This window comes from Mirounga angustirostris, unplaced genomic scaffold (assembly GCF_029215605.1).
Source record: "Mirounga angustirostris isolate CCGP_5_RB_7025 unplaced genomic scaffold, mMirAng1.0.hap1 SCAF_1, whole genome shotgun sequence".
NCBI lineage: Eukaryota > Metazoa > Chordata > Mammalia > Carnivora > Phocidae > Mirounga > Mirounga angustirostris.
The window spans coordinates 108,839,773-108,911,861 of record NW_026991709.1 but is presented as its reverse complement, the minus strand read 5'-3'; the positions used below and the strand labels follow the sequence as shown (position 1 = coordinate 108,911,861).

Below are 72,089 nucleotides of genomic sequence, written 5' to 3'. Positions count from 1 at the left end.
AAGGCTTGTTCTGATCTTCCTAAGATGCCTGGTGCACAGAAGGCCCCACTTAATTTAACGAGTAGAGATCCTCTGGCGCACAGATGGTTCCACTTTAGATAGCTACCCTGTGATCTCACCACCCTGCCCCTTGCTTTATAAAGGTGGGGATTAAGGCCCAGACAGGGTGGAGAGTAGCGGTGGAGGGCGGCTGCCCAGTATCGGGACTATTTGTCTGCATGATTGCTCCTGTCAGTAAGTTGCCCGGAATAAAACAGTAAAGGGTATGGAGTGGCTTGCCATTGGTTTTTGGTCTCAAAGTGCCTTCTCAGTCTGGAGGATACTTTACTGACCTTCCTCCACCTTCTAACCATTGGCAAACCAGGCAGGAGACCAAAAGCGAGACAAGCACACGTAAGGGACTGTACTGGGGGGAAAGCCCATTGTCTGAGCTGGGGGATATCCCATGCTGGTGAGCCACCTTCATGTGGGGAGACTTGGCCAGGTGTTTTGAGCATTTTGGACCAGTGCATGAGTACTGGGATGCCACCCCCAAATTCCCAAGGGGTTGTTCGATAGCCTATCCGAAATGGTGGGCAAAAGAAATGGAGAAGGGAAAGTGAACAAGCTCTTGCTGAGGTGGGTTGGCCATTGATCTGTGTGTTACATTTTGGAAAGGGAATTGTGAGTAAGGATAGAATTGGAACAGACTAGAAAATCAGTGGCTGTGGAACAGGATGTGCAAGCCGCATGTTCCTCTGGTGAGGACATTATGTCCAGGGGAGTGTGGCAAAAGGAGGAATGCTTAGAAATGACGGCACGTGGGATGGCAGGGATGCATGGATGCACACTACCACACTCAAGTAAGGGCTGTTCTATCTGGGGAAAGCTGGGGCCCTGAAACATGGGGAGGGGAGGATGAGTTCCAGGTGCGCTCTTTGATTCAAACCAAGACTCAGACCACGTGGGAGCCTGGGAGGACAGAGAAGAAATTCCCACTAGTGAAAAAATGACCATAGGAGCATTTGGCTACTGAGTTAGTGCAGCTAACCAGCCTCTTTAAGCAAAAGGGCCCAGAAGGGCTGACAGCGTGAATATTATGACTGTAGTGTACTGGGGGAGATGGTATTCTAAATGGGTTTGAGAAGTGGTCTCCATCAGTGCTCAACCTGCCATGTGGCAGGCATGGGTGAAAATTGTGGGTATAACCTGGCCTAACAAAGGGGTGTTCTCTCCTCTCTGTTATGTTAGACCTGGAAATACTCTGGCAAAACTACAAGAAATTATAGGTGAATTGAGAATGAAACATACCATTTACATCCAGGATTTTAGAGGTCAAGGTGAAGAATTATTTTTCTCTAGCATGAAAGACCGAATCTTACAGTTGGCCCCAGGGGTGTGGCACAGGACTTTAGTATTGATCCTTCACCCTGTGATCAATGGACTCATTGCTATAGTAACTGCTATGGTAGTTGACCGAAGAGAAACCGAAAGACTCCATCATAAGGGAAATAGATGGGTTGAAAAACAGAAAAACAAAGGATCTTGCCAGTGACAAAACGGCAAAAAGGGGGCCCATTAATGTCTCTCCTAAATAACTGTAGCAAGATCTAATATTATTTGAGACCCCCAAGAGAAAATACAGACAACCCTATTTGGTCTTGCCAAACCTATGGAAGGCCTTACCTAAGGGAAAACAGTTTACTCCCTTGAAGGAAGGCTCATAAAAGCCAGGTGTGTCACCAAGTCCCTTTCTGCTAATGGAAGAATTTCAGGGGTAGATACCCCCTATCCCTAGGGACTAGGGGTTAGGCCAACATTGCCCTCTAGTACATACAATATGGGGTGACTGGAGGCCCCTTGTTGAATTAACCATTTATTGGACCGCGCTAGCTCTAAGAGACGCTGAAGCTGACTGCATGCACACTTATCTATAGAAACCCCTCGAAATTTTGGGGAGAAATAAAGGCTGTTGATGGTTATGGGGGTAATTATCAAGGTCAGACAAACTAGTCTCTACCTACAGATCAGCAGGCTTTCTCCCCACTGTTTACTAGTGCATATTTCCCCCATTTCTGAGTATTTGGGGCATAGATGTTCTACAGGACCTGGATCTAATTACAACGACCGGTGAATTCAGGTTGTGTATCCAAATAGTGAAACTCCTTGTTGTGGGTCATGCCAAATGGAAACCTATACAGTTTCTGGTTCTCCGGTAGCAATAAAGGTAAAACAATATAAACTACCTGGGGGCATAACAAGATTACCACCACCATTCAAGAATAAGAAGAGGGGTGGCAGTAATCATGCCTGCTCAAAGTCCATTCAATAGTCTGGTTTGGCCTATAAAGAAATTTATGGGACCCGGCAAATGACAATAGATTACAAGAAACTCAATAGGTACTCTGCCCATCCATAGATAAGGCTCTTAGCGTTGAAAGGCTGTTAAAGGCTCAATCTGAAATTCCTTATGAGAAGTTCCAGAAAAGCAGATTTTTAAAAACTTAAATGGCCAGTCACTATTCCTGCTGCACTTAGGTAAATGATTAGGTCAAGTTTGTTAGAACTGGATTTGTTTTACAAACAATGTAGTCTTAATTCAGCTATCTCTGATTAAAATGAGGATGATTTTAGAGAGGGGAAAAAAATGGCTTCAGTAACACAGCCTTATGGGGGCTAGATTCTAGTTGTGACTAATTGTTCATCAATGTGACTAAAACTAGGCTGGATCCTGTATTCTGGTTTCCTTGCATATCTGGCTATTTTTCTACCTGAATTCTTGCACATTATAGACCTGACTTTGAAAGTCCCCCCTGTAGGGCCACTTCCTGAATTGAGACCACTATTTCACAGAACTGACCTAATTTACCTCATTATGAAATGTGGAATAAAATGCTGTCTAAGCCTATACATGAGCATTCCATAATAATGGCTGGACAAAGGACTAGGGCTCAGCTTTATACTAGACAACATTTGCAATTGGATGCAAGGCCATTTCATTCCCCAAATCCTGATCTACACCCCTTCGTAGCAGGAAGTAGCTAGAGCAGTCCATTATCCTTATTCCTCAAGAATGAGGAATAGTGAAAAGCCAGGGGTGGTATGTGATTATCAGGTTGCTATTTATATTGCTGCTCTGGCATAAGGATGCAAGTTGCCTCCCAATATAGGGTCAACGCAGAAGAATGGTGCCTAAACATTGTACAGGCCATAAAGGTGTCCAAGGTGGAGTGTAGGAGTGCTACCAACATTGACTCCCTCTTTGGCCCTCCATCTTCTTCCGGCCCACGAAATGAGTTCCCTCACAAGGGTCTATGTGTTTTAGGCCCATTGAGGTTAATGTATGCCTTGACCTTCCTCGGGAAGGCTTGTTCTGATCTTCCCTGTGAGGACTGGTACACAGAAGCCTCCTCACCACCCTGCCCCTTGCTCAGTGAAGGTGGGGATTAAGGTCTCGACTGTGTCAAGAATAGTGGCAGAGAATGGCTGCCCAGTGCCCAGGACTTTGTCCACCTGATCGCTGCTATCAGTAGTTTACCCTGAATAAAACTGTAAACAGTATGGAGTGGTTTCCATTTTTCAGTCTCAAAGTGCCTTTTCAGTCTGGAGGATACTTTACTGACCCTCTTCTACGTTCTGACAGTCTTTCATGTATGTTTTGGAAGAGAAAATACACTTATTGTTAACTGACCTATTTTACAGCTATTTTACTGCACTTGACTAAACATTCTTTGAACCATTTTCTTAAGAGGTGAAACAAAAAGCAGTTTTATCTTCAATCCACAGAAAGAGACCAATATTACAATTTGAAGAGACTTCTAATGCCCAATCTATTTTTAGAATAATTTTATGCCATGCAAAGTTGAAGTCCCAGTTGGATCTCTAGCTTCCCATTATGTGCTTATGTTTTCTATAGGCTTGATAATTTGGCCGTTGATGTTAAGTTATAATTAGCACAAGGGGGACCCTTGCTTTAGAGATATAATTATAAAAGACAAAGCAAAACAACAGCCTGTGAAACACATCAGTACTGGATATTTATTTATCTTACTGGTGTTTGTTGGGTTTCCATCTCCTCTTCTCACTGTTTTTTTTTTTTTTTTTTTTTTATTTGAGAAAGAGAATGAGACAGAGAGCATGAGAGAGGGGAGGGTCAGAGGGAGAAGCAGACTCCCTGCCGAGCAGGGAGCCCGATGCGGGACTCGATCCCGGGACTCCAGGATCATGACCTGAGCCGAAGGCAGCCGCTTAACCAACTGAGCCACCCAGGCGCCCCCTCTTCTCACTGTTTTTATGTGTAGTTGGTGTGTGGTAGGTTGAATAATGGTCTTCAAAGATACCCAGGTCTCAATCCCTGGAACCTCTGAACTCTATTTTATATGGCAAAAGCAGTTGTGTGCGTGTGATTAAGTTAAGGATTGTGATTTGGGGAGATTATCCCATATTATCTGGGGGGGGGGCTCTACATATAATCACAAGTGTCCTTATAAGAGAGAGGCAGAGAGATTTGACTACAGAAGGAGGAGGAAATGTGAGCACTAAAGCACCATGTTAGGTAGCTGGCTTTGATATGTAAGAGAAGAAACAGGTTGTTTTAATCCACCAGGTGTGTGGTAATTTTTTAGAGGGGCCATAGGAAACTAATACAGATGGGATTCAGGAGTGGAATAAGTTCTAAGCTAAGTGGACCTAGTTCTAAGCTGATCGATATGTCCCATTGTCCTATCTACAGTTGAGTAATGATTTACATTACCCCATCAGAAGTGAAAGTAAGCACTCACCAGGAATGCTGTGGGGAGATGGGAGAATGCTCCCTCCTGCTAGACTGAATCCTAGAGGATGTGAGACCAGTGAGAGCTGAAGCCACTTACTGTTTACAGTGGAAAACCTTCATAAGTGCAAGGCAAACTGAGACCTGGAAGAAATGAGGGAGTGGTGAGAGTAAAGAGAAAACGAGAAAAGTAGAAGAGAGCAAAGGAGCAGGACAGAGAAGGGGGTGGAGAGAGAGCTCAAAACCTAGGAGGGGAGAGGGAGGGAGGGAAGGAGGGAGAGAGAGAGAGAAGCCTAGACAGAGTGAGAGAGAGAGAGAAACCTAGAGAGAGCGAGAGAGAGAGAGACCTAGAGAGAGCGAGAGAGAGAAACCTAGAGAGAGCGAGAGAGAGCGAGAAACCTAGAGCGAGAGAGAGGAGCCTAGAGCGAGAGAGAGGAGCCTAGAGCGAGAGAGAGGGGAGCCTAGAGCGAGAGAGAGAGGAGCCTAGAGAGAGAGAGAGAGAAGCCTAGAGAGACAGAAAGAGAAAAGCAGAGAGAGAGAAGTCTAGAGAAAAAAGCCTAGAGAGAGAGAGCAAAGGAGAGAAATAGAGAAACCTAGAGAGAGAAAGAGAAGAGAGAGAAACTTCCTCTGTACTTCTCAGTTAAGTAAGTGAATTAGCTCTCTTTTCTTAAGCCAGTCTGGGCTAAATTTTCTGCCATTTGCAAGTGAAAGTGCTCCTTTGGATACATCTTTTAGGTTTGAGTTTGAGGTTTTTGTTTTTTATTGTTTTTTATTTTTTTGTTTTTTTAATTACAAAGGGCGGTACAACTGTGAGACTGGTAAGGTGTAGTTCACTATGTAAATATAATTAGAGGCCACGCCAATAAGCACACCTTATGCATTTGAGATTATAAGCAATTAATATCGGAGCCAGCCAAATAACCCTTAGAGAGAGAGCCAGGAAGACAAATCCTAGGGGAGGGAACTAATTCACTTGGCAAAATTTCAACTCTAGTTAGGGACCCTTTTGTCAAATTCTGTTGTGGGTTTCTACTACCTAAGGTAGGAGACACATTCAGTCAACTCCAAGTGATTTTTTTTCTTATGAATACTGCTTTAACTACCCTTGTCTTTTTTTTTTTTCCTGATATTAAATACCTGCCTAGGAATTCATTTTGCTACTGCTTATTCAATCGCAGAGTAGATACAGATCATCTGTTGTTTTTTCCTGTTTACCTCCATATCATAGAGCATTTTTCCTGCCACATAAAGAACAAATACTGCATTAAAAAATTAAAAGTCCACCACTTGATGTAGACTTTGAAGTCTACAAAGTTCCTATGGTGAAGTAAATTACTTGAGGTGAAAATATTGGATATGTTCCACAGTAGTGAATAGACGGGAAAGTCGATTCCCAGACTATTCCTACAGCTTTTTTTATTTTTATTTTTATTTATTTGAGAGAGAGAGAGAATGAGAGACAGAGAGCATGAGAGGGAGGAGGGTCAGAGGGAGAAGCAGACTCCCCGCCGAGCAGGGAGTCCGATGCGGGACTCGATCCTGGGACTCCAGGATCATGACCTGAGCCGAAGGCAGTCGCTCAACCAACTGAGCCACCCAGGCACCCTATTCCTACAGCTTTAATAGAACACAGTCTTGGTAGGGATTTTTTTTCATTATCCCAAAGAGATGGTTGTTGTAAGTAGGAATAGTGATAATGGAGTGGTAGAAATGTCCAAAATAAAATTTATTTTTCTTAAAAGTTTGCTTGAAAATGTAAAGGCAGTCACACCTAGACATCTCTTAATTTTCCCAGATCATTTCATGTTCAGATTTTCCCATGTAGTACCTGCTTTGCAGAATGTATGATAGCTAGTATTAGTAAATGGCAACATGTATTTCTCCCTGAAAAAGCACAAGGAGTTTTGTGTTCTAAGTCTTCCATTTAGTGAGGCTATTCTTTATTTAAAAAGTTAACAATGTAGCCATCTATTTTTTTTTCTGTCAAAATATAACTACATATTAATCTAATATACTATCTAGATGATTCATGACTGAAAACTAGCTGGAGCTATCCTATGAAGACTCATGGCTAATCAACCATCACTCGCAAGGGTGGTTGGTAAAATTATATTGATTCTGTTTTCCTCGAAAAGATAGAAAAGTATATTTTTACTATAGCAAAATCTCTGGCAGGAAGGATGGAACCCAAAGTAGTTAGGAATTACCTATCAACTCAAAACTATCTTCTATCCTTAAAAAATTAAACCTAGCTGTGCTGAAGTGATTTGCTCTCTTGTATTAGCTCATAGAGGTAGATCTTAATGCTTTCATTAAACAGAGAAATAACACATTGCTTTCCATATTACTTTAAAGTGACCACTGAATTATCAAATACCAGAGGTAAAATGTATCATCTTCATTTCCAGCTGGTTTTTTGAAACCTTCACTTAATCAGTTCCTGGAGACCTCTTCTAAAAAGTTTTGTGGTTAAAAACTTTCACTTGGCATTTATAAGTGCAGTTTCAATATTCTTTTTTCTGGTGGAAGTTTGTATTATAAATAATTTGAAATGATAAGTGGAGAATCTCTAAACCACCAAAGAAATAAAGAAATACTTTATAAAACTTAATCTCCATTTGACCCAAACATAACATACAAAACTCTTTATATATTAAATAGAAGAGTAAAAACATATTATGTGATTAAAATAGTAGCCAACCATAGATCAGGGACACATTTTGCAGTAGTAGGCACAATACTAAAAACCCTTCATGTATAACTGACAATCAGTAAAACTACAATGATTTATAATAACAAAATTGATTCCATCCTTAAATTTTCAAAATGTGATTCTTTCAATTTAGACTTTCTATAGCTAAACTAATTCAAAATATTATTTCACTAATTCACTTTTCTGCAGTTCAAGAAAATAAAAAGAGCTAAATCACTTATCAAAATGTCAGGGGGTTGTTTTTTAATTATGTTCTAGTTTAGACAAGGACTCTACAGTCTCTAACACAGTCTCTAGTTATATAACCAAAGTTGACATCCGTGATGACTGACCCTGAATCACTGAGTATTGAATCATCAGAAATAAAATTACTTGCTCTACACAGTGTATTAATGTTGCTTTAAAAACAAAACAAAACAACCAGGGAACCATGCATGCAAGCAGGTACAACAAACACAGTACTAAAGGATGAATAGTAAAGTCTGTCTTTCTCCCCAGGGGTGGGGGGTACGCCATTTCAACTCTTCAAGCTCTTTAGATATTTATCCCAATATTCGGTAATGTTTATAGTGCTGATATTCCAAATGTTTGCTTTATATATTGGCTTCTTTTAGGTATTGAAGATTTATCTTGCTTAGCCCAACCCCATCCCATTTTCTTTCCCATATCCTTACAAACTAATTATACCATATTTTTAAGTAATTTTCTAGTCTGTCTATATTGTGTGTATGCAGTTATTCCCTGTGTTTCCAATCCTATCTTGTATAAACTCATTGAAATTAAGACATATTTTTGTGTAAATTTCTATGTATTTATGGAAAACTATTTCTCTTAACTTTTCCAATGTACATACCAAAGAGTTGTAATTTTTCCAAATATTTACTCATCAAATAATGTACTGATGCTATTGATTTTTCATACGCATCATCTTTGGCATTCATCTATCCTTGAAATTAGACTGATTCCTTTCTGGGTCTGTACACATCTATAACACTGAGACTTTATTTACCATTCTCCTGTGTTAGATCACCTCCCTGGATCCTGTGTTTTTCCCTACCTTTGAATGATAGTTTAGCTGGGCATAGAAGTTAAGATTAAAAACCATTTCCTTCAGAATTTTACGATACTGTTTCTCCTTCTTTGAACAATTAGTGTTGCTACTGTCACCAGTGAGGTTCTAGTTTAACCTTTCTGTATGTATTCTTTTCCCCACCTCTGGAAATTCTTAGGAACTTCTCTTTGTACCTTGTTTTCTGATTTTTTTTCTAAATTTTTATAAGCGTGTGCCTTGATCTTTTTTTCAGCAGCTGACTCCTTAGTCTCTTTTATTCTGGGAATTCATGCTTTTCAATTTTCTCCTCTCCATTTTCACTTATCATTTGAATGTTGGACATCATTTTGGAGCCAAATATTCTTTTTTTTCCTCCCATTTCATAACTGTGTTTCCCCCTGCCCCATCCATTCAGAGGATGTTTCTTTTAATCTTCTAAAACCCATATTGGATTTTTTTTTATGTAGACTTGTTATATTACCATTAAATATTTTATGTATACTTTATTCTTTTTGTAGTATTACATTTCCTTTTTTGGGTAGAATATCTTCTCTTACTAAAGATGCTAGAGTTTGGGGGTTTTCTTTAAAATTTTTTATTTCTTCACTATCTTTGTCCTTTTTTTAGGTTTGTTTTGATCCATTCCTTTCAGACTGAAGGCATTTCTCCAGTGGTTGGAGATCCTTGACTATATATTCAGATTTGAAATTGAGAAATATTTGCATTTAGAAATCTTTATTTTGGGAAAGGAATAGGTTTGAAAGAAGAGCCTTTTGGACTCCAGAAATCAGTGAATCATATGCTTAGAGAGTAGGATGGGGGTGCGAGGGAAGGGATGAGGGTACATATGCTTCCTGCAGACATGCTTGCAAAGACATTGAATGTCCATCCATTTATATGTCCTTTCTTAACTAATCATCATGGTTTCAGACCTGATATCACCATTCTGTTTAGCCTGTAGTCTCCTGGCCCAGAGTTTCAGAGCTGGTGGTTGGCAGGGAGGGGAGAATAGTTGGAAGAAGCAAGTTCCTCCCCCTGCAGAGTAAGGGAGGACACCTAGAATTCTCAATCTAGGTTTCCCTTCTCCATCCTGTACAGATTTTCAACCTATCCCCTGTTGTTATCCTCTTTTTAGGTACCTGGTATTTCCAAATCATGACCTTTTAAGTGATAAATTCACTCATTTCCTGTGGAATTCACTCCTTTCCTCACCTCAATACAGCTTTCTTTTCTCTGCTAAGTCAATACCACTGCCAAAAACATATGTAAATCTTTCATCTTTTAATGTTTCATGCCTCATTCTTTTCACCTTTTCTGTGTTAATATTTTTTCTTACCCTTTAAAACTATTTTAGCAGTGTACTGGAAAGGGAAGTATCTACAATATTTAAAGAAAATCCTCAGAAATAATTTTAGGGTGAACAGTTGTAGATTTTTTATAATACTCTTCTGAATACATTGTTACTCTTATTATTTTTTATTTTAATTCCAATTTAGTTAACACAGTGTTGCATTAGTTTCAGGTGTACAATATAGTGATTCAGCAGTTTCATATATTACCCATCAAGATAAGTGCTCATCAAGATAAATGTTCCTTCACCTATTTCACCCATCCCCTTACCCACTTCCCCTCTGGTAACCATTAGTTTGTTCTCTATAGTTCAGAGTCTGTTTCCTGGTTTCTCTCTTTTTCATTTGCTCATTTCTTTTTTCTTTAAATACCACATATGAATGAAATCATATGGTATTTGTCTTTCTCTGACTTATTTCACTTAGCATTATACTCTCTAGCTTCATCCATGCTATTGCAAATGGCAAGATTTTATGCTTTTTTGGCTGAATAATTTTCTATTGTCTATATATACCACTTCTTTGTTATCAGTGGATACTTAGGCTGCTTCCATAATTTGACTATTGTAAATAATGCTGCAATAAACTTGGGTTGCATATATCCCTTTGAATTAGTGTTTTTGTATTCTTTGGGTAAGTACCCAGTAGTGGAATTACTGGATCATAGGGTAGTTCTATTTTTAATTTTTTTAGAAACTCCATACTGTTTTCCACAGTAGCTATACCAGTTTGCCTTCCCACCAACAGTGCACGAGGGCTCCTTTCTCTCCACATCCTCACCAATACTTGTTTCTTGTGTTTTTGTTTTTAGCCATTCTGACAGGTGTGAAGTGATATCTCTTTGTGGTTTTGATTTATGATAAGTGATATTGAGCATCTTTTCATGTGTCTGTTAGCCATCTGTATGTCTTTTTTGGAGAAATGTCTGTTCTTATCTTCTGCCCATTTTTAATTGGATTATTGGGTTTTTGGTGTTGTACAAGTTTTGATATATTTTAAATACTAACCCTTTATTGGATATGTCATTTGCAAATATCTTCTCCCATTCAGTACATTGTCTTTTAGTTTTGTTGGTTGTTTCCTCTGCTGTGCGGGAGCTATTTATTTTGATGTAGTCCCAATAGTTTATTTTAGCTTTTGTTTCCCTTGCCTCAGGAGACCTATCTAGAAAGACGTTGTTATGGCCAATGTCAGAGAAATCACTACATGTGCTCTCTTCTAGGATTTTTATGGTTTCAGATCTCACATTTAGGTCCTTAATATATTTTGAATTTATTTTTGTGTATGGTATAAGAAAGTGGTCCAGTTTCATTCTTTTGCATGTAGCTGTCCAGTTTTCCCAACACCATTTGCTGAAGAGACTTTTCCCATTGCATGTTTTTGTCTCTCTTGTCAAAGATTAATTGACCATATAATTGTGGGAATTGTTTCTGGACTTTCTATTCTGTGCCATTGATCTTTGTGTCTATTTTTGTGCTAGTATCATACTATTTTGATTAATACAGCTTTGTAATATAACTTGAAATATAGAAGAGTGATAGCTCCAGCTTTGTTTTCTTTTTTCAAGATTGCTTTGGCTCTTCAGGGTTTTTAATGGTTCCAGACAAATTTTAGGATTATTTATTCTAGTTATGTGAAAAGCGCTGGTGGTATTTTGATAGAGATTGCATTAAATCTGTAGATTGTTTTGGGTAGTATAGATATTTTAACAATATTTGTTCTCCCAATCCATGAGCATGGGATATCTTTCCACTTGTTTGTGTCATCTTCCATTCTTTCAACATTGTTTTATAATTTTCAGAGTACAGGTCTTTCATCTCTTTGGTTAAGATTATTCCTAGGTATTTTATTGTTTTTGGTGCAATTATAAATGGGACTGTTTTCTTAATTTCTCTTTCTGCTGCTTCATTATTAATGTATAGAAATGCAGTGGTATATTGATTTTTTTTTTTTTTTGCTTGTTTTTTGTATCCTACAACCTCACTGAATTCATTTATTAGTTCTAGTAGTTCTTTGGTGGAGTCTTTCGGGTTTTCTATATATCGTATCATATCCTCTGCAAATAGTGAAAGTTTATTTCTTCTTTACCAATCTGGATGCCTTTTATTCCTTTGTCTTAACTGATTGCTGTGGTTAGCACTTCCAGTACTATGCTGAATAAAAGTGGTGAGAGTGGTATATCCTTGTCTTGTTCCTGACCTTAAGGGAAAACGCTCTCCATTTTTCCCCACTGAGTACAATGTTCTCTGTGAGTTTTTTATATAAGGCCTTTATTATGTTGAGGTGTGTTCCTTCTGAACCTACTTTGTTGAGGGTTTTTACTATGAATGGAAGATCATATGGTTTTTATACTTTGTCTTGTGGATGTGACATGTCACTCTGATTGATTTGTGAGTGTTGGACCACCCTTGCATCCCAGGAATAAGTCCCACTTGATCGTGTGGTGCATGATTTTTTTATGGTATTGTTGGTTTCAGTTTGCTAGTATTTTGCTGAGGATTTTTGCATCTATGTTCATCAGAGATATTGGCCTGTAGGTCTCTTTTTATTGTGGTCTTTTTCTGGTTTTGATCGGGTAATGATGGCCTCATAGAATGATTTTGGAAGCTTTCCTTTTATTTTTTGGAACAGTTTGAGAAGAATAGGTATTAACTCTTCTTTGAATGTTCAGTAGAATTTACCTGTGAAGCCATCTGGTCCTGGGCTTTTGTTTGTTGGGTTTTGACTACTGATTCCATTCCATTGCTGGAAATTGGTCTATTCAAATTTTCTTTCTTCCTGCTTCAGTTTTGGTGGGTAATATGTTTCTAGGAATTTATTCGTTTCTTCTAGGTTGTCCAATTTATTGGCATATAATGTTTCATAATATTCTCTTAATATCCTTTGTATTTCAGTGTGCTGGTTATTTCTCCTCTTTCATTTCTGATTTTGTTTGAGTTTTTTTTTTTATGAGTCTGAATAATGGTATGTCAATTTTATTTTTCTTTTCAAAGAACCAGCTTCTGGTTTCATTGATCTCTTCAATTGTGTTTTTGTTTGTTTTATTTTTTGTTGTTTTCTCTATCATTTCTGCTCTAATCTTATTTCCTTCCTTCTGCTGGTGCTGGGTTTTATTTATTTATTTGTTTAGCTCCTTTAGGTGTAAGATTAAGTTATTTGAGATTTTTCTTCTTGAAGTAGGACTGTATTGCTATAAACTTCCCTCTTAGAACTGCTTAGGCTCCATCCCACAGATTTTGGACCATTTTGTTTTCATTTGCCTTTATGTATTTTTTTTATTTCCTCTTTGTTTTCTTGATTGACCCATTCATTGTTTAGTAGCATGTTATTTAACTTCCATGTGTCTGTGCTCTTTCCAAATTTTGTCTTGTGGTTGAGTTCTGATTTCATTGCATTGTGGTCAGAAAAAATGGATGGTATGACTTCAGTTTTACTGAATTTGTTGAGACTTGGTTTGTGGCCTAATATGTGATCTAATCTGGGCAATGTTCCATGTGCACTTGAAAGAATGTGTATTCTATTTTAGGATGGAATGTTTTCAATATATCTATTAAATTTATTTAGTCCAGTGTGTCCTTCAAAGCCACTGTTTCCCTGTTGATTTTATATTTAGATTATCTGTCCATTGATGTAAGTGAGGTGTTAAAGTCCCCTACAATCATTATATTACTATTGATTATTTCCTTTATTTTTGTTATTAACAGTTTTATGTATTTGGGTTCTCCCATGTTGGGTGCATATAGATTTATAATTGTTATGTCTTCTTGTTGGATTGTCATCTTAATAATTATATAGTGGTGTTCTTTGTCTTTTGTTACCCTTTGCTTTAAAGTCTGTTTTGTCTGCTATAAGTAATGCTGCCCCAATTTTCTTTGTACATCCATTTTCATGATAAATGTTTCTTTATTCCCTCACTTTCAATCTGCATGTGTCTTTAGGTCTGAAATGAGTCTTTTTGGCAACATTTAGATGGATCTTGTTTTATCCATTCAGTAACCCTATATCTTTTGATTGGAATGTTTTGTCCATTTACATTCAAAGTAATTATTGATAGGTTTGTATTTACTGCCATTTCATTATTTGAGGTTGTTTTTGTAGAACTTCTGGGTTCCTTCTTGTGCTCTTCTCTCACTATAAGTTGGCTTTCTTTAGGGATATACTAGGATTCCTTTCTCTTTACTTTTTGCATATATATTACTGTTTTTTTATTTGTGGTCGCCATTAGGTGTGTATATAACATTTCTTTATATAGCAGTCTATATTAAGTTGATGGTGCTTAAAATCAAACCCAATCTTTTGTCCTCTTCTCCCCACCTTTTTGGTATATGGTTGTAATACTGTACATCCCTTTATTTTGTGAGTCCTTTGACTAATTTTTACAGATATATTTATTTTTAGTGTTTTTTTTTCCCTTTCTACTTTTCTTACTCTTATGATCTTTCTTTTCACTCAGAGTCCCCTTTAACATTTCTTACAGCGCTGGTTTAGTGGTCATGAACTCCTTTAGCTTTTGTCTGGAAAACACTTTATCTTTCTATTCTGAATGATAGCCTTGCTGGATAGAGTATTTTTGGATGCAAATTTTTTTTTTCTTACAGCACTTTGCAGGCCACAAGGGAGTAGCAGGATATAGTCAAAGTTTTTTGCTGAAAAATCTGATAACCTTATGGGAATTCCCTTGTATGTAACTATCTTCTTTTCTCTTGCTGCTTTTAAAATTCTCTATCATTACCTTTTGCCCTTTTAATTATTACTTCTTCAAATTTTTTACCCCCTTTTCTCACTACTACTTCTGGGATCCCTGTAATGCTAATGTTATTATGCTTGATGAAGTCACTGAGTTCCCTAAGTCTATTCTCATTTTGCTTAATATTTTTCCGCTCACCTGCTCAGCTTGATTACTTTCCCTTACTCTGTCTTCCAGGTTGCTAATTCATTCCCCTGCTTCCTCTAGCCTGCTATTTAGTCATCTAGTATATTTTTAATTTCATTTATCATGTTCTTCATCTCTGATTGATTCTTTGCTTTCTATCTCTTTGTTAAGTTCTCACTGATGTCCTCTGCTCTTAAGTCCAGTGAGTATCTTTAGGTTCATTACTTTAAATTATTTATCAGGCATATTATATCTGTTTCACCTAGGTCTCTTGCTGTGGCTTTGTCCTATTCTTTCATTGGAACATATTCCTCTGTCTAATTTTGTCTAACTCTGTGTCTATTTCTGTGTGTTAGGAAAGTCGGCTATGTCTCCTGCGCCTGGAAGTAGTGGGCAGGCATACACTCTAAATAAGGTGGCTCTGGTCCTTTGCCAGAGGGGATGTGTCTCCACCATCAAGACCAGGGCCAGCTAGAACCAATCCACAAAGTGGTGCAAATGGAGCGTGCAGTGCACACCATTTTTGTATGCCAGTTCTCTTCCACAGAGGACTTGTGGCCATTGCTGAGACCAGGTGGCTGGAGCCTGATCTGCAATGCACACACAGGTGGGATGCTAGTTTTAACAAGGTGTGCACGTCCTCCACAGGAGGTGACCAGCCACTGCTGCCACCACAACTGAGGTGTTGCAAAACATGCAGTCAGGACATGCAGTGTTGGCAAGGTTTGAGCTGGTCGTCTGGGGTGGGAAAATACAGTGCTGAGGTTGAGGAAGGCCTGGCTGGAGGGTTAAGGCTCGGTATAAGCAAGTTCGGTAGTAAAAGCCAGTACTGTACTGGTTCCCGTGGTGGCCATGTTTATGCTGGGTACAGGGGAGGGAAATCACACCTGCCAACCCCTTTGTTTCTAGAGGAGTGTCCCAGTGAAATCTGTTCCTCTGGGATATGCTCAGTGATTAGTATATAACTCTCCTGTATATCCCAGGCAGTTGTCCTAACCACTGTTTGTATTCTGTTTCTCCATGGGCTGTTTGTTGTGCTGTCTCTTTAAAGGCTGAGACCCAGCTTCCTACTGCCCTCACAGCTCTCCCAGAGCTGAGCCTGCTGATTTTGAAAGGTCCATACTTTAAGTCCCACTGGTTGTAAGAACTCATGAAATTAGTCCCTCTGGTTTTAAAAGCCAAATGGTATGGTTATTCATCTTCCCCGAGCAGGCTCCCCAGTATAATCATCTTTTTCTCTCCCTTCTCCTTGCCCATAGTTCTCTTTCTCCCACAGATGGCCCATGAGTCTGTTTAGTTGCCCACTGCAATCTCTATCTTTCCTACCATCTTAGATGTGGCCTCTTCTCCACCTTTAGTTGTGGAGTTTGTTCTGTCAGTCTTCTGTTTTCTGGTTGTTTACAATGATGTGAGTGTTATCTAGGTGTATACAGGGGAGGGGGTGAACTTAGGGTCCTCGTACTCTGCCATTTTCCAGTATACTGTTACTCTTAATTCTTCTCTACTATCATTCTGCAGTTATTTAAATTTAACTTTTTAAATTTAAAATGCATATTAGCATTATAATAAAAATACATTAATATAAAGGAGAGTTCAAAATATGTAAGCTATTTAATTTCTTATACATTACCTGTATTCAATAAATACATTTTGAATACGTTAATTTTCTTATAAGATGCTATCTAAAATAAAATAAACATCTCATTTTGACTTTGCTTTCATCATAAACACTTTTTTTTATATTGGCTTTAACAAAAGAATTAAGTTTGCAAATTCCAGGAACTACAAAGGAAGTAAAAGGATCCGTGTAAAAATAGTAATTTCTCCCCCAGCAATGATTTTCACTCTTCCCAGGATGCTGGGAAAAAGGACTTTGGAAAAGTTCTCATTTAGCTATTGGAAGTTAAATCTAAACTTTTCTCCTTTTCTTCTAAAGTTTCCCCCAGACTATAGATTGTAAAGCAGGGGTGTTTACATGAGACAAAATAATAAAATAGAGGGGAGGGGAGACAGTTTGAATGCTTAAGAAAACAAACTCGTGAAAATAATCTTTAAATTTTATAGTAAAGTGTAATGTATACAAATAAGCATTTTATTGGCTTTGAATGTAAACTATCACATATACATATAGTATATACGTATACTCTGTGTGTGTGTGTGTGTGTGTGTGTGTGTGTGTGTGTGTGTGTGATCTATACAGTTGAACCTTGACCAATGCAGGGTTTTGGGGTGCCAACTCCCTGCACAGTTGAAAATCTGTGTATAACTTTTGACTCCCCCGAAACTTAACTATTTACAGTCTACTTTTGACTGGAAGGCTTTCCAATAACAGTTGATTGACATGTATTATATGTATTATATACTGTATTCTTACAATGAAATAACCTAGAGAAAGGAAATTAAGAAAATCATAAGAGAAAATACATTTACAGTACTGTACTGGATCAAAAAAAATCTATAAGTGGATTCACATAGTTCAAACCTATATTCAAGAGTCTATAGTCTTTGCATCAGTTCTTTAAAGGTTTTAAAGGATAAGAAAGTTGAAAAAGCAAAGAGAACAGTGAAAGGAAGAGTAAATGTCATGAAGGAAGCTTGAGATGTCAAAATTATCACAGAATGCACAGGGAATAGAATAATATTGCCTTGACAGGAGGGTAGGGTTTGGAAGGGAAGACTTGTGCTGTTATAGAGTCTTTAAAAATCTCAACCTAATGAAATGGGGAATAAATCTAAGTCCTTTGAACACAGAAACATGATGAAAGTCCAATTTGGGGAAAAAGAATGAAAAATATTTTGATGCATACAGATTCATATTCTCTACTTCCTTGTTTGTGTTTCAAAAAAAGTAACTTGTAATAGAATAGTCCAGAATCCCTGTTATTGTGTATTAATGTAGTAAATAGTAAAAACAAATATTTAGGAAACACTTTTATGATAGTCGATTGTGTACTCTTTATATAGCATCTGAGTATAGAATCTCAAATACGTAAAATAGTTTTGTGTCAAAGAGTAAGGTTTTAAAACAACCTTCTTTAAATTTACAAGCATTGGTTTTTCCAAATAGCTCAAAGTACAATTCTGTTATCTAATTTTCAATATCCCAAGAGATGGGTAGACATAGAAATTAATACTCCCAGTTTACAGACAAACTGTGCACAGGGAGGCTAAGTGCCCTTAACAGACAGTGCGAGAGCTGAGGCCAGAATCCAGGATTGATTTTATTTCTTACAAGGTAGGTGATACTTGTGTACCAAGGGTTTTGAGTTCTAAGTAATAGTCCTGTTTATCATTCCTGCAAAGTCATCCAAATTTACATCAAACATACCTTGCTAGTTGTCCCTAAAAATTTCACAGGAAACGAAATGTAAGAGTTATATTGGAAGTTCAAATTGCTGAGTTTGGAGAAGCAAAATTTAAGGGTTACTGGGATAATGGAGAATTTTTAGATAATTATTGTCACACTCTCCACATTGAGGATAAAAGGGGAACTTCAATCATTTCACAGTTTCATTAACTATGAAACTTCAGTGTTTTTAATGGCTATGAAGCACAGAAATATGTAATATTGAGATTCTGTTACAGAGAAAGAACAAACATCATATTGAGAGCACTGAGTTGCTTATGCTAACTGGAATAGAAGGTAGTCATTCAGTTTTAGGTGCTTTTATGCCTCATGGAGAATAAACCAGAGAGAACCAATTTGTGAGTCTCCTTTTAGCCTTAATTGTATATCATGATGGGGAAGCTATTGGAATTACCCTCGTATCTCCAATATCTTGAGCCTAATGGATCCCATTTACTCATAAGTCCAGAACCTAGCATATGAAGCTATATGTGTTTCTATGCTTATTTTCCATATGTAATATTTTATCTTTATATATTCACTATGATGACATTTACAAGTACAACCTACATATGCATTTATTACTCTTCCTAACAATTTGCATGGCTTTGAAAATCAATGTCTTACATTTTCTTTTCCCTTCAACTTTCTTTCTCCTCTTTTCTATGATGTGGTTTACCCATCTTTTCTATAATGTGGTTTTTCCCACTTGGCGCGTCTTCCTGTCTCCTTCACTCATTTATAGCTTCTGCATTTCTGCTCTACCAGAAGGACTTTATCCCCATAATTAGGACTTTTGGATCCTTTCTTTTCCTTCTAATAATACCCGATGAATTTTTATTTAAACCTCCATCTTCTATGCTTCTCCCAGCTCTATGACTGTGACTTCTCCAGTTTGTAATCTCAACCATCTGGTTCCCAAATCTTTTCCTATAATGCATTGCCTTACTAGGAGGGACTTGATCCTTACATGCTTCTTTTGGGGAACTGCCATGTTTTCCTATATTGGTTTTAATTAGGGGTTTGGGGATTTTTTACAAAAAGGTTCTACATAGTAGCTCTGCTGTGCTCTAGTTTTATTTCCTGTTGCTTTTTGATGAATTTATTTTTACTACCCTCATCATCAACCTCAGCAGCTTCTATTTTGTGGGCATTGAGGTACTTTGACATTTTCTTGTATTTAACTTGCCTTATATTCCTTTTTAAATTTAGGGTCTTTGCCTTTGTCTTAAGGACTTTATCTCCCTTATCTCTTCTACTCTTTTATCTCTTTTCCATTTCTATAAAGGCCCGACTATTTGCAGAAAACTCCCAAACTTTTGGAAAACTTTCCAAAGATCAAACTAGCAAAAATGTAAAATGCTATGGACTTGCCACAGTAAGTGCTCACTAAATATCTGCTATTTTTATAATTATCTTGGTGATGGCTCTGAATAACCACTACACCAGGAGTCCCTTGGCTTAGCTCACTCTATTTTTAAAAACAACTATTTATAAATTCTCATTATGTTCACTTTCCAGTTTCCAAGTTCCCATTTATCTTGGATCTTCCTTATATTTTCCATATAAATTATTTTTTTTTGCTCTTTTTGGTTTAATGGTTCTTTATTACAACTTCTTGTATAAGTTATTAATGTTTTTTAAAATTCTTCCTTGTGTTTCTCTTTATCACTTCATCTTTGTCCTTTTAATAAATTTAGAATAAATATTTCATTATTGTATCTTAAATTCTTTTAATTTTTTTTAACATTTCATTCAGAACTACACTAAATACTATATATCCATGCCGTCTGCCATCCTGACGTTTTTCTGTCTGAAAACTTCTAAGCAGGGAATGTTAGGTAGTAGTTTTTTCAGTAACCTAAAAGACAAGAGTTTTATCTTTTCTGTTCTTGGAAAGAAAATTATGGTTTACCTGATTCAAAGTCTTTATCTAAACTTAACTGATGCACCTTGATACCTCTTAAGGAAATTGGGCTCCTTTTGTCCCCTTAGAGTGCATCTCTATATTTTACATGCTGTTGTGTCCATCTTTCCTGTTTAGTAATACCAGTGGCCCTAGTTTTCTTTCCTTTGCCCTTTCAACAATACTAGTGGTATCCTGCTACCATCAAGAAAATGGTAGATACATGTATATATACTGGCAGGAAGGCAGGATACAACCATATAGGGTCCCAATTTTAAATGTACATATAGGAGCGCCTCAGTGGCTCAGTCAGTTAAGCATCCATCTCTTGATTTTTGACTCTGGTCATGATCTCAGGGTTTTGAGATTGAGCCCCACTCTGGGTGCTTAGCACAAAATCTGCTTGAGACTTTCTCTGCCCCTCCCCACTGCTCACACTCTCTAAATAAATAAAAAATAAAACCTTTAAAAAAAAACACATAAATATATATTCAAACAAATGAAGGGGGGAAATCTCTGTATAAGTAGATGTTAACACTGGTTGCCACAGAATATGAAATTTTGCTTCTTTTGTGTGCATATGTTTGTATGTGTGACTTATCTATAGTATCTTTCTTCCCACAATAATGCTGTTCTTGGGGAATTAGTTGAGTCATTTTTACTAGAAATGAAATACATTTTATAAATGATTTGAGTTTATTTCATCATTCTTGTCATTCTAATAGTCTCCCACAAGCCAACAATATGAGACAAAGTCAGTTTAGGTAGTCCACAGAAGGAATTCAGATGAAGCCATTGAACCAGGAAAAGTTTCCTCTGTAAAAATGCCATCACATCGTGTAATTCTGGAATGTCAAAATCTGATAATAATTAAATTCTCTCATTCTTTAGTGCTGTCACCATGGCAGGAAGTCATATCTTTCCCAATCACATTTTAGATTATTTCCATGGTAATCAATAATCCTTCTCCAACTTCCTTTTTTAGTGCTGCTTTTTTTATTCCCCCAAGTTTTTATCTGAATACCAGATAGTTAAAATACAGTATAATACTAGTTGCAGGTGTACAATTTAGTGATTCCATACTTACATACAATACCTAGTGCTTATCACAAGTGCCCTCCTTAATACCCATCACCCATTTAACTTATCCCACCATCCACCTCCCCTCTAATAACCATCAGTTCTTTATAGTTAAGAGTCTGTTTCTTGGTTTACCTCTCTTTTTTTCCTCTGTGTTCATTTATTTTGTTATATTCCGCATATGAGTAAAATAATATGGTATTTGTCTTTCTCTGATTTATTTCACTTAGCATAATACACTCTAGCTCTGCCCATGTCATTACAAATGGCAAGATTTCATTCTTCTTGATGGCTGAGTAGTTTTCTATTATATGCCACATCTTCTTTATGCATTCATCCATGGATGGACATTTGGGCTCTTTCCATAGTTTGGCTATTGTTGATAGTGCTGCTATAAACATCGGGGTGCACGTGCCCTTTTGAATAAGTATTTTTGTATCCTTTGTGTAAATACCTAGTAGTGCAAATCCTGGACCACAGGGTAGTTCTATTTTAACTTTTTGAGGAACCTCCATACTGTTTTCCAGAGTGGTTACACTAGTTTGCATTCCTACCAACAATGTAAGAGGGTTCCATTTTCTCCACATCCTCACCAACATCTGTTGTTTCCTGTGTTGTTGATTTTAGCCATTCTGACAGGTGTGAGGTGGTATCTCCTCGTGGTTTTGACTTGTATTTCCCTGATGATGAGTGATATTGAGCATTTTTTCATGTGTCTTAGCCATCTGTATGTCTTCTTTGAGAAAAATGTTTGTTCATGTCTTCCCATTTTTTTAACTGGATTATTGACATATCTGATAAAGGGCTAGTATCCAAAATATATAAAGAACTCATAAAACTGCTTTTTATAATACATATACACACACATACATACATGCTCTTCATTTCCAAGTGTTCCATAATCCATCTTCTGAGGCTTTGAGTTATTTTCATTACATATTGTAAATTTAGGTTCTAATTTATCCATACTTGTTGGAAGTTTATCAATCCTTGAAAGTTTCTTTGGTGAACTTTTACCATTAACTCCTTTCTCCTATGCTTCCACCTCTTCCCTCTCCCTTCTCCTCCTCCTCCTTCTATCTCTTCTCATTGCCCAAAGATTTTCAGCTCATTTCCTGGTATCACCTTATATCACCATATACCACATTCCTCATAGTCTTTCTTTTATAATGTTTCTACAATATTAATACATTTAATGTTGTACATTTCCATCTTTGGGATGTTTTATTCATTTTCTTCAGTTTTTCCCTCCATGAGAAAAAAATAAATGGGTTCACTTCCCTTCCTCATATGTTACCTTTAAGAACTTTTTTTTTTTTTTTAAGATTTATTTGAGAGAGAGCAAGCATGGAGGGACAGAGGGAGAGGGAAACGGAATCTTAAGCAGGCTCCACGCCCCAGCATGAACCCAAATGCAGGGCTTAATCTCATGACCCTGAGATCATGACCTGTGCAGAAATCAGGAGTCAGATGCTTAGCTGACTGAGCCACCCAGGAGCCCCATATTACCTCTAAGAACTTCTAACTAAAATGTTATTTTGTGTGGTAAGGAGAGTTTGTCTATTCTCCTCATATACCAGCTGATTTATAGATCTCTCTCTTGTTTATCACACCTACTCCGTTTCACTTTGTCTTTTCTGTGACCAGAGTGGCAACCGTGTTACTTCCTCCAACTGCCTATGCCTATTCCATGCCCTTTCCTTCTCTTAGAGCCCCACATCTTGTTCATGCCTTTATTCTGACCAGATGTTCCCAGGTCAGTTCTTTCATTTCTCCTTTCGTTGATTATAAAATGACATATAACATTATAACATATTGTATGCTCTTGGGTGAATGCTATAAAGATGATTTCCCTCCCCAGCATAATTATATACAATTTTTCTTTTGTTCATTCTTTTATTATTATTATTATTATTATTATTATTATTATTATTATTATTATTAAGAGAATTAACCTATCCTACATCCCTAAACCACTTTTCCTTAGTTACTGAGCATTAATTTCATGACTTTCTAAAGCCTGTTTAGTACATTCTTGAGTGTCCCCTTGCTGGTAATAATCTTTGCTTGTCTCTCAATGAAAAGTACTTGGTCAGGGGCGCCTGGGTGGCTCAGTCGTTAAGCGTCTGCCTTCAGCTCAGGTCGTGATCCCGGGGTCCTGGGATCGAGCCCCACATCGGGCTCCCTGCTCAGCGGGAAGCCTGCTTCTCCCTCTCCCACTCCCCCTGCTTGTGTTCCCTCTCTCGCTGTGTCTCTCTCTATCCTATAAATAAATAAAATCTTTAAAAAAAAAAAGTACTTGGTCAGTAGTTAAGCTTCACTCCCCCCACCTTGCCACATCTGTCTTTCACACATACATTTTCCAATCCAAACCCTTCCTAGTCTGCCACTTTCACTGAAGATGCTAGTCTTCCATGGTATATTGCTAAAGTAAATCATAACATACCCCACAGCCAAAATTTCATGCCTACGGAGAATGAACAGAGCTTTTAGCCATGACTGGTTAATACAATCACCACAAAGTTTTTCCAGCCTTGCTTCCTGCTTTCTCCTGAGGCACTCATTCTCTAAACCAAATTCAATTTCTCTGTTGCTCATGTCAAACTTATTTCTGGGGACTCAAATTACTGCAAATATGTCCCTTGGGCTCCTCCCAACTGAATTAATAATTAGGGTCCCAGTAGTAATTACCATGCCTTGGGACTGATTTCCATGATGGAAGCAGAACCTCATAATTTATCTTTGATTGAAAGAAGACGTCTATTTTCCTAGCAGGAACGCAAAGATTTTCATATCTCTCATGCTTTTCTCTTCACATGTTTAGCGAACACAAAAATGGACAGCCATGTTTTTCTGCCTTGTGCCACCTCACTTCATTCTACTCAGTTCCTCCCTTTGCTCTGTAGATCTCCACTTGGGTGCTCTCATTAGTAGTTAGCTCTCTCCATCTCTGCCAAAACAGGAAGCACCCAGGACCATCTTTCACGAATCTTGGAGCATGGTTTTCTCCATCAGGCTCTGCATGGCCATAGGCACAATCCTCCAGCCTTGAGACTCTGGAGTTTGCCGGTCACAATTGCATTTCCTGAAACCCTTCTTTTCCTCCCTACCCACCAATCACATGCATGGTCCTATTGCCTTCTATACCAGAGATAATTTCATTAGTCAATCATATCCTCTCTGCCCCCATATTCCCTCCTTAAGAGAAGTGGCCCATCCTTCTCTTTTCTTGGAGTCTGTCACTTAGCCCTACAGGGAGGCTCTGGTCACTTGGCCTATCCCTTCTATAGGCCAAAGTGAACTGGACCATGATAGTCTAGATTCTTTCCCCAGGAATTTATCATTGGAAATAATCTAGGCTTTGAGTGGACATGTTGAATTATGTCTAGGTAGAAAAAGAGGAAACTTAGCAGAGAAAGGGAAAAGAAGAGGAGGAAGAAGAAAGGGAAGTAAAGAAGGAGGGAAGGATAAGAAAAGCAAGTTGTTGAATAGAGAAAGGCAAAGAAAAAGACCCCATGGCTTTGGATAATTGGAGAATAGGCAAAATCCCTGATTTTTAAGTTCCTATGCCCACTTCTATGTGACGCTCATAACTCCTGTACTCTTGCCAGAGAGTCACTTTATTTGCTAAAGCAAGTTTCAGTGGATTTGGTTTCTTACATTCAAACGCTCTCTAAGATATATCCATTAAGGTAAAATTAACAAGGGTATTATAACTAATGATAATAGCCATAATAGTTACCATTTTTCGTGCATTCACTACATAGACACAATCCTCAACATTCCATGTACATGATCATATTCTTCTAGATATCTGTGATAGAGGAGTTATTTGATAAGAACATTGACAGAAGACAGGTTTGGGCATGTGTCTGGTTGCCTAGCTGTTAAGTGGCCTTAACTGACCTTTGAACCTAGTTCTTATTCTCCAAAACCATGTGCTATGAGCTAACATATAAAAAGCATTCCAAAAAGTGCATGCCATAGTTCAAGATTGCTAACCCCTTAAGGTGTTTTTGTCACTAGATAGGAGCAGCTACAGTGGGAAATTGGCATAGCGAAGGAATGTCAGACAGGTTCATATATAGTCTGCTACTTGTACTACAGTGGTTGGATGAAGAGCTTAGACATCAAAGGGAACTTGTTAGAAGTGCAGTCCTGGGCTCCACCCCATACCTAAAATTGTGTATTAGCAAGCTCCCCACAGTGATCTGTATGCACATTCAAGTTTGAGAAACTGTGCTCAGAGACTCACAGTAAATGTTGTCAGTGAGCTAAGATAGTATTTTACTTATCTGGTTATTATAACTATGATACAGTCTCTATGGTAAATATTAAGTATAGTATCAGGTGTCTAGAACTAAAACAGAAAGATGAAAATCAGAACTAAAGTAAGATTTTGAGGTTCTGCTAAACCCTGTCATTGAAAACATAAGAATTTACCAAGGAGTAACTAATTATCTCTCCACCTGAAGCATTCTGTAGTCTATTTTGGTTCATTGGCAGCTACAAATAACTGCTATATTGGCTTTTATTATTTTATTGTTTATAGACAAGGGATGGGTCTATTGTATCTTACTATGTTGACTCACTGGATGCTTTTTTGGCCACCCAGATATCTTTTCAGAAGAGTGTCCAGAGTTTGACTTGTAAGAAAAATCTTTGGGCTTTGCTCTTTCTACAAGAGTCTAGTAGTCTAGTCTCCCTTTCTACAAGAATCTAAACTAAAAGATTATAAAAATGGGCATAATGCTCATCTACTTAACGTTGGTTCACACTTTTGACTGCGACTGGTGAAAACTTAGACTTTTCAGAATTCCAAATTCCAAAATCTGGAATATGACCAACAACACTGCTATTAACTTTAATCTTAGAAAATTGTGTAACACCCAGGACATAACTGAGGTCAACATCCCAAGAGTGAGCTGATGGAAGATGTGATTTCACATGAGAAAAAAATGGGTATTTCTTGATTTCTACACATGATTTTCATTTACCTATTTGGAATTTAGCTTATATACTTAAAGTATGGATGTACCAGAAATCAAAAATTTAGGTGGTTATAATAATGACAATTAACTTTCAAATAATGTCATATTTTTATCCTTTGTGCCACCATGGAAACCCTCCATGAGTCCATAATTATGGTGTAACATTTCAGAATGAGTAACTGGCTCTAAAGATATTTGTGCACCCACAGACTTTATGGACATGCCCTTGTGAAACCAAAGATCAGAGATAAAAAGAACAAAGGGAATATTTGCCCGAGAAAGATGACTAGAGAATGACTGAGGCTATAAGCCTGGACAGGAGTCTTTTATTCTGGATTTAATCAAAATTCTTTTAAAAATATTTCACAGTGCCTGGGACTAGGGACTAGAGCTTCATATGGATGGGGATAAGGGAAGTAAACATTAAAGAAGTAAATACAGGAAAGCAGTTACCTAGAATACTCCTAACTTCTGGGAGCAAGAAATTTTCTGAAGTATGGCAGACTTAGGTGGCCTGTGATTTTACAGGTTCTTGCAAGTGGTAGGGCATAGATGGAAAACCTGGTTCAATGTCATCTACCAAGGGGCAGACACACCATCGGGACATTACTCTGACCACAAGACCAGATACCCCCACCCCCCGACACACACACCTACCCAGATTTAAACCCAAATAATTGAAAAGCAATGCTCCATGAGATTTTTTCAAAGATCTCCACCCAGTTCAATACAAGTACCTGCTTTCTCTTCTTCCCCCCCCCCCACACCTAGTGTTTCCCCTCCTTTCCCCCCCCACTTCTGCCTCTCTCTGCCTTCTCTTTCCTCTGGTCTCCCTAGTCTCTTGTTCTCTCCTCTTCTCATTCCAACCTTGGAACAACCGGGCTGTCCTCTCTTCTGTGTCCTATGTCCCTGCTGTGATTTTTAATGAAATATATTCAGGAAGCCTATTGACTGGCTCCATGACAAGCACATAATTTCTAGGAGCAGCTGGGCCCTCCCCAGCACAGGGCAATCCTTTCACTTTTTCTCACTATGCTCTTTTCCCACTCCCACTCCACCATAGCCTTCTCTCCCTCTCCTCCTTCACTGGAGGCCGTTAGCTGTGAATTCCTTAGACTTTGTCCTTCTATTTCTTTATCCTGTCATCTTCTTGGGGAATAGAAGGGTCTTTCCTAAGGTGTTATCTTAGAAGTGATCACATCTTTATTTTTTTTTAAAGATTTTATTTATTTATTTGATAGAGACAGCGAGAGAGGGAACACAAGCAGGGGGAGAGGGAGAAGCAGGCTTCCCGCGGAGCAGGGAGCCTGATGCGGGGCTCGATCCCAGGATTCTGGGATCATGACCCAAGCCAAAGGCAGACGCTTAACGACTGAGCCACCCAGGCGCCCCGATCACATCTTTATTATTATACTTAAGGGAATCCTCTAAGAAATTCCTCTCTCTCCTATATCAGGGTTTCGTTGTCTCTTACCTGCAAAATCTTAACATTGTCCTGCCCTCCAAATTTGGTTTATTTGTAGTATTGTTTAATCAAATCTCATGTTTCTTGGTCTCAACTTTGAAGTTGGGGGATTTTATATTTTGTGCTTATAAGTTTCTTATACTTGCAGCCTTCGATTAGAATATTTTCAATGCTATTTCCATCCTCAAAGATTGTTAGATTTTCTGTGACTCTAAGAAAGAGAATAGATACCCTAACAATGGCTATGAAAACCTTTGTAAACACAGGAATGGCAGCCTTTTGAGTCTGAGGCCCAACAGATCTGACTTCTCCATAAATGTCTGTCTTCAGATCATCTATATATTGTTGGCTATTTTTTAAAATCCTAAGTAGAGACGTAGAACACTTGGGAAGCTTCTGAAATACTCTTTGACTATATTAGTACCTTCAAGATCTGGCTCCAAATTTTCTCTTAGTAGAAGGCTTCTGGGAATCACCCTTTCTATGTTTGATCTGCAATGGCCACTGAAAGTTAATCTTCCTACCGCTGTCCTGTACTTGTGTGTATTTCATCATAGAATAGTGGTAAAGTGTATGGGGCTGTGGGGAAAGATGGCTGAAATTTAAACCTCAGTTTCTACTGTGTGACAAAGGACAAGTTACTTAACCTCTCTGCCTTTGTTTCACTACTTAAAAAACAGGGATGCAATTATCAATTAGAGAACATTTTTAAGAATTCAAACTCAAGATAATTCTTGTTAGGTGTGCATAGTGCTGACTATAAGAAAGGCTTAATGTGTTGTTGTACTTTGCATTTCCAACTAAATTATAAATCCCTTGAAGTCAGGCATTCACATTAATCAGATACAAAGCAAATTTATACAAAATTTTGAGGTAAGTCCCTTAAAGATATGGAGCATATTCTGCATATTATTTTCATACCTTTAAGGCATTTATAATTGGTATTAAAGAATAACTATGAACATGTTCTTGGATTTTAGACTATTTTTTCCTTCATTAAACCTAGTTCAGTGCATTACAAATAAAGTCAACAAACAATAATTTGAATACATATAAATTATTTCCACAAGACACAAGTTTTGATTTAAAATATAACTGAAACATTGTAAATATGTCGTTTGATATGAATTGAAAAGCAGTATTTGCAATACTCACGTAACTGGTGCACTTAGGACGGCTATCTCCTTCAAATTCCTAGTCAAGTGTCAAGTTTTCTGAAAGTACTGAATGGTATTTGGACTAACTACCTTTTTTTTTTTTTAAGATTTTATTTATTTATTTGACAGAGAGAGAGACAGTGAGCGAGGGAACACAAAAGCGGGGGGGAGTGGGAAAGGGAGAAGCAAAAGCAGGCTTCCCGCAGAGCAGGGAGCCCGCTGCTGGCCTGATTCCACTGGGATCATGACCTGAGCCTAAGGCAGAGGTTTAATGACTGAGCCACCCAGGTGCCCCTGGACTAACTACCTTTTAAAACGCAGTGAATTAACACATTTGGAACAGACTTTAAGTGAGGTCACATATTGCTTATGTTGCAAATGAAAAATGCAAAGGAGTGCCTTAAGACCTATTGAGTACCAAAGAAATTCTTAATGGTTTCCTTTGCTCCTCTCTTAATAGACTATCATCCCAGTTAGTACCATTCTAATCAAACCAGATGAAAATGTTTCACGTTAAGCCTCAGAATTATAGAATCCCATACTTTGGAGATTGGAGTGAAAAAAGATAATAAAATCCACCTCCCTCATTTAATAGAGGAGAAAACATTCCTTTCAATTAAGACTGTTTTCAAAATAATATTCATGCCCTTTTGAGTTATCTACTCTAGTTTTATTTTCATGCTGTTAAATCGACCACAACTCAAAATACCAGTGTGCTCATGATGTCATGCATTTGAGTAGGGTACTTTATGTGTTCCTCTAAAGGACCCTCTGAGTCTTGTGGGGAATCTTCCTGTGATATCAAAGCCAGTAGCTAGTGGTTTTCCTTTGGGTATTTAAGAGAACACTATCACGTAACATCTGGGACCAGAAAGAAATCTTTGTGGTATATATTTTATAGAGCTTTTCTTTTGGATTTTCTTTTTCCTCTAAGAGAAAAGCCTTTAACATAAAAAAATATTAGTCAATTGTCTAGAAGTGCTAGATTCCACTCCTGCGTGAGCCCATTTAAACATTTCCCTGAAAAGTTAATAATTCATTTATTTTCCAATTAAATATAATTTTGAAGTGCACTGCTTAAAATTTTGATACATTCAAGCCATGAAATGAGTTTTTCAATACATGTGATGTTTAAGGAAGTCCCAACCTACATTGCTAAGGTACTTACTAGAGCTAATTGTGACTAATCACTTTAACCTAAAGAAATAGGATTGGTAATAAAACCCCCAAATCATACCTTAATCACTTTGGAGTTGCAACTGGCCTTTACATCTATCTATATAAAGCTGTACTTAAGATTTAAGTTATTTCTAAAACAATATGGTGCAGCCTCTGATCTTGAAATGTACTGGACAGGAGGATTTGGAGACCTTGTGTTGCCCAGAGGTGGTAGGTATCAAGATAAATTATCCTAGGCAATGTGAAGTACTGACAAATATGCTTACAAGGCCCTTTTAGAAAATAAGTTACCAATAACCTCAGTTGACTGAAATTTGGTTAAGAAAAAATATTGAAATAAAAAGTAAAAAGCAGATTAGAAGGGCAGAAAGGCTCTCTCCCCACTTCCCTCCCCACCCTCCCCACCCTTCGAAAGCTCTTGCTCTCTTGAAGTAGCACGTTCCAGCAAGTGCTTGGAATCTGGTCTCCGTGAAGCTAGGAGCACTGCACCAGCAGGGCGTTCCCCGTTGGAGACTGCTGGCTGCTTGGAACCTGCAGACACCTGGCGTGGTTCTTAAGGGCCCTAGAGACTTCTGTCTTGGACCCGTGGGCTCTAGGGCTGTAGGCAAGGGCTGTGAGCAGTCAGAAGGGTTTCCTGTGTGTCAGCAACTTCACTTTGCCGGATAGCTGGCGGAAGAGCGAAGGAGCGCTCACGGGCCAATCGCTCCCCAGCAGCCAGGCGGACCAGGCGCCCCCTCACCCTCCACGCCTCTGGGAGCAGCGGAGGGGCAGAGGCTGAGCGCTCCCGGGCACCGTGAAGATCTGCTCCATAGAAGACTCCCCGGGCTCCAGGCGGACTCTCTGAAAAGCTCTGGCGGACAGCCGGGCTGGCTCCGCCAAGGCACGCCCCTAGCCTCCTGGGAGCCCGGACTCACCCGGGTGCCCAAACCCCGCCCATCCTCGCGGGGAGCCGCCTGCCCCCAGCACTCCCCGGAGCAGGGCCTTGAGGAGGGGCCCTGAGCTGCACTGAGGGTGAACACTACGCGATCCAGAGGCGCGCGGGTCTGCAGTAACGCGCGCTCCGATGGCCCCCAGAGGCTGAGCGAGCGCAGGGACCGAGAAGGAAGCAGCGCGGGCCCCCTGAAAAGAGCTGCTTGCTTTCAAGGTAGGGAGAAAGAAGATGCCCAAAGGAAGTTGATCTTTGGGGAAAGCAGGCTGGGGAGTGCCTTCCCCATGCCGGAACGCAGTACTGCGAGTTGGGCTCTACCTCCTCGCTGAACCCCCAGCACGGTCTCCGCTCTCCCGTGAGGACCCGCGAGCCCTCGGGAAAGCGCAGTCGGAAAGTTGTCGGTGGCCGTGTCTTGTGCGCCCGGTGGTGGTAACCTCGGCACTGACCAGCCGGACGGGGAAGTTGCTGGCCCGGCAGCCAGCCCGGCTTGGTCGCGCCCCGAGCAGGTTTCATGGCCCGCGGCGAACGCGGGGCTGGAGCCGGTGTGGGTGAGCCCGTGCGTGTCCCCTCCGGTGGGGCTCCCAGGCGCCCGCTCCCTTCCGCTCCCTCGCTTTTCCGATGCTCGGCGCGCCCTTCACCGCTGCCGCCCTCTCGCCGCTACTTGCCCCTAGGAGCCGCCGCGTAAGTCGGGGAAGGAGAGAATGACCGAGGTGCTGTGGCCGGCTGTCCCCAATGGGACGGACGCTACCTTCCTGGCCGGCCAGGGTTTGCCCTGGAGGAACAGCACCGCAGCCTCCACCGCTGCTGTCGCGGCAGCCTCGTTCGCATGCTCGCTGACCAAGACGGGCTTCCAGTTCTACTACCTGCCGGCTGTCTACATCTTGGTGTTCCTTATCGGCTTCTTGGGCAACAGCGTGGCGATCTGGATGTTCGTCTTCCACATGAAGCCGTGGAGCGGCATCTCCGTGTACATGTTCAACTTGGCCCTGGCCGACTTCTTGTACGTGCTGACTCTGCCCGCGCTCATCTTCTACTACTTCAATAAGACGGACTGGATCTTTGGGGATGCCATGTGCAAGCTGCAGAGGTTCATCTTCCATGTGAACCTCTACGGCAGCATCCTGTTCCTAACCTGCATCAGCGCGCACCGGTACAGCGGCGTGGTGTACCCGCTCAAGTCTCTGGGCCGGCTCAAGAAGAAGAACGCGGTCTATATCAGCGTGCTGGTGTGGCTCATCGTGGTGGTGGGCATCTCCCCCATCTTCTTCTACTCAGGCACCCAGGTCCGGAAAAACAAAACCGTCACCTGCTACGACACCACCTCCGACGAGTACCTGCGGAGTTATTTCATCTACAGCATGTGCACAACCGTGGCCATGTTCTGTGTCCCCTTGGTATTGATTCTGGGCTGTTACGGATTAATTGTGAGGGCTTTGATCTACAACGATTTGGACAACTCACCTCTGAGGAGGAAATCCATTTACCTGGTGATTATTGTACTGACTGTCTTCGCTGTCTCTTACATCCCTTTCCATGTGATGAAAACGATGAATTTGAGGGCCCGCCTGGATTTTCAGACCCCGGAAATGTGTGCTTTCAATGACAGGGTTTATGCCACTTATCAGGTGACAAGAGGTCTAGCAAGTCTCAACAGTTGTGTGGACCCCATTCTCTATTTCTTGGCAGGAGATACTTTCAGGAGGAGACTCTCCAGAGCCACTAGGAAAGCTTCCAGAAGAAGTGAGGCGAATTTGCAATCCAAGAGTGAAGACATGACCCTGAATATTTTATCTGAGTTCAAGCAGAATGGAGATACAAGCTTGTGAGGATGCAAGAATCACCGAACACCCGCTTTTGTAACATGGTAGGATGCTTAATAGAGCCAAGTGCTTTTTTCCCCCTTTAAGTTTCTAGTAAGCTTCTAGTAAACTTAGAGAAAACTAAGTCCAAGAAAATAGTTTAAAAAAAAAAATTAAAACACCCACCCCTACATTTGGCTTGTTTAGGTTCACTTTCAAGGCCTCCCTTTCTAAACAGAAGTATGTAAAATAAAATTATACTATCCTAGTTAAACATTTACTTTCTTATCTGCCTTTAAAATTTACAAACTTTTCTGTTTAAAGTGCACTTGAGTACTAGAGCTATTTTGATATTAATAATTTCTCCAAGGAAACTGAGTTTTCAGTGATCTATGGTAGGAACAGGCTCCACATTCTCAAAGTATAGCAAAAATACTAAACTCCATTCAATATCAGGTGAAGAGATCTCAGCTGGGTGTCTCTTTTGGTCCTAGAAGCATAGGTGGTAGCAGGCTGTTTCTTTGGAGAATTGAATAGAAAATTAAGTCAATGAATTTAAAAACCTAGAAAATGATTATTACCCAGTCACTTCTAGAAAACTTAGGTGCTAGGTATGTGGTGGTGGAAGTCTGCATATATTATCTTACAGGCAAATTGCATTTGGAAAAATCAAAGTTCATGTACTTTCCTTGTAAACACTGTGAACTCTTAGACTTCCTGTGATAAAGAACATTTACTTGCACCACGGCTGTGCACTGCCTTAGGAGTCTTTGTTGCAGTACAAATGCTCACTGAAAGCTGCAAAGACAATGTAAAAAATCAGATCTATTACAGACCAGGGTCGAAGAATGTTGGCCAAGAGGATGATATTATCAGAGGGAGAATGTTTAATAGTCCTTCATGATGCATAGGCTGCAAACATATTTTCAAATGTATGAGGCAACAAGGAGTGGGGAAAAGATGGGGCTTTTTTGTTTTTGTGTTTAGAAAAAGTTTTAGAATAAGGACTTTAAAATGCTATAAAGGCCCTCTTTTGCCTCTTCAAAATGTTGGAAAACATTAAATGCAATATGAAAAAAACAGACTTTGTACAGGTTGTGTTGATAGAATGAAAAGCTATAATCCTATAATGGATCTTATATCCTCACATTTAAAAGAAAAAAAGCTGCAAATATATGGGAACGGGAAATACAGAGAATTAAATTTATGTGGTACATAAGGTACCACAGCACTAAAAAGTTGGGGACATTACAAATCCGACTACTAATAAAGAGAAGACTACTGGTCAGTTCCCCCCCCCCCCCCCGCCAGGCAGTAATGAAAACTTCACTAAATATTTCAGTAACTTTAATAAGAGTTTTAAATGAATATTGAATTTCAATGAATAATATCGACTATTGCATTTCTGCCTCAAAACTAGCCTCAAAAAAGCCAGCATTAGAGTTTGCAACTGGTGGTGGAATAACTTGTTGGAAAGCACTTTGTAAGTAAAGCAATTTGGAGTCTGTCTTAAGGCAAGAACACCCCTGGGACACAGCGACAGGACAGTCAGGACTTAATCAGCTCCTGTGGTATCTGGGTGGCCTGTGGATTTGTGAGACCTTCAGTTTCTTCTTAGACTTGCTTCAGTTTATGCAGTCTTTGGCCCCTAAAATCAATGAAGAAAAGCAGTGTTAAGCCTTACTAAAAGTGATTTTTTTTTTATATGTTAGGGTTAATGCACAGAATTATAGGAGCCAAATCAGAAAGAAACCATAACTGGTTGTCTTACCTACACCACCTTGTTTTGAGGAAAGAGATTAGTTAAGGTTCTCAGTTAGGGTCCTCTATAGCATTCATTGTCTGTGTGGAATCCTAAAAGGAAAAGTATAAAATATGTCCTTACTGTACGATCCTTGTCAAACCTCATGCTCAGTGACGCAAGATTAATATCACTACATTAACCAAAATGGAAATTCAAAGCCTGTACCATCCTTGAACTCATAAGCTAATGGTATACATTTCTATAATATTTCCTCACCATTCACTTTAGTTTTCTTCCTTTTAGGTCTCAGGATGCCAGCCTGGTTTACCATACATGTTACATACATTGTGTTTCAGCTCCCAGAGAACTTTCTTTTGGACTGTGGACCAGTGAAGTGGACAGTGCCTAGAAATGCCCTTTTACTTCTTGGCATGTTTCTTCCCAGTGTTTCTTCTTCATACGTCATGTAGTGGACAATGACAATGTGTGAATACATGCCAAATAGTAACAAGAATGATCTTGCCCAACTCCTTCTAGGCACAAAGAGGTCTCCAGGAAGAGTCTGTGCTAATGGTAAAAACACAGAGGGTCAAGATGAAGCAGTGATCTACTGGCTGGAAATCTGATGACATGTGATGATGTAAGTAGGTATTTTAATAGTAAAAGCAGAAATCTGTTGGCATTTTGATGAAAAAACTGCTAAAATTATAGAACTTATCAGTTAACTAAATTTCACACTACAAAACGATTCTTATGCCAAGTTTAAGGTATTTTTGGCTCACCAATTGGTGTCTTTGACTCTTTAAACTCACTATGCATTTGCATGGAAATGATATAAACACAAACCAAGAAGCCATACAGCAGAGAGTAGGATTCAGCATTAAAAACACGACCTTGCCACTTGGCCAACTGTGGAACTCTGGACTCTTTCAACACCACTCTCCATGGATTAAAAAGGTTAGATGACCTCAGGGGATGTGGTAGAACATTAAAACTACAGCCAGCCAGAGGTGCATGAAATCTGCTACTGTACTTTCCAGGACTCTTCCATTGCAGTCCTGGGCTAGAAATTCTCACAGAGTTCACCAATTATGATTTGGATCTATGACCTGTAAGTTTTCTCAATCTACTTGGACAGTACAGTAAACTGCTTTTGGATACAAGAGAGGTCTGTGCTTATAACAGCTGGAATTGGACTAGGGAAAATGAAGATATGTACGTAGTTAGGGATCTCCTGAAGCTTTAACTTAGCTGGTCAATTTACAACTAACAATCATATTTATTGATGAAGCTCACAGTTCTTCAGTTGTACAGATTAAAAGGCTTTCTTGAAAGATCAAATATGCTGATGTAAATTATATTTATTACAATGTATGTCACACTAGTGTATTTTATGTAATGTGATGCATAGATAAAATGAGTTATTGTATATTTTGCTTTTCAAATACCAGTATCTTGAAATGTTTGAAGATTTTTTTGATCTAAAATATGAATGTTTTGTGATACAGGTGGTTAATTTTCTCTAGAAGTGCTTTTGCATGTTTACCTTTTTACTTAGGGTTCTCTATACAGACACACTGTGGTATCAAACTATCATAAGCTCAATAGTAAATACAAAATATCTTTGCCAGGCTAGGTCTGTGTTGTCTATATTTTATATGACATAGAAAAGTTTATATTGTCTTTTCAAGACCTTTAGAATTGTGCCCCCAAATATGGTTGAAACTTCCAATTCCATTGCAAAAGGTTGTCCTAAATTCAAGGTAGATCCCTTACATTTTAGAAGTCAGAAGGGATGGGCATTATAGATAGATTTAGAATTTGAGGAAAAACTAGGGGGGATGGGGGAGAGAGAAAAGAGGCAGCTGAGGGCGCCTGGGTGGCTCAGTTGGTTAAGCGACTGCCTTCGGCTCAGGTCATGATCCTGGAGTCCCAGGATCGAGTCCCGCATCGGACTCCCTGCTCGGCAGGGAGTCTGCTTCTCCCTCTGACCCTCCTCCCTCTCATGCTCTCTGTATCTCATTCTGTCTGTCTCAAATAAATAAAATCTTAAAAAAAAAAAAAAGAGGCAGCTGATACAATCCCTTACTGTCCTCAGTTCTGCTTACATTTTTGTGTTGTAGTTCTTCTTAAGGTGAAAGAATATAATCTTGAGTTCTTTGAGATGTAGTTTCTAAGTAACATGCTACCAGCAAGTTCAACACTGCTATTTTAATGTTCTTGTTGTTCAGTTGGTAACTTTAAAGTTTTATAGTGATAACTGTAAATGATTTGGCTGCTGAACTCTGTTACAATTTTTATTATGTCATACATTGTATTATACACATCATTACAAATTAATATGAAGGGGAATATGTTACATATCAAAATTTGTGACTTTGAATTCTAGTATGTTTAGTGTTTTTGCAAAAATGTTTATTTTTATATTGTGATTTTAATATAGTTGAACTAGATTTCTTTGTGATTAACAGTTTCATTGAATGAACACTATGGAAACAGTGTTACTTGACATTTTGAGCCTTCTCAGGTTTATCTAAATCATTGGTAGCTTAAATTCCAGACTTATTGTACGTAATTGTTTTTAATAAAAGGAATGTGTATTTCCTCTAAGTTTGCATGCAGGAGTGTACAATATCATGTGTTTGTATGTGTGTGTGTGTCTAAGGCATGTGGCCAACTTACTATCTGCTATTTATAATAGGAGAGCTTTGATATGATCATGATCATCAGAATTGTACCTACTATAGACAAATGAAAAAGTCTCAATAAAACTATGAAATGTGATCTGATGGCTTCTATGTTATTATAGTGTTAATACTCAGAAGTTTTGCCAAATTTTGACACATACTGTTCTGGGTGGCATAGTATGTATTTCTTAAGGTGTGGCCTAGACTGTAAAAAGGGAAGTGCTAAAGAATTCTGGTGCAAGAGAATGTATAATATTATCACTATTGGAGGAGAAAAATACAGAATCATTATGTAATCTTTTCTCTAATTTTTATCTATGGAGGTAATCATACTAACAATAATCCTTTGTGGTTTCTGTTTATCCATTAGCCTGCATTGCCTGCTTCTTTCAAGTTTATTAAAAAGTAAATATCTGGTCCTGTGTAGTGAAAAAGTATATAATGGAATGGAAGCATATTTACAGCATTACCTTTTTTTTTTTTTCCTTAGTGGAGAAGGTAGGTGCATAATGGTCCTGTGTTGGGTTTTCTGGTTGTCCGCTGAGACACGTGCCCCATCACAGAATCCTGGGGGTAGAAAAGTGTAAATCACTTGCAGCCCTTATGATGTGTGTCACTCAGTTTTAATTCCTTAGCTATACTATCCAAACTTCCTTCATAGGAATCTTCCTTTATTAACATCAGCATGGTAGAGTTTTGTGGGTGTGTATATATGTATGTTTATTTAGTGCATACACAGAAATACAGATAGTCATTTTTCTGATTTAAGAATTTACCATAAAGCTTGGAGAATGTTTTGATTTTCAAAAGCACTTTGGGATTAGAGTCAGAGAACATTTTCTCTCTGCAAGTAAATAAATTCTCTTATTTTAATGAACTGGAAAGCTTATACTCTTTTCAGAATGTTTATAATTTTGCCCCCAGATACGGCCAGAGTTTCCAGTTCCACATGTAAAAAGCTTGCCCTGAATTCAAAGTAGATCTGTTACGGTTTAGAAGTCTGATGGGATGGGGCCATTCAAAACACAACAGATGTCGCCAGAAATCCATGTTCATACTGTGCTTACTTGTTTTAACCCTGTCAGGTTATACTGCTTTGGGGTGGACCCTGGGGACGGACATCTCCAACCAGCATTGTTGCTGGGACCGATCTGTGGATGGAGTCAGGCCCCTGGGCTGAGCAGCTGACAGTACTGCTGCCCCTTAAAAACAGACCCAGATAAGGAGGGAAGGCGATAGGAGGTATGTGGGGGCAGGCAGTCCTGCACCTGGGGGAGCAATGCACTGCTTCTCCTGATTACCTGACGAGGAAAAACAACCAGCGTCAAGGTGGGAAATCCTTGAAGATAGACTGAAACACAGGCCAGGGAAATAATCGATTTGTTTTTTGTTTTTTTTTTTAAGATTTTATTTATTTATTTGACAGAGAGATAGAGAACAAGTAGGCAGAGAGGCAGGCAGAGGGAGAGGGAGTAGCAGGCTCCCCGCCGAGCAGGGAGCCCGCTGCAGGGCTCGATCCCAGGACCCTGGGATCATGACCTGAGCCGAAGGCAGTCGCTCAACCAACTGAGCCACCCAGGCGCCCCGGAAATAATCGATTTAATCTTATCACCTTGGTTTGCTGGTGAGAGCAAAGTTTTCTATTCAAAAGTGGAGCTAGCAAAGAACTCAGGTTTCTCACTCCTACTAAAACATTCCTTCCACATTGCAGGACTCTTCAAACTGTAGATCTTGACCCTTTAGTGGGTTATGAGCACAAAACAAAATAGATCAGACTCCTTAACTCAGTAAGGCTTTGTGATTTTCATTTCAGAAATACACGCACATGCACATGCTTATACTCATGCACATAACACATTACTTACATGTCTACTGTGACCCAGGACACAAGTACATTTTATTTCCTTGGAATCATTTGATGTCTCTGAGGACCTGGCCAAAAAAGATAAAATATACTACTCAGTACAAAGTGGTGTGGGGTTACAGGAATAAGGGATGAGAGATGTTTTTCAAAACAACTTTTAAATAAACAAAGAGGTACTCATTTTCAATTTTGTTATATGCATCTTTTTAAATGTTTTTTAAGATTACATTTGTGTAAGACTGATGAATCACAGGGCTGTACCTCTGAAACAAATAATTCATTATATGTTAAAAAAAAAGCTAGTAGGAAGGGAAAAATGAAGGGGGGGAATCGGAGGGGAGACGAACTATGAGAGACTATGGACTCTGAGAAACAAACTGAGGGTTCTAGAGGGGAGAGGGGTTGGGGGATGGGTTGGCCTGGTGATGGGTATTAAGGAGGGCACGTATTGAATGGAGCACTGGGTGTTATACGCAGACAATGAATCATGGAACACTACATCAAAAACTAATGATGTAATGTATGGTGATTAACATAATAAAATAAAATTTAAAAAAACTACATTTGGAATTCCCAAAGAAACGGTATTTAGCATACATCTAAGGATAGCTATTTGCAGTTAAAGAGACTATAATTGAAACTTATATTTATGTAAATTCTGAAGCTTAGCTCTTCATACTATTCCTGCTGCTGTGAATAGTTAATAGTAAAACAGCACATGTCCACTGTGTTTAAGAGAATCAGCTTTGCAGTCAAAATACCTTAGGTTTGAACCAACTTTTACCACTTATTAGTTGTGTACCCTGGGCAGTTGCTTGCACCCTCAACTATAAACTGAGCATAATTGCAGCTCAGAGATGTTGGGGTAATTAGGTGAAATAGAAAATGCAAAGCACTTCCCATAAAATATATACTCAATAAATGGCAGGCTTTTTGAGGCTGTTAAGGACTTTGCCATTCCATGTGCTGTTTTGTTACTATTTGTTTCTATTATTATTAATCTTCTTTCATGCCATGAAGGCTTTGTGGATCTCCGACAAATTCTTGTTTTGAAACTGAATGCATACGATATTTTCTTTTGGACGCTCCATTGAATAGCTCAGTCAGATAATAAGCAAGTATTCAACCTTTTGATGCTTTGCACTGTGATACACACTGTGTGGGACAAAGAGATGTAAATCAAAATGTGTGCAGCTAAAAATATTTCAAGAAGAGTGTGCTGACCTCCTTAGCTGAGCCTCACCTCTCAGGTTCACAGTCTATTTTCAGTTGCCACAATCCAAAGTCTGGTCTTCAGTTCTGCAGATACAGAAACTTGATCTCAACAGTTCAGCTAGAGTTCACCAACTCTGGGACACTGACTCACACCAAGCAAACTGTGATAAGAGAATCATTTACCAACTAGATGCCAGTTTATGAATATACAGGGGCTGTATCCCAGTCACAAGAACAGACATCTGCCTTTTTCTTCAATCTAATTATAAATCAGAAAGTTGCCTACAGAGCTTAGCATAAGAACACAGAGAGGTAATATTCTTTAACGGCATTTCCAGTAAGATAGACGAGCTGAAAGTATTGCCTATCCCTGAAGATACTGGGTGCAATGATCAGCATCCATCCTGTATCTGCAAAAATTCTGCCTCCTTGAAATACCTTAGCGCATAGACTGAAAATTTCACATTTGCTATTTTCTTTTAAAATCAGTCGCCATCATTATTACTTCTTTTCTTGCAAAATGTGTTTTAGTAATGTCTCCCTGTGGTGGTGGTAGTATTTAAGACTGCAGTGCTTGCTAAGTTGGAGATACTCAAAAGACACCCAGTTGGAAGGGTAGAGTATGTCATTACAAATGCTATTCCAGAGTTCAGGACAAAGTTGTAGCAAGAGATCGAAGTTTGGGAATTGTCCGTTTACAAATGTCAGCTAGGGTAAGGGGTAAACCATGGGCAATACCAACACTGGGATAGACAGAGAATACCGAGCAGGAAGAATTGGAGTCGTAGATGATCCAGGACAGCCTCCTGAAGAAATCCATCTCAGAAGAGAGTTTCAGTGAAGAGGTAAGTCTGTGTCACTTGTTACAGAAAGAACCATCAAGAGTCTGTTACATTTAGAGATTAGAAATGACTGGTATTTGAGAGAATTTTAAATTCATAAAAATAGTAATTATTACTGATTACTAAATTGTTTTGGTGAAGAGATTGAGGAAAATAAGTAGTTTGAGGAGAAGACAAATTAGAGACAGAAAAAGTTATAAAGAGATGCATGATAATTCCAAAGGAAACAAGGTCCATGGAGAAATTGGGGTAGATGGATGACCTCAAAAGGACAAAGGGGGGCATCTAGGGAAGGAGTGGCTGTGGGTTTTGAAGTTGAATGTCAGTAAAGGCCATCATAGTAGAGGAGAGACTTCACTGTGAGGGTAGGGCATTGGATGGGTCACTGACAGGAAGATTATAGGACAAAAAGAATACAGGGACAGATATGAAGGTTAGTGGATGACAGCAAAGAGGAAGAGGGCAACTAGCAAGACCTAGTTACTAAGACTCTCAAAAAGAGTTGACTAGGCAGTCGAAGGATAATATCAAAAGCAGTGGGGAGCTAGGAGAATACCTATCCCTTCTCTGGTAAGGGTAATAATATAAAAGTGGCCTCTATGGGGAGAAGAATGAGGGAAATATTTTACTGGGTAGTTGTTAGCAGCTTTTGGTAAGAGAAGATTGAGTGTGCAGAAGCTTCCTTTAGAAGGAATTGTGTCTCCAGAACACACAGCAAAAAAGGGGTGAGATGTACAGTCAACAGAGGGTGGAAGTGGGAGGAGGGGGGAATGAAATGGAGAATAACTTTGTGACAAACTTGTACCAAGGAGGTCATACTAGATCATGAGGATAAAGGAGACAAGTTGTAGAAAGATGTCAGAGTGGAAATAACCAATATTTCATTAGGAACTTTGGCAATATGTTTTTCCACATTCTAGACAGATTGTTCAGATTGATGGAACCGGGAAAAAGGAAATAGATTAGCTTTAAGTAGTGATCGAGAGCTTGTGCAGTGTTTTAAAACACGGCTGCAAATTCATTGCCATTTTCTCTAAGAATGGGGATCTATGGTTCTTCTCCTTGATCTGAGAGGGTTTGTGATTGTTTTGACCAACAGAATATGGCAGAAGTGGTACACTATGACTTCTAAGTTATAAAAAGCTACGTAGTTTCCATCTTGTTTGGAATATTCGCTCTTGGAGTTCAAAGGTACTATGCAAGAAGCTAACTACCTTGAGGCCACAAGGCCCTGAAAAGAGGTGTTAGTGGTGTGTGTGAAACAGGGAGAGTGGCAGGTGGTGGAGAGAGTGCACACATGCAAGCCAAAGTGCCTCTATCCATTCAAATCCTACCAGCCCACACACCAGACAAGTACATGGAGAGGACTTTGATCCCAATACCCAATCATTTCAGTCACTCCCAGCTGCTTGATTGAGTCTTCTCAGCTGAGGCCTCAGACATCATAGAGCAAAGACAAACCATCTTTGCTGACATTTGTGTGAGAATCTATACGGAAAATAAAATCACGGTTATTTATGTGTTCTGGGGCAGTTTGTTACACAGCCATAGGTAATGGTCTAAGACAGACTATAATGCATGTTGCTGAGGTGGTGTCATCTCTCATAGTTACTGCTTTCTTTTGTTCTCAGGTGTGTGTGGCCAGGGTAGGGGTGGAGGTTGGGGTGGGATTGATTTAGGAATATATGGTATATTCTCAACCAGGGATAGTATTCAATTGTATGCACAGGAACAGAGTAATGGATGATTGGTTAAAGTTAGTACCTACTCATGGAAAAATATTTCTCTTATTCTATCCCTTGCCTCCAAAAACAGTGACATGAATATAGAAAGCACTTAAATTGGCACAAAAATTGGTGGTGGTGGTGGTGGTGGTGGCAGTAACATAAGGAGGCAGAAGCATGAAATAATTTGTAGGAAGAAATTACCAGATGTGGTGTGTGAGTACGATGGAGAAGAGAAAAGGAAAAGTCAATGATGACTGAGTTTCCATCTGAAGAATCAGGAATAATGGCATGAATTCTGATGGAAATGAAGGATTGGAGAGGAAAGCAGAGGGGTACAAAACATGAAAATAGTGTGTAAAACTTGAAGACCCCTCTGCAAGAAGTATTCACTTAATTTTTGAGCCTCTCTTCCACTAACCTGGCATAAATTTAATTTCATGTTGTTCAGTTCTCCTGCCCTTGTCCTTGAACTTCTGACTTAAATCTATAAAGGAGATGTGTTGTTGAAAGGGCATCTGGTCTACACTGTCACTTCTTAACACTAGCAACTTGTGAGATGGCCTGTGTTATGTGCACACTGCCATTCACAAGAGCCCGTCACTTCTAGTTCGGTGAGCAGGCACCATGCATTTTTTAGGATAAGAGCATCTTACTGTTGGGATCTGGGGCAGGCACAGGGCTTCCTGTTGAGCTCTCCCAGTCCATTTCTTTAGTTGCACTACAAAACTATTTCTATTCAGGGGTTTTATGCCTTCAGAAAAATGTAAAAGGAAAATCTCAAAACACTAAAAAAAAGGTAGTAAGGATACAAAAGTATGGATGAAGAATAAATTTTTCTTTTGAGTTTTCTAAATTAAGTTTGGGGCTTGAAGCAAAAATTATCATTTGATTTGGTTCTAAATGTATATAGGGAAAATATTTAAGACGATTATGTTTTAAATGGGGTAATAAGACATAAAGGGAGGTAAGGTTCCTACACTTGAACTGGCAAAATGATGACAGCCGTAAATGGGGAAAGTTATGTTCATATAAGGTAATCGCTACAGCTACAACTAAAAGTATACAAAGTGATATACTAAAAAAAATGTAGATGAAACAAATTCTAAAGAATATTCAAGTAACCCACAGAAATGAAAAAAATATGATAGAATTAAATCCTAAAATATCAATAATTATATTAAATGTAAATGGGTCTAAATACACTAAGCAAAACACACAGATTGACAGACTGGATTAAAAAACAGGGGGATGGATTAGCCTGGTGATGGGTACTAAAGAGGGCATGTATTGAATGGAGCACTGGGTGTCATACGCAAACAATGAATCATGGAACACTACATCAAAAACTAATGTAATGTATGGTGATTAACAGAACATAATAAAATAAAAAAAACACAACCTAGGTGCGCTTGGGTGGCTCAGGTGGTTAAGTGGCTGCCTTCGGCTCAGGTCGTGATCCCAGGACCCCGTGTCGGGCTCCCTGCGCAGCAGAGACTCTGCTTCTCCCTCTCCCTTCCACTCTGCCTACTTGTGCTCTTTCTCTATCAAATAAAAAAAATCTTAAAAAAAAAAAAACACACCCTAACTTTAATCTGCCTATAGGAAACCCACTTCAAATATAACAACATAGGCAAATGAAAGTAAAAGAATGAAGAAAGACATATAAACACAGGAGTAGCCATATTAATAATAGATTAGAAGAAAGAGCAAAGAAAATTGACATCAAGGGATGTTGTACAATGATAAAAGGGTAAATCCACCAAGGTATGCACCAAAAACAACACTGAAAAATAAGAGATAAATCTAAAAATATAATTGGAGACATCAACATCCCTCTTCCAACAATTAATAAAACTATTAGATGGAATATCAGCAAGGGCATAGAACCCAACAACATGACCAACCAACAGGCTCCAATTGACATTTATAAAACCAATAATAGCAGAATAATAGCAAAACACATACTCTTTTCAAGTGTGCATATCCTGGGTCATACTAGAAACCTCAAAAAATTTAAATTGATATTGTACAGAATGTGTTCTCTGACCTCAGTGAAGTCAAACTAGAAATCAATTAGAGAAAGGAAAATAGGAAAATACCTAAGCACTTAGAAATGAATGACATAAGTAATCTATGGGTCAGAGAGGAAATCTCAAGGGAAATTAAAAAAATAGATTGAACTAAATTAAAATAAAAATGCAACACATCAAAATTTGTGGGGAACACAACTAAAAAGTATCTATTAAAAAATTACAGCTAACATACTTAATGCTGAAAGACCAAATGTTTTCTCCCCTAAGATGGGGAACAAGGCAAACTCAGTGTGAAAGCAGTGCTGAGAGGGGAATTTATAACATTAAATTCTTAATTAGAAAATGGAAGGGCGCCTGGGTGGCTCAGTTGGTTCAGGGACTGCCTTTGACTCAGGTCATGATCCTGGAGTCCCTGGATCGAGTCCCGCATCGGGCTCCCTGCTCAGCAGGGAGTCTGCTTCTCCCTCTGACCCTCCCCCATCTCATGCTCTATCTCATTCTCTCTCTCAAATAAATAAATAAAATCTTAAAAAAAAAAAAAATGGAAAAAAAATAAAATTCTGAGCTCCCACCTCAGGAATCTCGAAGAAGAGCCAAAAAGAAAATAAAACGCAAAGCAATCAGAAGGAAACAATAAAGAACAGAAATTAATGAGATATAAGACACAAAATCAATGAAATAAGAGGTCTTTGAAAAGACAATATAAGTGGCAAATCGCTAGCAAAACTGACCAAAAAAATACCAATTATCAATATGATGAATGAAATGAGATATAATTAAAGACAGTGCAGACATTAAAAAAATATGGGAATACCACAGCTTGACACACAATTTGGCAACTTTGATAAACTTCCCCTAAAAATGCAAATTTATCACGAAATATCCCATACAAAATGGATCATTTAAATAGCCCTGTAACAATGAAAGTGAGTTTGTAACTTAAACACCCCCAAAAAAGAAATCTCTAGGCCTAGTAGGTTTCACTGGAAAATTCAACTAAATATTTAAAGAAAAATTCACACAAATTCTACAGTTTCTCCCAGAAGACAAAAGAGGAAATATTTAACAGTTTATTATATGAGTGTTACCATGATACCAAAACTAGACAGAGTACAAAAATAAACTATAGACCAATATCCTTGATGAATATAGTCACAAAAATCCTTAACAAAATATTAGCAAATAGAATACAAGAATAAAAAAGTATAAAAATATAATAGAATTATCATAACCAAGTGTGACCTGGGATGCTAGTCAGATTTAATATTTAAAAATATTAAATAATGATTATAAGATTGAAGAAAATCGCACAATCACATCATTGGTGAAGAAAAAGCATTTGAAAAATACAACATATATTCCTGATAGAAATTAGAGAAATAGAAACAGAGGGGAATTTACTCAACTTGATAAAGAGCATCTATTAAAAAACAAAAGACAAACAAAAACTGTAGCTAACATTATACTTAGTGGTGAAAGACTGAATGCTTTTCCCCCAAGAGTGGGAATTAGGCAAAGATTTCTGCTCTTAGCACTCACATTCAACGTAGCACTAGAAGTACAGTTTTGGAAGGGAAGTAATAAAACTGTCTCCTTATTTGTAGGGATTATGACTGCCCACACAAAAAAGCCCAAGGAATCTCCAAAATAAAAGTTCTGGAACTATTAAGTGAGTTCAGCAAGGTCACATAAGGGAAGACAAACACTGACACAAGTATCAATTATATTTCTATATACTAACAATGAACAAGTGGATGCTAAAATTAAAAGTGCAATACCATTTACAATTGCTCAAAAAATTAAATGAAGTAAAATCTATCAAAAACATCTATAGGACTTTTAAGCCTAAAACTACACAGTGTTGATGAAAGAAATCAAAGAGCTAAATAAATGAAGAGATATAACAGGTTAATGGATTAAAAGTATAGTAAAGATGTCAATATTCCCCAAACTGATATATAGGTTTAATGCTATTTCTATCAAAATTCCAGCAACAATTTTTATAGGTATAGACAAGATTGTTCTAAAATGTATTTTAAAAGACAAAGGTAGAATAGTTAAGGCAATTGTGAGAAAGAAGAAAAAAGTAGGAGGAATCAATACTACGCAATTACTATATAGCTATAGTAATCAAGACTGGGTACTGTTGGCAGAGGGATAAACATACAGATTAATGGAACTGATTAGAGAATTCTGAAATATAGGAAAATGACCAACTGATTTTGGAAAAAGTTAGAAAAATAATTAAATGGAGGAAAGAGTATTTCCAACAAATAGTGCTAAAGCAATTGGACATCCATGGGCAAGAAATAAAGAAAAGAAAGAAATTGCCCTAAACCTCATAACTTAGAGAAAAGTTAACTCAAAATGGAGCATGAGTTTAAACATAAAACTTGTAACTGTGAAACTTTAGAAAAATCACAGATGAAAACCTTCAAGATCTAGGACTAGGAAAGGTGTTCTAGATGACACCAAAAATGATGATCCATAAAGGAAAAATGGATAAACTGGATTTCATCAATCTAAAACCCAGATATTTTTCAATGAGTAATTGGTTAAACAAATTGTGGTACAACTATTTCATGGAATACTACACAGCAATGTAAAGGAGCAATAACCTGAATGAACTTCCAGAGAATTAGGTTAAGTATAAAATAAATCTCAAAAGGATATATGCTGTATTAGTCCATTTTTACAATTCTTGAGAAATAGAGAATAGATTAGCAGTTGCCAAGGATTAAGGAAGAAGTAGGCGAGGGTGGGAAGTAGATGTAGCTATACAATGGTAACAAGAGATTTTGTAGTGATGGAAATGTTATGCATCGTGACTGTGTTAATGTCAATATCCTCGTTGGGAAACTCTACTATAGTTTTTCACAATTTACCATTAGTAGAAACTGGGTAAAAGATATATGGAATCTCTTTGTATTATTTCTCAACAACTGCATGTGAATCTATATCTCAAAATAAAAAAGTTAAATTAAAAATAGAATGAGACTAGGCATACCTAGAAATAAATATCCATCAACAGATGAATGACAAAACAAATTGTGATAGATCCTTACAATGGAATGCTATTCAGCAGCAAAAAAGAACAATCTACTAATACATACTACATGTATAAATCTCAAAAATGCTACACTGAGAAAAGAAGCCAGATCTAAGAGTACATTCTAGATTATGTATATGAAATTCTGGAACAGGCATAACTAACCTAGAGTAACAAAGAACATATTGGTAATTGCCCAGGGCCAGAACTGTGTACAGATGAGGAAATGACTGCAAAGTTGCAGAAGGGGATTCTTAGGGGGATGTGTTTGATGCCAGGATTGCAGTGTGTGTTGCAGGTATCGAAGTTTGTCAGTACTTATCAAACTGTACACTTAAAAGGAATACATTTTTGGGGGGCATCTGGGTGGCTCAATGGGTTAAGAGGTTGACTCTTCATTTATATTCAGGTCATGATCTCAGGGTCATGAGATCAAGCCCTATGTGGGGCTCTGTGATGAATCTGCTTGTCCCTCTCCCATCCCCTCTGCCCCTCCCCCTGCTTAAGTGCTTGTGCTCTCTAAAATAAATAAGTAAATAAAATCTATTCAAAAAGTACATTTTGGGGGTGCCTGGGTGGCTCAGTCAGTTACGTGTCTCCTTTCAGCTCAGGTCATGATCTCAGGGTCCTGGGATCGAGCCCCACATTGGGCTACCTGCTGAGCAGGGAAGTTTGCCTCTCCCTCTCCATATGCCTCTCCCCCCGCTCATGCGCTCTCTCTCTCTCTCAAATAAATAAAATCTTTTTTTAAAAAAGTACATTTTGTTGTATGCATATTATTCAGTAAAGGTCTATTTAAAGAAAAAGTTCTATTTAAATGAATAAAATTGAGAAATTAGAGTTGATACTATAATTTTTGTTGTTGTTGTTTAAGTTAGAAGCTGTAGCAAAAGAGAAATACTCTCAGGAATGTCATTCTAAGACAGGACTCTTCTCATCAAATGCCTGGTAGGTACGAAAAAGACTAGACTTTGCATACATTTCTCTTTCCCATCTTTCCCTAATCTCCCTTGGCCGGGCCAAGGAAGAGAAGTGAGTTACCATGTAGCTCAGACATAGAGGAATCCAGTCACCAGATGGGCCATACAAGATGGAAATTCATCTTATCGATGAGGTGAAGATGAGGAAAATCACAGCATAAGGCCAAGGCTGTGATATGAATGCTTAACAAATTGGGAGCCAATATTCTGTAGTGTTTCAGAGTGAGACTCAATTGGATTCAAATCCCAGAACAATTATTAAGCATGAGAAATTAGGCAAGATACTTAACGTTTCTGAGCCTCAGTTTTCTCAAAAAAATTCCAAAAAATAGCGTTGGTAATTCCAATCTCGTGTTACTGTGGGGTATAAACGAGGTGATTTGTGTGAAACTCTTTGTAAACTGCCTGGCATGTAAGTAACTGCTCAATGAATGAAGAATGCTGGAGTGTAGGGCTGAGGATCTGGGAAAGAAGTGGGACAGGGGCTGAGGAGCTCAACAGAATCAGCTGCAGGGGGTGGGGCTGGAATGTGAGAGGCCTGGAGTCCAACTTAAAGGACTCAGCTGAGGAGGCCAAGACAGACTAACCGGGGAAGCAAAGAGGAAAGGGGAACATATGATGTCTAAGAAACCCAGAAGGAAATAGTGATGAGCAGGAGCAAATGAGGAAAAAGAATGAGCATGGAGGGAGGCAAGAGTGGTAGGCTTAGCAGTAAGGAGGTGATTAGAGTGGAGGGGAAGAAAGCCAGAGGGCAGAGTCAAGGAGGAAATGTGAAGGAATATTGTGTTCTCAGGAACAAATCAAGAGAACCAGTTGCTCTGAAAGATCAAGTAGCAAAATGTAGTGATTCTGAAGTGTGAGGTCATTGAGTATGTGTCTCTGTTTATATTGTTGTTGTTGTTCAAGTCTCAACTCTGAAAGAACAAGCAGACCCTGGTTGCCAGGATGTATTACTCTTGCTCCTTCCAAATCCAGTTCTGGCAAGCGCAGTCATTCCCCATGGTATTCCTGTTAGCATTCATACAGTGCTCATTAGGACTTGAAATCTTTTCAGCCTTGTCAAATTCCATTATATGGCACAACAAATCTTAACTTGTAGATTCTAGTGTTTCTTTTCACATCAATTAAGTTTTAAAATCAACTACCGAGACAAAGAAAAACAAATACCATATGATTTCACGTAAATGCGAAGTCTAAAAAACAACAAATGAACAAACAAAACAGGAACAGACTCAGAAATACAGAGGACAAACTGGTGGTTGCAGAGGGTAGGAGGCAGGCGAAATAGGTGAAGGGGATTAAAACTAAAACTGTCACTTAGAAAATAAGTCATGGGGCACCTGGGTGGCTCAGTTGGTTAAGCGACTGCCTTCCGCTCGGGTCATGATCCCGGAGTCCCGGGATCGAGTCCCGCATCGGGCTCCCTGCTCAGCGGGGAGTCTGCTTCTCCCTCTGACCCTCTTCCCTACTCATGCTCTCTATCATTCTCTCTCTCAATAAATAAATAAAAATCTTGGGCGCCTGGGTGGCTCAGTTGGTTAAGCGACTGCCTTCGGCTCAGGTCATGATCCTGGAGTCTCTGGATCGAGTCCCGCATCGGGCTCCCTGCTCCGCAGGGAGTCTGCTTCTCCCTCTGACCCTCCCCACTCTCATGTGCTCTCTCTCTCTCTCTCTCTCATTCTCTCTCACATAAATAAATAAATAAATAAATAAATAAATAAATAAATAAATAAATAAATAAATGAAAATAAGTCATGGAGATGTTAACTACAGCATAGGAAATATAGTCAATAATATTCTAATAACTAGTATGGTGACAAATGGTAACTACACCTATCCTGGTTATCATTTCATAAAGTATATAAATGTTGGATAATTGTGTTGTACACCTGAAACTAATATAGTATTGTAGGTCCACACTTCAATCAAAGAGCAAAACAAACCATACCACAATTTTAAAATCCAAAAAAATAAAATCAACTGCCAAAAGTAATAGTATTTTTTGTGCTCTTATATTGAGTTTTTTCATAATAAGAAAATTATCACTTTATTAGGTGTTTTGCAATTAAAGAAGTATACCCTCCTTGTACATTTCAAAAAAAAACCCAGATAATTGAAATAACAATACTGGGTTTTTCAATTCATTTGCATGTAAATTTATAAATTGTTTCAGCTAGTCCATTGTTTTCTATATATTTACTTCACATCAAAAACATCCAAACAGGGGCTCCTGGGTGGGTTAAGCATCTGCCTTCTGCTCAGGTCATGATCTCAGGGTCCTGGGATGGAGCCCCAGGTCTGCTTCTCCCTCTCCCTCTGTCCCTACCCCCTGCTCATGCTCTCTCTCTCAAATAAATTAAAAAACAAAACAAACATCCAAACATTCCTTTCAATCTACCAGCAGAGCAAGTAAATAAAATAATAGTATTTAATACTACAAATATCTAGACATTCAAAACTACTCTCTTTGATGAAAACAAATATTTGGGCGCAAAACTGTAGTTGATCATAATTATATGCAAGTAATAGTTCTATGAAACAGCCAATTATACCACTTGAGCAATGTGAATTTCCCACAATACATTTAGTTCCATATTGCTACAACTGTGTCTTCCAATATTACTTGAAATATAGTCTGCCTTTGTCATGAGAAGTACCCTGAAGTAATTTTTGCTTTTAACTTTTTTTCTTAAACAATTCTTAAAATACTACATTACCACCCAACAGCAGCAGACTATTTTCTTCAGGACAACTTGTAATATGAAACTAAAACAACTTTATAGTTTCCAAATCTATAGCAAATACGAAGAGCTCACATGATATTTTAGTTTTGTTGACAATTATATTTTATGTCATTTAAAAAAATCTATCAAATTCTCTGAACATTAATGTATCTCAGGGATCTCTTTGACCTTTTGGGGAAATACAATATATTTTCTTAAAAATTAATAATTATACTTGACATCTATTTGCTTAAAGGCCTATATAATTTTACCAGTGATATCTATAATTTTCCCTGATTTTCAACATGATTCTTCCTTGAAAAATATTGCAGAAAGGTGAGGAAATTAAACTACATTTTAAAGAAAAAATTATGTGTACACCTGAAACTAATATATGTCAACTATACTTCAATTAAACATGTTTTTATTTTTTAAAAAAATTTCAAAAAAGAAAAATTGTTTTAAAAATAGGGAATATCCCAAATTCAACAAAGTATATCGAGTGCATGCTGAGACATGAGGAGATCAGAACTTGAGTGGGCACCATTATGAATGGCTAGAAAAATATTTAGGAGGCATGATCAGTAGGGTTCATTGAATGTGTAGGGGATGAGGAAGAGGGAACAGTGTAGACCTCATATAACTTCCAAATTTCTAGCTTGAGCAATGGATGGGGTGAATGGAGGGGCCATCCCAGGCCTGGGAAAAGGGATAGGGAAATTGTTCTTTTGATTAATTGGGTCTAAAAGTAGAGTTCTAATAAATATGATTTTGTATTTTCTAGCCCACTCATTTGCTTTTATTTAAAGGTATTTTTTTTTAAGATTTTATTTATTTATTTGAGAGACAGAGAGCACAAAGCAGGGGGAGAGGGAGAAGCAGGCCCCCAGCTGAGCAGGGAGCCCGATGCGGGGCTTGATCCCAAGACCCTGGGATCATGACTTGAGCCGAAGGCAGACGCTTAACCGACTGAGCCACCAGGCGCCCCTTTAAAGGTATCTTTTTATGAATAGAGCAAGATTTAAATATTCTGAAGAAATACTGGTTAGAGGGCAACTGAAATTGTCATAGGATTGCTAAATATAATTGCTAGACTCATCTGGTTCAGAATGGGACCAAGTGTCCAATTTTGTCAAGAAAAAGAATCATCTTTTATGCTTTAAACAGATTTTGAGTGCTTACTGTGTATCAGGCATAATTGGAGGAGTTGGGGGCATAGTAGTGACAGAACAGACACAATCTCCACTCTCATTGTGTTTATAATTGACTGCAAAAACGTAAATGATGAGTAGAAGGCAATGAAGATAAATTCATCTCAAATCATTACAAGTGTTATGAAGAAAACAAAACATGGTAAGGAACATAGTAAGGACAGAGTGACTCGAGTGGGGAAGGAGAATATGACATATGTCTCTGAAGGGGTGGCATTTGACCTGAGCCTTGCGCGATGAAGCCAGCTGTGGAGAAATGGGGAAAGACCTCTTAGGGAGTGGACTCCAGACTTCCTATACAGGGCAGCAATCTGGTTGGAAGAAATCTGAGGGGACTTCTTTAGACATTTGCATAGAAAACACTCTATTTTCTTACAAAACATATTAATTTGAGATAGAAGGAGCGGATACCAAAAAAAAAAAAAGCCCACAGAACAGGTGACTGAGTGTACCTCTTTATATGCATCAAACCACACTTTGGACTACCAACAGTCAAAACAGAAAGAATAGCACAAATAAAGGCATAAAGGCAGAAATGAGCTTGGCTCTCTCAGGGGCTAGAACCTATAAAGAAACAGAGGAATGGGTAATAAGAAATGAGCTCAGGGAGAAGGGCTGGGGGAGCATGTCATGCTTGGCCTGGTAGACAACAAAGAGGATTAGAGGGTCTAAGCAGAGAGATGATGGGGGTGTGATTTCTGTTTTATAATATTAAATTCTCAACTCATCATCTGGTATAATTACTATTAGTAGTAGTCACTGATAGAAAAAGAGTACATTTAGAAAGAAAAGTGCACAATTTTGTTGTTATACTTTCAATCTTTTTATGTAAAATACTCATTGTCTCAAAATGGACTCAAAACGGCATTTGCTGATGCTGAATGTTGTACCCTAACTCATGTTCTGGAGAGATGTTCTGTTTGTCACCCGTGTAATAATACTCAAGATTTGTTGAACTTCTGATTAAAGATAACTGGTATAGGTAAGTTGGAAAAACAGACAAATTTTATGGTGGGTGAAGCTATGTATTTGCCTTAAGACACTAGTAATTTTCTTTCATTAACGGTACCAAATATCTGATGATGTTGAAGCATTTTCTTTGGGGCAGGGTAGGAATATTAGATTTTACAATTGTTTCTTGACTTTTACACAAATATGGGAAAATCTCTCATCTGCCCTAACAATTTCTACTCATATGTACAAATAGAGGGATGAATTTCCTAAGAATGTCATGATGGTTTTCTTACATAAAATTGGAAAAATGTATAATTATTTTTAAGTTACATAATCTATAACAAGTGAAAATATGATCATTAAAAGCAAGAGCTTTTTTTTTTCTTTCATTCTTTCTTGAAAAACCCAAGCTCAAGGGCTTTTAGGGTGGAACAAATGTTTAATACCAGGTACCTGAATTAACTGATTGATTAGACCATTGATTCATTCTATAATTACATACTACTGTTTTTTTGGATGATATGTAGGAAAAAAGAATAATTATTAAATGTATTATCTGTATAATCAAATTGTTTACAGCCTAGTTGATGAAACAAAGCAAGAACAAAAAATGTTTATAAGCAGGAGAACTGATATGAGGCAGCAGAAGAGATATCACAAGGCAGTATAGGTTTGGAATGCCAGAGAACACTATGGATCATTCAGGATGGTGGGAGCCTTAGAAAGTTGAGTTCACTTGGTTGGCCTCCCTCCTGTCTGGACATTTTCTCAAAGTGTACAGACAGGTTTCTTCAACAGTATACACCCAACTAAGGTCAGATCAGGGTTGAAGTTTACATTTGAACAGCAGAAAATGTACAGGTCTTAAATTGGTTGCACCATGGCAGTTCTATAGCCTTAAAAGGGAATGTTTTTACCCCATAATCAAAAAAGATCTTTCATTTATTCCATGCTCTATTATTTTCTTTAGTGAACAGACACTTTAAATTGCATACTTGTAAGGCTTCTGAAAGAAGCCTTTCAGAAATCCATCATAGTCTTCTTTCCTTCGAATGACTAGATCCTCCCTCAGTGTTCTTTCCTGCCGACTCAGGAGGTATCCAGAGACAAGTGCTAAGATGATTTATTTAAAAGAAATTTTAAAGCAATTTATGACCAATGTGCTCAAATAGAGGTATGAATTGTCTAAGAGTAGCTTGATGCATTTTTTTAAGTTGCAGAATTTTAAAGCCACACAATTTATTGTAAAATTATAATTTGGGCTCTTTTTTCTTTTCCTATCCTCCTCCAACAACTTAGTCCTAAAGCTCTTAGGTAGAGAAGAGTAAGGTAGGCATCTGTGCCAGTGGCCCAGATGAGCGTACTAGAGCCCCAGCAGGCTGAGGACATTTGCTCTGTAGGAAGGCAGCAGAGAGTAGGGTGTAAAACCCTAAGGAGGGTGAGGACGGTGTACATAGGAATGGTTCTCCCTGCATGGCCCAATCGGGATCAATATAGATATCAAAATAAACAACAAAGGTAGGGACCAACTACAACCCACTGAATAATATAGGAAACCATGAGTCCATTCAGGCACAAATAAACGAATAAATTGAAAGTTTGGTGAGGAATGGGGTAGTAAGACAGTTTCAAAGTACCAGCTCACAACACACTTACTGATTACTACAAGGAGAATGAACTTTATGTGAAGTTTTGCAGAATCAAGCTTAATATAGTGATCAAGGTGAGCTTCTTTAATAGTGGAACTAATCAAAATTGTGTGCCATCTGATAGAATACAACAAGAACACAACATTACTTCTGTGATATTCCTGCCAAAGATGCACAATCTAAATCTAATCATGAGGAATCATCAGACAAACCCAAATTAAGAGCATTCTACAAAATAGCAGGCCTTTAAATTTCAAGCGTCAAGATCTGGATAGTCAAAGACAGACTGAGAAGATTGTTTCGGGGGAAAGAGACTAAAAAGACCTGACAACTATATGTATCTTGTGATTCTAAGCTGGAGCCTTTTATTACAAAATCATTATTGGGACAATTGGTAAAGTCTAAATGGGGTCTGACAAGTAAGTGTTAGTGATATATTTGTGGTAATTCCTTGAATCCAATGGCTGCATTTTAGTTGTGTAGGAAAACGTCCTTGTTTGTAAGAAATACACATCACAGTGTTCTGGGGTGATGGGAATGGTTGTCCTAAATGGTTCAGGAAAATAAAGTTTCTTGTATTTTTCCTTTCAACTGTAAGTTTGAGATTATCTTAAGAATTATAATTTAAATTTGCTTTTACAATCAATAATAATCTTTTAATTGTAATCATATATACTGTTATAAATATATAATTAAATTAGATAATCCATCTGGCATTGTAAAGCATTTTGTCAGATCACCTGAAAAATAACAATACAGACTGTCACTGGGGTTTTTTTAGTATTCATATGGGTATGTAACATATTCTTTTTGCATTTAAAGAAAGGAGGGAAATGTCTTAGTGATTAAGTCTATTGTAATAGAAAGTAGGATGATTTATTTTTAGTATTGTAAGTCCAAAGCATGTGATTTTTTCCCCCAGATAACAGAACAATAGATGCAGTCTTATAATTCAAAAGAAGTCATTTCTACTCATTAAAGAAATCAGAGCCAGATAAGACATATCTTTTGCAACCTTGGTTAATTTACCTGACTAATCCAATTTTATAAATTAATTTTATAATTTATTCTATAACTTTAAACTTTCTATGGTGAGCACTGTGAATTGTGTAAGACTGATGAATCACAGACCTGTACCCCCGAAACAAATATATTATATGTTAAATTAAAAAAAAAAAGAATTACATAGAAATTTAACTAAATTGGACCTGTGATAAAAGTATCTACCAAGAGTCTGAAATAAAAAATTTTAACCCCAAATCAGAAGTAATAAGAACAGCATTAAGTGGTCATAAGTGAAAGGATATTTCCCTGTAAATAGATACATATGTAGATGTGCATATGCAGGCATATATGTAGATATCTACATATTTTTAATATAATGCTCACAACACTATGTATTAGGTATTATTATTAGACTTATATAATAAGTAAAATAAGTAAACTGATATATTTATAATATTAATATATATAATTATAATAATAAATAAGTATAATAAGTAAACTGGAGTCTAAAAGGTTACATAGTCATACAAGTTGTTAAGTGAAAGGCATAAGTTGTCTTGGGAAAGTGTATCCCAACTATCCATGCTTATAAATCTCTTTACTAACTAGCCTTCTGAGATAGGTATGGCTGTCCCTAAATTGCCCAGGACCCAGTGCAATTATGCTTCTAAAACCACTGTACCCTGCTACTCCCAAATATTAGTGTTTCTAAGAAATCTAGTTAAAAGCTATATCTAAAGAAACTCCAAGTAGAAAGAAGTAATGCAAAGTCAACACCAAACCTCTTATAGGTGGAGATATGAAATAACTCATTTGAGGGGTGGTAGGAATAATGGGTCGATTGTATTCATCTGAACCTTAAGTCTTTTTGACACAAATGCACTTAATATATCATTTCCCCCAATTAACAGCCTACCTGATTCACTGCCCTAACCCCCAACTGAAGTCCCACAGGAAGGGACCCAAGCTAATTCTCATCTCCTCCCACCCACCCTAATTACCATAGTCATCTGCATTTACATTGACTGGGGGAAAAGGCAATGACTAAGAGAAACATTGATTATCTTTGCAATTTCAAGTCCAATCTGATTTAGAAACTACATATCAGTTTAACTTGAAGTAGGCTAAGAATGAAATAGAATTCTATGTTATGGCCTATATCTAGAAATTCAAGTATCAGTAATTGATGGCTTATATTTTAAAATAAACTTTCTTGGGTTATTATTCCTATCTTAAGTGTAAATTTGCTGTGATAAGTGTTTTTTATAAAGTTCAGAATTTTATTTTACTAATCAGGGGGGAAAAAGTACTTTATAGACTGAATGTATCCCCCCCAAAATTCATATGTTGAAGCTGAATACCCTATAGAACTATCTTTGGAGCCAAGGCTTTTAGGTAGAAATTAAGATTAAATGAATTCATAAGGATGGGGTCCTAATTCAATAGAATTGTAGACCTGATAAGAAGAGGAAGAGATTCCTCTCGCTCTCTCTCTCTTTCACAGGCACATGCCAAGGAAAGGCCATGTTAACACACAGTGAGAAGGTGGCCATCTGCAAACCAGGAAAAGAGTTTTCTTCAGAATCCAACCATGCCCACTGATTTCAGACTTCCAGCCTCCAGAACCATGAGAAAATAAATTTCTGTTAAGACACTTAGTCTGCAGCATTTTATACGGCACCCCAAGTTAAGTAAGACAGTTCCCAAAACGACTTCAACTTATAGAGATAAATTCTCTGCAATTGTATTCAATTCCTAGTTTCACTCTCAAAAGCTACTGAGATCATTACTTCTCTTACAGAATCTCCATATTCTTTATTCTGTTTCATAACAAGAAACTTACATTTACTTCCCTTTGAAAGAATTGACACAAGTTGCTATTAGAAACATATCTGATGCAAAATACCTTCATAGGTGCCGTAGTTAAGGAGCTGTACAGTATTTCAGAAGGATGGTTTTAAAGCTTAGAAAACAGGAGCTACATCTGATCTAGTAAGTGAATTAGCAAGATGCTAATACGATTAGAGAGGGGATATGACTGATCCAGTCACAACTAAAGAGAGGGCTGGCGAAGTTCCCTTCCAACACAGAACATCTTGGATTCTGATTCACAGACGTGCAGTTTGGGAAGTGGGTCATTTCTTCAGGCTAAGTTAGTATGCCAACTGAGTAATTATTACTCAAGTATAATAAAAATGACCAAAAAAAAAAAAAAAGTCCTCATGAGACTCTAAGATTAAGCAACTGACAAGGTCTATGTACTAACAGTATAGACAATGTGGGGATGGTTGTTAGGGTGAAATGCTCTGTGCCCGATGCCCAAATTAGAATCCCAGCTTAGTTAGAATCCCCCTTCTAGCTATTAACCTGAGGCAACTTTTCTGAGCTTCAGTTTCCTCACCTGCAAAATGGGATGATAATATGTCCGACTAAGGAGGAAATGAGTAAATCCATGTAAAGCCCTTGAAAAAGTCCCTTGCATATAGCACTCAATGAGCATTAGCTATAGAAACAGTAGGACCAACTCTGCATGTGAGTGCCTACATACAGAAAACCTGAAACAATCTTGCTTTACAAATTACATATAATCAGCTTTATAAATTTGTGTAATTGTAGAAAATTATGTTCCTACTTCTATAGCTAAAGAGCTATTCCTGTTCTTTAAGTGATTTTTGAAAATGGAGTATTAAGGTAGGATGTTGTGCTGGCTGGTCTCCATTTACCCTTCTAGAACCATTCGCCACTCTTCCCTGCCTTATTATACCCCAGGGGATTGACCTCTACTCTCTTCACACCTGGTGTCCTGCTCTCTGCTCCCTGTGAGTTTGGCCAGTGGAGGCCCTGATAGGAGACTGGAGGTTGGTAGGAGAGAAGGATCAGAGTGTATTCCTCCCCCTTCCCCACTTCCTCCCTCATCCTCTCCCCTTTTACTTCCCCCTCCCAAGTTCCTCCCTCCCCAGCCAAGATTTTAGTTGTGTATGTGTTCCTCCATGTAAGAGGCAGCCCCCTCACATGTCCAACACCTGGTCTGTAAACTTTCCTTCTCCTTGCCCCTTCTGACTTAGGGGTGGTAACACCATTCCACTGTTCCTAGTTCCTAAGTAAGGTGGCTTCACCATCCCTTGCTCCGTGTCATTTTTATTAAACATTATTCAATGATTGTTTTCCATCTGCTGTGGGTTCTGACTGATATGGATACTTTTAATTTAGTTATATATTTATCTAATTTGATAGTGCTCTTGGAGGTCACCTTTAATTGTCCTGTTTCTAAGTTGCATATTTTAAATCACACTGTCTATTTAGAATCATCAAATAAATTAACTGGAAACTTTCATAAAGCTCAGATATTTTAGTATTTGCTCTAATACAGGAATTCTGTGCATTACAAAGATTTTTTAAAAAATTATAGTTATATAATGTGCTAGTATCACTTAAGAATAAGTCTGGATACTGACCAATTGACTAAAGTTCAATTCTGTTTTTTTCTTTTTTCTTTTTTTTTTTTTAAGTAGGCTCCATGCCCAGCATGGAACCCAATACGGGGCTTGAACTCAAAACCCTGAGATCAATTCCTGAGTTGAGGGGTGCCTGGGTGGGGCTCAGTTGGCTAACTGTCCAACTCTTGATTAAGGCTCAGGTCATGATCTCAGGGTCATGATATCAAGCCCCAAGTTGGGCTCTGTGCTTGGCATGGGACCTGCTTGTCCCTCTCCCTCTGCTCCTCCCCCTGCTCTCTCTCTTTCTCTCAAATAAATAAATAAAATCTAAAAAAAAAAAAAAAAAAAAGACCTGAGCTGAGATCAAGAGTCAGATGCTTAACCAACTGAGTCACCCAGGAACCCCTGACTTAAAGTCAGTTCTAAAACAGAATGTCAGAAACATAAGCAAGACGTAAAAATGGGAGTATAGCACACTCTTTTGTCCTGTCATGAAGGTTAAAAAAACCAAAATGGCTCACCCAATTATTGGTACTATCATGGATGGCATGTAACCCATATATCTATAATCTCATTATAAGTAAATTAGCCCAGTCAATTCTTGGGTATTCTTCATCTGAAGATGTAGCTTGTACAATATTAGTAGCTAAGCATTTTGGATTTAAGAGACGGTAAAGTGGCAGATTAATTAACTTTGTCCTATTCTGACGCCAAGAACCTGAATTATTACCATCCTAGAAAACTGAAGCAAACACACTGATTGGAGGAAATGGTATAAAACCCAAGGATAGCCTCTGTAAGAATGTGACTCATCAAACTCATCAAACTCATGGTTTGAATTCTTCTACAGGATATTTAACAAAATCTCAGAAGAGAGACTAGAGCTATGGTATTTAACAAGTGCATACCACTTTGGCTGTGTTCTTACCCCACCCTTGCCATGCTATCCGTCTACTAAAAATGGATAGAAAACAAAATCTCTCTCAAACAGTAGCTAGACGGACAAAAGACACTTGGTTCAGCACTACTAGGAAGAATCATGAATATACTCACATTCCAGCAAGAAAAAAGGAGAAATAGAACTGCTTAATTATGAGCAATGTGAAATGCCATGGCAAATATGCAAACATATTGAAGCAAAACAAATGTGTAGAGAAGAGGAAGAAAGAAAGGAATGTAACTTTCAAAGGAAAGATAAAGACCTTAAATGTAAAATTAAAAAAAAAAATACCTCAAAGCACAAGAAAATTCATCACAATGATCTCACCTTAGAGAATAATAAGAACATGAATTCAAGAGCTCAAAGATAAGAGGATGAACAATAAAAATTGAGAAAAAGGGGGAGGTTGTAGATTTAGGAAAACGAGAAGACTACGAATATAATCACAGAAATAATTAAAGAAGGCCAAGTATAAAATAGAATTTACTAAAAATTGAAATACTGACCTAGAGGAAAGATTTGAGATAATTATAATAAATGCATATTGAAAGAGACAAATAAAGAGATCACAGGAGGGCTAATAGTTATTGAGGACAAAGAAAATCCAACATAAGGATATATAGCACTCTTGAGATAAGGAATCTGAACAAAGAAATGCACATGTATCCAAACATATAAGGAATTTTTCCTAAAATGAATTCACTGAATCTCTCTCTCCATCTGTACACACAATGGGAACAGTGTTCACCAAAATGTAATGACGAATACCGCCAAATGGCCAAATTTGGAGTGATTTTAAAACATTTGTCATTTTCACTTTTCTAATATTTAAGGTAAATATGTTTCATCTTATTACAAAAAGAACAGAACTGGTTTGCCTAAAAAAGTAGGTGATATATTGAAGCAGACAGTTTCAGTGCCCACGCATTTCCCTTCAACCTTCCTGTGTGCTCCAGCCGACTCCCTACTGCCAGTACTCGCTTTTCTGTGCCTAAATGTCATCTCCCGCAGCAGGGGAAGCCCACTGTGTGCCTGTTCACATTGAGTGTGACCCAGGAGTGCTGAGAAACTGACATCCACCCCCAGCAGCCCTAAATCCAGCCCCCTTGGACTTCAGGTCAGACCTGTATTTTGTATCATTTCCTAGGATTTCTCTAAAAGATCAACTCCAGTTACTCACCATAGAAGCAGACTAAATAGTGTGCTCTGTTCTGGCTGCTTTCCCTTTCCTCATTGTCCCACTGCCCTGTTGATGTCCTGTACTCACCTCAAATAAAAGATTTGCATTCAAATTGTTGTTTTAGGATCTTTTGGAAGAGCCCAAATTTTTATGTACATCATGTGCAAATAAAATAATAAACACTAGAATTTCAAAAGTGCCCAAAATGATTCTGGATGGTAAGGTTGTTTTTCATAGTTTTTCTTCATTGAATGTTTAAAATTGTTCAATTATAAAGAAAAAAACTATAAATAAAAAGGGAAGCAAACATTAAAGGAAAACATTAAAGCAGGCATTATCACTGCATATTAGAAACCAATGTCCATAACTAAGCAACATCCTAAAATATCAGCACATTCTGCCACATAAAACCATTTCCATTGTGCAAAATAAATTTTACAAGACAAATTTGGAAAGTAGGTACCATTGTACCTAGGTCTGTATCTGCTTTCCTAGTTTCCTATCTTCCCCTGTCAACCATTTTGATTCTGTTATTCTTTTCAGCATTGTACTTTCACATTACTGTACTATCACATCTACTTCTGTGCTTATTAGTGCATTGTTTGTATCAATAAGGTCTATTTTTAAAAGCAACCTCTACGGAACCATAAAGTAGGAGACTAGTAAAAAATCATGAATCCTATTTATTCCAAATCAATAATTTTACAAATTATAGCCAGAATCACAACGGGATTCATTCAAGTTCAGCTGTTTAAGAGCAACTAGGGGGGCGCCTGGATGGTACAGTTGGTTAAGCATCTGACTCTTCGTTTCAGTTCAGGTCCTGATCTCAGGGTCGTGAGTTTGAGCCTTGCCACCAGCTCCACACTCAGCACGGAGTCTGTTTAAGACTCTCTCTCTCTCTCCCCCTCTGCCCCTCCCCCCGTGTTCATTCATGCTCTCAATTAATTAATGCAATTAGGAACAGAACGAAACCAGGTCACCTGAATTCTAGTCGTTATTTCTAAAACTCTTCTTCATTCAAAATGTCCTTCTAAACCTATTTCCTTAACCAGGTGCTGGTAAACAATGACGTGAGGTTGATAGCGAACAGGCAGGAAGCAAGTAAAAGGTGATCAGAGGCAAAAGCAGTAGATAGACCTTAAAAAGGTAAAGATTACAATGTCCTACTTCGGATTTGATATGATTCACTGATTGCTGCTAGACGGAAATGGGTATGTCTGGGATGGACAGAAGGGGAAGGATGACGCAATGAGTAGCAAGTCTGAGCAGGGCTAAACCAAGCACATCTATCCATGTCTGACCAGTTTCTCTTCTAGGGTAAGGTTTAGTTGCAGTTCTTGCCACAACTCCCCTTCCTCTTTTGTCCCAGAAGTTCAAGGCTCTGTAGTTTAAAAAACAAAAAACAAAAAACAACCCTTTAAGCTTTCAGATATTTTGAAATAAATTTCAAAGGACAAATACTTCTTCCATAATCCTAATGTCATTCTGAAGTTGGAGTCTTCATAGGTAATTGCTGGCAAATTTAGAATGGGAAAACAAAATCACAGCTCTCAGTGTTCTGAAAGACAGAGAAAGGCTAAAATTAAATTATCTCCCATTAATGAATTTTTGTGTATTTTGGATGCTGGACTTTTATCTATTTTTTTCAGAAGAAAAGTAGACAAACAAAAATAATAATTATGTGAGATTTAAGGTCAAAGTCACAAAAGTTCACATATGATAGTGGCATATTTATTTTTTTAATTTTTAAATTTTTATATATATAGTGGCATACTTACAGTTTGCTCCCTGTCACAGTCTTCTAAAGCTAAACTTTGAAATCAAAGTTCTCATGGCATGTATTCATGGGTTAGGCTCATAAATTGAATCACGTATTATGTACATGCCACAATGCTAGTCAACATGGGCAGTTTAGAGATTATAAAACACTAAGAGATAGGAGTTTATACTGTATTTGGTGAAGAATATAGTTAGCATAACAAAAATCAAAATAAATGGTATTTGGAGGATGAGCTTTGTTAACAAACTCAAACCTTTGCTTTGTTAACAAACTCAAACCTTTGCTTTGTTAACAAACTCAAACCTTCATGCTGGAGTCAGCCACATCGTCTGATCACACGCAATGCACTTCGTATCCTTCCTGTTTCTCTTGAGTTTTTTTAAATGCTTTGTTTTAAAGTTCCAGTCTTCATTTGACCCTGTTGTTAGAGTTAAGGGAAGAAGAGGAAAATCCATCTTCAGGCAAAAAACATTAATGGAAGACAATCCCTTATGAGGTCCCCATTCTGTTGGCTGTAATCCATATAAGATTTTTTCTGATAAAGTAAATGACTGCTGGTCAGACCTCAGAACTTCAAGTCCATATTCACACCTTTCAGGCAAAGTTTTTCTTCCTTTCCTCACCTTGAGAAATCTGGGTTTGCTTCTAATGAACTAACTATAGATATTTCTATTAAAATAAATGCCTAGTGTGAATACAGAGAAAGAAGGGATTACTTTTAACTGGAGAGTCAGATGAGGAAGGTTTATCAAAGGATTCAACATTTGAGCTCAGGCTTAAAGAAGAATTCCTACAATGAGAATGTGGGAGGGACAGTCTAGGCTGAGGCAGCTTTACTTCCTGATTTGGGCCATTTCTATGCTCACTAATAAAGGATAGAGCAGCAAAATACAAAACAGAGAAGTAGCTGTATCTTTGTTTTTAGTTTGCAGTTCCAACCAAAAATCAGTTAAAAACTCAGAAATATTAGAGACTTAAACAAAACAAGCTTTTAGAGTTTTCTGTGAACATGAATTATCCCGCGTACATTTTCCCCATTATCATGCCTGATTTAAAGTTTGGATATTATCCACTGCTCTATAGCATTCCTTTATATTCATCTGATTGGCTTTATAATATCAAACAAGCTCCTGAGTAAGTCACCTTAACTTAATCTTCATAAATTGTAAGTGTGGAAATCTTAAAAATATGAAGAAAAACTTTTTAGTGAATAAGTAGGTAAGGGAAGGAGATGTTAATCTTAATACATTATTTGAATGATTAGATATAGTGTTCCTTTTTGACAGAGGCAAGCTTTCTTGAAATCTTAATGTCTTAAAAGCATATTTATCATGTAGGATTTTTACTTTATTAATATCAAAGTTTAACTTTTTGCAATCTTTTCTCCTGTATTTGTTGCCCATGTATTGGCCTCCAGTTATGTATAAGATAGATCTATGATAATATAGGGTCAGACTTTTATAGCTCTTATTATCTGATAAACACTAAGGGCTAAGGGCTTTACGTATATTAACTAATTTGCTACAATATCCCAATGAGTTAAGTACTTTTATTATGCTCATTTTATATTTGGAAAAACAGAGGCATAATTAACTTGACCAAGATTTTACCGTTAGTGATTAGAGGAGCAGAAATTCAAACCCAGACAGTTTTCTTTCAGATAATGCTCTCTTAACCATTGCACAAAAGAGCCTCTTATAAAATCAAGACTATTGTTATAATGACTGGCATATAGATATACAAATTAGCCATTCCTAATAAATTTTAGTTCATTAAATCTGATTTTACAATATACAAATTAGCCCATTCCTAATGAATTTTAATTTGTAAACATAGCTGAAATTATAAATCAAAGGAACATAAGGTGATTTATCTGATTACCTTTGAAAGGTAATCATAAGCGTAAGCATTTCAAGATGTATACATAAATATTTCAAGACATATCAGTTGATGCATATTTCATGTATTTATTTAAAGCTGGTAAAATATGTTAGAAAAGTCCAAAATTTGTTTCTGAATTTTTTCTAGGAAATGCTTAGAATATAGGTCCTATAATGTGCAATAAAAGCACTTTGCACATGAACTCTCAACGCTGAACTAAATCCATGTTGTTATAATTATTTACCTTTGCTTATTTAAGATATATTCACTATTATCTATGATTAATATAATGTTGAGTTTACAGTCAAGAAAATAACCTTTCAATTACATATGTGCCAATGGAAAAAAAATACAGATCACTTACAGCAATTCTGTAAGTTACAGTTTCCAGTTTTCACGTGAATGTGTTGCTAGAATTAAGAAGTAAAAATAAATCATCTTCAGATCAGAACATTAAAGACAGAAGAATTCTAGTTTCTCCATCATTTAAATGAAAAATAAACAATCCTTTCAGGCACCTGTGTGTTTGACACTGTGTAGACAGCATATTGGGATGAGAGTGTCCACTTTTCCTTTGGATATTTGGGACTGGGTGGATGCCGTCAACATTAGTCTTGTGGTACAAGGTACATGTTTTGAAATACAGCTGCTCAGACAATTACTCACTTTCACTTTACCTTAACTGATCTGTAGCTTGCCTGTCACACCACCATAATCACTAGAGAGAATCATCTTTTATTGAGTAATAGCTGCTTGTGTAAAAGATCTTACCCTTCGTGAATACTGGCAATTGCAGTTGATTGCTATGGCTAGTGACAAACTTCTCACACAGGTACCTTCTTCATGTTAATTTTCTTACATTTGCTGTCAAGTCAACCCTGCTTTTTCTGAGTAATGTAAATGGCCACTGAGATTTGGGAGGTAAGAATTTCAGTTCTGATTTTGCTATAGACTGTTCAGCTGGCCTCTCTTGTGTTTTTTGCACCTGCTTCCATTCCTTTGAATTCAAGGTATCTCACAGGAGGATCAGGAATGGACTCACTAAAAAATCTCTAGCTGGAGGAGTTTCAAGGGATTTTTAGTAATTACAGACTTGGGAAGTGTATAAATTACAAGCATTTAACCTTTTAAAACAAAATCAATGAACAAAATTAGCATTTGTAAGTTCAATATTACAGGTTTGAGTTCTGGGAGAAAAATTGTCTTAGGTTCAGGAATCTACTGTGTAAAACCTTATAATTCTGAGTTAGTACCAATCTTTTTATCTAACATTATTTTGTTCCTTGGAATTCTGGTTGTCAAAAGTACCTTGTGTTCATTTGTGACAAAGACTGAAATATCTCCTGAAAGAAAAAAGATCTTTACCTCTTCCTGTATCTACTCACAAAATTGGACAAATACATAAAACTTTATCTCATCATCTGGGTTTCATTTTCTTCTTTAAATTACATTGCTAGTTCTCTCCCTCTGCTACCAATTACACTAAAAGAATCTAAAAGGTGAGCAGAAAAATTCTTGTGAGAAAGAATCACTCCAGGGATCTTGGAATCTATTAATATCAACGTAAAGGGAGACCTCGTGATTCTCTATGATATTAGTCTATAACCCTTACCTACAGTCTTTCTGCTTCAATAAAATATACCAGTAGTTTGTATCATGCATAAGGGTCCATAGTAGAAGATAATCTACATGAATTTCTAATGACTTTTCGTACATACTACCAAGGTATTGCCCTATTGAAATAAACATTTAAAATGTTAGCAAACAATCTGAAATGGATACTGCTAGGGACTTTTCTAGTAGTCAGCCTATTTGGGAAATGATGTTAAGCCAACTACCAAGGCTATTTTTAAAAAGTGTACAATATTCCAAAGCTGTGAAAAATAAATTAGACTGCTTTCAGTCTTGGCCCCAACTGTTATCTTTTTACTTCAACTTTTATACCTGTAACTCTTGACTTTAATTTCATTTTGGATTCCACTCCTACCATTCTGGAAATTATTTCCCCTGCCTGTGTTGACTTCCTTGATCTCAATCTCATTCATCTTCACAGGCCAGTCATTGACTTTTTTGTGAAAATAAGCAAAGGATTTAGAAAATTTTCCTAGGGCTTCCTGGACATTTCCAGATAAATGTCTCATAAGAACCTTAAATTCAAGATGTTCAAAACTGAACTTGCTTTCCTTTTAAGCAAACTCTGTACCCTTCCTGACTTCTGTATTTCTGACTTTGCCACCACCCTTCTCCCAATTACTCAAACTTCTCTTCCCCGTTCTCCTCATAATGTCAAGTCATTAGGTTGTACTTCAAATTTCTCACATCCTTTACAGCTTTTCCATTCCAAGCTCAATAGCCTCATAACAAGTTTCCCAAACACAACTCTATTTTAATCAGTTTAATGAATCACCTCCCAAATAATTATTCTAAAGAACTGATCTGATAATATCATTTCCTTGGTGAGAAATCCTCAGTGTTTCTCATTGCATACCGAATTCACATAAATTCTCTCTGGCATTCAAGACCATCCAAAATATATCTGGCACTTACTTATCTTGTCCTACATACTGATGTGGACCTTCTATTCTCACCAAGCTCAACACCCCCATCTTCTCTGAACAGACCTGAATATCATTTCTTAGCCGCATTTGCTGTTTTCTCACAGACAATGATCATAATCTCTTCTGTTCAGACAGCATTCTCCAATAGAATGTTCTGTGAGAATGGAAATGTTGTGTGACTCTGTGCTGACCAACATGGTAGCCAGAAGCCACATGTGGTTAGTGAAACTTTGGCATAGAGCTAGTGCAACTGAGGAACTAAATTCTTAATTTTATTTGATGTTAGTGAATTTAAATTTAAATTTCCACACATGTTAATGGTTATTGGAGAGTAAAGGTCTAGATCCTGCTCCCATCCCTCTGAATTCTGTCCATCTCACACGTCTAGGTCAACTATCTGTACTTTAATTTCTCTACTGATTTCCCTGATTGGAATAATTCTTTCTTTAACCCTTACAACAATTTAGCTACATCTCTTCTCAGCTTATGTCACATAGTAAGAGAATATGGAAAAAAAAAAAAGTGATTAAAAGCCTGGATTCTGGATGTGCAATATAATATACTGCCTGTGTCACGTTTTTAGGCAATTTACCTAGCTTCTCCAACCCTAGGTTTCTTAATTTGATAGTTGCAACCTTGGAGCGTTGTTATGAGAATTGAGTTAAAGGGTTTTGTTCTAATTTATGATTAAAAGTAATTCCTGATTTTCCATCTCAAAATAGTAAATAAATTGTGAAATACAGCCACCACCCAATAGTTTCTGCCTGATAAAATTTCTTTAAATATAAAGGGGAAATGAGATTAACTAAAAGTTTTAAGAAGTGAAAATTATGCTCATAAAAATAAAAAACTGAGTTATGTTTCTTATGCTTAAAGCCAGCAAAAGAGAAGGCTCTGAATATAATGGCAGTTATGGATAGAGCATGACTGGATGAGTCCAATTTTCCTTATAATACTTTCTGTTAAATTAGAAGCATATGAAAAATACACTTAAACACCAAATAAGAATTTTAGCTTGAGGTTTGGGCAAATTCTTAAAATTATTTACCATTTCTAAGTAAGGTTTAAACTTGGTAGAACATAATAAGTTTTGACGTAAATCAGTGGTGACGTAAAATCCAATTAGTGATTCATGGACCTGTCTGAAATTTTGCACTTTTCATTCATATTCTTCATAGAAGATGATTGCGCATAAAAAAAGCCCTACAATCCATCAGGTGGCCTCTTGAAAATAAGTTGCCATTAAAAGGCAATGTATTTTTGCCATATTTGCTATAATACAAAGATTTATGTCATGTCATATATTTCTCAAGTTTATATTTATAATACTATTTAACAGATTGGATGGTTTCAATATTATTAACTAGGTGACCTTCCAGAATCTGTTAGAATCTCTATACCCCTAAGCCCTTAGTTGTGTAATAGCACAAAATTAACAAAAATTTGTCACAGAGTGATCATATAGATAAAAACTGACCCAATTCCTATTTCTAATCTGCTTTTATGATTATTTTAATGGAAAATGTTTTAAAGGGTATATTTTCACTTAGAGATTGTTGAAAGATACATTATTTCTTTGATGTGAGAAACTAGAAATATATAAAAGATATCCTAAAATATTGCATTGACATTTAGCAGGAAAGTGACTTAAAAGGAAATGGGTGGAAATTTCACCAAATATATCTGCCTCAGAAAACTCTTAATTTGTTCAAATCAATTTTCACATTAAGCCAGCACCTTATCTATTTATTGAATTTGATTTTCTGATGCATCTCTATCTACATACTTTTCTAAGCTTATTTTCCTAAATAGATTTAAATTTATCTCAAAGGTTTATCCAGCTTTAATGCTGCAAAAGCTTATCTACTGCTGTTCCCTCCTTTCACAGAGGATAAAACAGAGATCCCATACAAATAAAGCAGCCTAATCAAAAATAGATCTTAGATGTATTACCTCCTACTTCTTTCCCACTTTTGAAGTGTCCTGTTTACAAGTTTTTAACCCCTCAACTGCTGATCGGTCTAGATTTTGAATAATTTCTTGCTTGATTTCTTTTATTTTTCTCCTCCCAAGAGTTTACCTTCTGAATACACTTGGCTATTACTCTTGAATTGTTTTTTTTCTTGAACATTTCATTCTTCCATTTCTTACATTCAGCTCTGATGAATGCTAAAGTTTTTCACAACAATTTTTTAAATTTATTGCATTGTCTCCAACTTTATAGGTAAAACTATATCAGCTACTACCACTATGTGCTGCATAAGAAACCATCCCAAAACTCAGTGGCCTAGAGTAATGAGCATTTATTTTGGGTTCACACACTTGCAAGATAATGGAGTTGGGTTGATCTGGACTGGGTTGACTGGGCTTGATACCAAATTCTAGATTAGGTCCAGATTCACTCTATGGGTCTCTCTTCCTCTAAGGCTGGCTACCTAAGCATGTTATTTTCATAGCAAAAGGCAAGACTACATCCAATCTCACAAGCACATTTCAAACCTCAGCTAGTTTCATTTTGCCAACATTCTGTTGGCCAAAACAAGTCACATAGCCAGGGCGCCTGGGTGGCTCAGATGGTTAAGTGTCTGCCTTCGGCTCAGGTCATGATCTCAGGGTCCTGGGATCGAGTCCCGCATCGGGCTCCCTGCTCCTTGGGAGCCTGCTTCTCCCTCTGCCTCTCTCTCTCTCTCTGTCTCTCATGAATAAATAAATAAAATATTAAAAAAAAAAAGTCACATAGCCAAACCCATCATCAGTAAGACAGGGAAGTTAGTCCTTCCAAAGAGGCAGGGGCATTGGGCTGTATGGGAACATTTGCTGAACAATAATTTATCACACTAGTCCTGGAACTACTCAAACTTTACTGATACAACATTCTCTTTATCAGATATATTCAAATAATTTTCAATAAATACTTATTGGACACCAACTTGGTGCCAACATTATTCACTCCCTTATTTCTGCAACTCTCCCCTCTGTGAAGATTTTGTGATCTGAAAATTCAGTAACAATCTCTTTGGATTTCCTTCTAGATGGACAGAATTGGATGAAGACTAATGAACAATGGAACCAGTTTAAATTCATTGTTAGGGAGAATTTTACATGCAATGTTTAAATTAACTGTTAAGAAAGATAGGAATGGTTGTTGCATATTCCTTCCTATAGTAGAGATTTTGAAAGAGTGTGAAAGAGGAATGGCCCTGCCTAGGGAAGCTGATCAATGTAGATAGGCTCAGCAGTTTTGCAAGCCCAGAAATACTACACTGTCAGTATCCTTTGTAATCAGATACTTGCATATCTCACACCATACTCTGCCTTATACTTTTTTCTACACTTATCTCAAATGCATGTATAATTGGGTACCCATTCTACCACTGTTGAAGTTTTGGCTCAGTTTTCACTATGATATATAATGATATAAGAAACATCTTTGTGTATACACTATCTCAGATCGCTTTTTATTTATTTATTTTTTAAGATTTTATTTATTTATTTGAGAGAGAGAGAATGAGAGAGAGCATATGAGAGGGGTTAGGGTCAGAGGGAGAAGCAGACTCTCCGCCAAGCAGGGAGCCCGATGCAGGACTCGATCCAGGGACTCCAGGATCATGACCTGAGCCGAAGGCAGTCGCTTAACCACTGCCACCCAGGCACCCCTCAGATTGCTTTTTAGACTAGATCAGAAAAAGGATTTTTGGATGGCAGGATGTAATTTCTTATAAGGCATTTGACACATTGCAGGGAGGCTCTTTATGCATGTTTATTTGTTTTGTTTTGCACTACAGAAATGGAATGTAACCTATATAAATTCTCCCTTCCTATGTGGCCTACTATATTTGTTAACCTACCTCTACATTTAATGGATAATGATGCTTATCACCAATATTTTATACCCTAACTTTCCCATTCTTAAAGTTTTAAATTTTAGTCATCTTTCAATTGTCTACACCATAATTTTTTTTTTTTTTCAATAGTGCAAGTGAAATGGTTTGGGAATCTCTGCATATTTGAAAATCTCCTCTGCTGCTTTAAACATTGGG

The 72,089-nt window shown here is 37.7% G+C and overlaps 1 protein-coding gene and 1 long non-coding RNA gene across 4 annotated transcripts; one reads left to right on the top strand and one right to left on the bottom strand.

Moving 5' to 3' along the window:
- Positions 1-30,531: 30,531 nt before the first annotated feature.
- P2RY1 (purinergic receptor P2Y1) lies at positions 30,532-37,115 on the top strand. Of its 3 annotated transcripts, none has more exons than XM_064586141.1 (2): positions 30,532-32,652; positions 34,688-37,115. In XM_064586141.1, the coding sequence occupies exon 1, from the start codon at positions 31,490-31,492 to the stop codon at positions 32,612-32,614; it is 1,125 nt and encodes a 374-aa protein (XP_064442211.1). In that variant the 5' UTR covers positions 30,532-31,489; the 3' UTR covers positions 32,615-32,652; positions 34,688-37,115. The 3 variants fall into 3 exon arrangements, with proteins under 3 accessions (XP_064442211.1, XP_045759474.1, XP_045759473.1); XM_045903518.3 differs by having other exon boundaries at positions 30,533-32,652; positions 34,869-37,115; XM_045903517.3 differs by having other exon boundaries at positions 30,534-32,652; positions 34,635-37,115.
- A 308-nt stretch (positions 37,116-37,423) lies between these two features.
- On the bottom strand, positions 37,424-64,032 carry LOC123863700 (uncharacterized). Its single transcript, XR_006795618.3, has 4 exons — positions 63,914-64,032; positions 40,126-40,181; positions 38,884-38,950; positions 37,424-37,585 (listed from the first exon to the last, which is right to left on the bottom strand). It is a non-coding gene; the product is annotated as an uncharacterized LOC123863700 (long non-coding RNA).
- Between the last annotated feature and the right edge of the window lie 8,057 nt (positions 64,033-72,089).

What these genes read in the sequence shown, in the direction of transcription:
- P2RY1 (XM_064586141.1), top strand. Translation starts at nt 31,490, where the DNA reads ATGACCGAGGTGCTGTGGCCGGCTGTCCCCAATGGGACGGACGCTACC.